This window comes from Simochromis diagramma, unplaced genomic scaffold, assembly GCF_900408965.1.
Source record: "Simochromis diagramma unplaced genomic scaffold, fSimDia1.1 OVJJ01000816.1, whole genome shotgun sequence".
NCBI classification, from domain to species: Eukaryota; Metazoa; Chordata; class Actinopteri; order Cichliformes; family Cichlidae; genus Simochromis; species Simochromis diagramma.
This window is the reverse complement of record NW_024386908.1, coordinates 6,597,772-6,669,860: the sequence shown is the minus strand read 5'-3', so window position 1 is coordinate 6,669,860 and position 72,089 is coordinate 6,597,772. Positions and strand designations below refer to the sequence as shown.

Here is a 72,089-nt window from a genome sequence, read left to right as displayed (position 1 = left end):
ATCTATTAATAAAAAAGGAACTACTGCCTAGTCGATTAACCTGTTTTTGAATGGTTTTTGAGTGTTCCTCTTGAGACTTTAATGTCTCTTTTACCGAGCTCTGAACAAGCAGCAATGAGGCAGGCAAAAACCCAGCCTGTGGATCCTCCTGCTGAGACGAATATACATTAAAGGCTTTTCAGCTTCTCAGACAGGCCTTACTTTGGTCTGGGAATACACAGAGCTCTAGCCACTGACAGCTTATGTAAGCAGCAGAACCCTGGCTGTCGCTCAGATCGCGGCCACTTTGAGGAGAGAAACAGCTCCCGCTGTTGAGAGCACAGATGGGGAGACACACTCGGAGAGAGGCAAGGGTAACAAAGCAAAATAAACACTGACACATGTGGGTTTTGAGAGAGGAACGTCTCAATTGAAGAGGAATGGTGGAGAGTTCTCAGGCATCTTAAACACAAGGCAACAGTCACACTGCAGTCAAGGTCACGCACAGTGTGATAACTTCCGAATCTTTATGTGCTGCTCCTTTGATGGTGAAACTGAAGTGAAATCAATGCCCTCATTGATGCTTTCGCTGTCCGAGGGAAGGATTCCACATTGTACCGACCCATTCATTAAGAGGTTAATGACTCGAAATGTGAAATTAATTTTACATCCAACGGAAGACTCCCCGCAAGTGTCACAGGGATAGACTGAGCTCAGCTATCAGCCTAATGTTCTTCAAGATGAATGGACCCCTCCCTTTTTCAGAGGGCTCCATTTCTCCCATACCCATCACAGATATGGGCTGCTGCTTTTTCCACAGCCAGACTGAATTTATAGTTTAATTAACACTTTGGTAGCAAAAAGATTCTCTCGCAGTACAGCTTGCCCGAGATGTGTTTAGATATGGTGAACTAGAAATGAAAAAGCAGAGGTTTTATCTCAGAGATTATTATATTAAATAAAAGAGAAGCACACAGTAGCTCATGGAAGACTTACTGTCACGAAACTTTAAAAAAAAAAAAAAAGACCCTCTAGTTCTTTGTTCACACGGGAGCAATAAAAGCAGATGGCAACTAAAATGATCCATGAATGCACTATGAGGACAGTTTCTCATCATAATTTACCTCCAGCTCGTCGCATAAAAGTTGTGTTTGCAAAATGGTTAATTCCACTTTGATTCAGTGCCACTGTAAAAAGACACACTTTGTGGAAGTGAACACTATTTCAGCTGTCAGGCTGTTATATTGGCCGGCGGTGATTAAAGCTTTAAATTTTGATTGTGGGTTATTTGTGCTCAATATTGTGATTAATCTGTCATTGCAGGGCAAGGTTATTTCCTTGAAATGACACAGGCTGCTTTTCATTAGTTGACGTGTTTTCATGGCCTAATGATATTACGCTGGCAAATGAGATAAAACAAACTTGAGATGAGTCATTACTTATAAAGTAAATAATTATTAGTTAGTACTTAATATGCACCATACATTAGAATTATAAAAAAAACTTTAAAAGTAGGGTTTAAAAAAAGAATGTTGATGCAATGTGTTACTGTAATCATGCTACATTTTTCTATAGTGATGTAGCGCATTAAATTAACCTTATAGTTGCATTTATATCACTTGTGTTACAAAGCCTTTGCAATTATCTGCACAGTGGTTCATTTAAAATTATCTGCACAATGCTTCAGTTCCAAGCAGGTAGGAGGAAAATGGTGAAGCACTCTACAACGTTTGAAGAGTGAAGGTTTGAATATTACTTTTATTTTTATTGCACAAAAACTACAAGAACATGACTGCAAAGTGAAAACTGCACCCAGGATAGACACAGCTGTGAAAACACGAACATCTACTCTTGTCTTTGCAAGCATCCACTAAGGAAACATGCTAATACAAAGCTAGTAGCTTTCAGAACCGGAGTGATGTTGGCACAGAGTGAATGTTGACTTCAGCTAAGCAGCAGGAGTTTGGTCTTCAGCAGATAACAAATGCAGTGGGGAGCAGCCAGAGTTGTAGCATTGTAACCTTCATTTCTGCCCTGTTTCTGTAGTAAACTTTGTATGGTGATCACTGTAAAATGCCCTTTAGCCTGGTATTCAAGTCTGCTGGCAGCTTTGTGTTAATAGTTAAACACTAAAAGAAAAACTGTGTATATATGTGTGTTAAGTGGGTTAGGATTTCTGCCAATGTAGTAGACTGTAGCGTGCCCACTACATTGTCTCATGTCTCAAGGCAAAGGACAAAAGGCTGAAAAGTAGGTTGTAGTAAGTGGAAAAAGCTGGAGGAGCATTTTGCAGCTGATTAGGTTAATTGGCAATTGCGCAGTAAGATGATTGGATATAAAAAATTTCACTGAAGAGAAGTTGGGCATTGGTTCACCAATCTGCAAAACACTATCTGCAAATTTCTGAATAATGTTCGTCAGTGTAAAATTGTGAAGGCTATGATGTCATCGTCTGCAGTACATAATATCATCAAAAGATTCAGAGAATCGGGAGAAATCTCTGTTTGCAAGGGATAAAACCATAAATCAATACTGGAAGTACATAGGGGCTTCTCAGTCATCTTGGCATTAAAAACAGATTTGATTCTTTCATGGAAATCACTGCATGTGAACTCAGATCACCGTGCCGTCCACAAATGCAGGTTAATCACTCCGTTCCATAGCCTGATTGTCTAGGGGAGTGTCAGTGTCTGTGGAATAGATAGCTTACACAAACCACACACTGCATCTGTTACAACAGCAAGTTTTTGTAGTAGAAGATTCCAGATGCTGAACTGGTCATTTAAGAGCCCTTTTGATCATCTTCATTAGCAGATGGATGTTACTCATTTGTATATGCACATAGAAGAAAGGGTATACACAGTGTGTGAAGTGCACCTACTATGCTTTTCTATATTTTATGTAATAATCTTGGTGACTAACGAGAACTATTACATCGAGCTGGAAATTACAGTAACGTGTCCATTTTAAATATGTCAGGTTCAAATTTTCAGCAGCTAAACTTTTGTGTTTACTTTCCACAGCCTTTATTGTGCCTTTATTTCAATTCCACCCTGCATGTTGTCACAACAGTCAAACACCAACCTAAAAAGTGAGCAGTTTGCTTTCTCACAACAGTGTTTAGAAACTGACCCACATGCTTTGAGTCTACTGAAGACAAAGAAGAAATAGAGATTTACAGCTCTGCAGAGGAATGATTACATCTTCTGATTGCGCCAAGTCTGAGCTCTCAAGGGAGAGACTCTCCAAAACAAAGAAAGATTAATAATGAAATGATGAGACATGGCCTATCAGATGATGATGATGCTCAGGGAGGGGAAGTTATGATTTAAAGATATGGACAAGCTAAGACTTAATCACTTTATCTGATTGGTATTTCAAGCCATGAATCTCAATTAGCAAGCATTAGGATCTTTTTGGCAGATATACATAGTCCATTTCCATGATTGGATGCTGCTTGTCTATTATCCAGAATTACTGAGCCGCAAAGATGGAAATATTGTGAAAAACAACAAGAGGAAATATGAGATATGAGCCAGAAGATGTCAAATAGCTATTTTGCATTGCATTTCAGTCTTATTTGAGTCGAATCAAACAGTGCTAAGAGTGAAAAGTTAGCCTTCTTAGGCAAACAGACTGAATTTACACTACAAAGCATTTTTTGTACCTTTTTTTTCTTAGATGCTGCTGTTTGTGCTGCCTTTTCTTGTCTTATAATTAATGATTTCCTATGTTTGATGCTTTGTCTATGTTCCTTTGTCCCTCCATGCATGCCACTGTGCAGTGTATCATCTTGTCATTGTCTGCCTTAATTACGGCTGAATGGGAGAAAATGGGCCTTTAATTGGTGGGTCTTTCTCTCAGCCAGCAGATCATTCCTTGCCACAGATCCCCAAAAATGGCTGTCTTTGTACCTCCTTCCACTATACCTCAGTTATTAGCAAACCGAACGGTCGTCCTGGTTACCAGCTGATAAGCAGCGAGGCCGATTCAGTTAGTTTGTTATCTCATCAGTTGGAAGGTAAAATGAAAGATGGAGGCGAAGTCGCATAATTAAGCACTTTGATGTATTGTCCCTTTGAAGGTATAAAAATCAGCAAAACCATTAACTGGCATACTTCAGTGCTGAGAGCCAGAATTAAAATATCCTTTTTTTTTTGTTTAATTCCTGTATTTTTGTAACCTTTTCTTTTAAATTATTCAGATTTTGATCTCCCATTTTTGCTCTGTAGGTGCGCAGAAATCCAGGCGCCCTTTCCAGCATCACCTGGGGTAATTCTGTGGGAATGCTAATCTGCGATTCAGTTTGATAATATGTGTATGAAATATTCACACATTTCTCTCTCTGAACATTGATTGTAGCGTCCTATAGCTGTTTGTGGCTACATGTGTCTGATATTGGCAGAGGCTCGCAGGGAGGTGTGTGTGTGTGTGTGTGTGTGTGTGGATGACATGGGGGGAATGACTCAGATGAGTATCCTACTTGACAGTTGCTCGCTGCCATCCGATGCCTCTCACCTGAGGCACAAGCACTGACATCCTTCAAAACCATCTGCCTGTCTTTCGCTGCTAATTGATTTGTCCTTGGATGGAGGCATCTGGGAATGCTTTGGGGAGAATATGTATTTTGACAGATTCTGTGCACAAAAGTGTGTGCCATACGCAAAAAAGGGGCGGGGCCTCAACTAGAAGACGCTTTCATTGCCTCGGGGTGAATTAGTCGCCTTTGTGATGCGTTGAGTTGTTTAAACAAAGCTGCGGGGAGCTTAATGGGGAGGCATCGAAGCAATTTTACACCAGCAATCTGGTTTGTTTTTGTTCGCCTTCAAAATGCATTGAAATCTGCTGTTCTTGACAGCACTTCCCGCTTTCTCTCTGTTTGGTCCTTCACTAAACCAGCACTCTTCACACTTTTTGAGGATTCATGCCAAAATCTTAGAAAAAATAAAGAAAACTACAGCAAGAGGAAATGGCCTTGACTTTTTAGCACAGCTTTGGAAACAGCTACCATCATCAGAAGTCAAATGCCTGAAGCACTGGAATGAATATGTTGTGTTTTCTGACACCACAGTATGATTTCTTTCCCGCCAGCAAGAAAATGAAGGCAATAATGAATGCAGGAAGTGTGGAATTATTCAAAAATAAAAAAAAGGCTGCAAGACACAAGCCGAATAGCCTTTTAGTTTGACTTCAGTCCTCACAAGGGATTGCGCCGGAATCGAATCTCTTATTTTTGCATAATTGCAGTGAAAATCTTGTCTCATCCAGAAGAATTCTGCGCTTGTTTTCATCTGGCCAAAAAAATGTCTAAGCAATGGAAGTTATCCTCAGCGGGATGTGCACTCGAAAGTTACTACGTAGTGTAACGCACAGCCAGAAGATGAAGTAGATGGTTTTGATAGTCACGGATCACCTGTGTGGGAAATATTTAGTTATCCATCATTGTCAAAACACACCAAACACACTGAGGATATGAAATATTTATCAGGTTTAGAGTCCCGGTTCAGCGTACTGTTATATAAGGTATCAAGTAGAAGCTGTCTGGGTATATCAGATATTTCTCCACATGTAACCCAGAAAAAGCAGCTTCTGTTGCAGCTTTCCATCTAATTAGCATGTAGCTTCCAGTATGTGAGACTTGCACTCCTCTTCCTCTCCATTCCTACAATGTGCAAGTGAGCACAGACTCGAACTGCCCACCAGTAATTGGCTTGGCTCTGAGGATCTATTCCCTCGTGTTTACATCGAGCAAGAAGAGCAACTAATGTATTGGTGTCAGAAAAGGTTAAACATCTACGCCGGTGTTAAAGTATAATTAAGCTCTTCCCCTGACATGAAAAATGAACAGAAACACTGAATATCATATATATATTGCAAAAAAATTATATTATAAAACACATTTTAACATTCCACATCCCCATTCCTTTTATATAATGGTCGTGCAGTAATAGATACAAATGTATAGATATACAACAACAAATATCCCTAGATGGTAGCACATCAGCACCCTTTATTGGAGCCAAGGTCTACAATGTAGCATAAATGTCCCCTGGCTATTTGGAGGCAAGGCACAGCAATATAAAAATGCAGGTTCAGTTATTCGATTTTACCTAACTGCTCTAATCAAATAACATGAATGTCTATTGGGGTGTGTTTTAATTCCTGCGAGGCCATGGGTTACAGAAGTGACGATTAACCATTAGCATTTAGATTGTTTACAACACACTATATAGACAAATGGGCCTTCAATTAACACACAGAGGACCCGGAGTTAGAAGGGGGAGGGCTAACTATGTGTTTGTGTGTATTTATGTACAATTGGGTGTTTGTGTCTGTTAAGCTGAGCTACTTTTAATAGCCATATACATGCATACATCTGTCCCCCATAGTTTTCCTCAGGTCCTTTCCCTATCTGTGGTGAAGAATTGTAGAATTTGTTGTATTAGTTCAGCTGTATTTTATTGCTTATTAGCAGGCTTGAACACCCTGAGGGGGCCATGGAGGTAAATATAAGTGAGATTTAAGAAGGGTTCATCTGGTGAATGGCTGGATTACATGATTACAAAGAGCCCTGCAGGGAAAGCGTTGGCGTTAGTAGAGACAAGAAGCCAGTGAAAGGAAAAACGTAAGTAATCAGCAGAGGACAGAAATTAGGGTGCATTCAATATGTGATGCAAATGGATTTCTTTTCTGTGGGTAAAAGCAAATATTGACAACTTAAATAAGTTCATATGTCAAATTTGCTAGCTATCTGTTTTCCGTTTACACATCCAGAAGCGACAGAACAGAATTAGCATTTCTTATATCCCTTGAGTGGGTTTCCAATTTCTGGGGCTGCAAGAGAGCATCTAAAGTTTATAAAAACTTCAGCACTAGTAAAACCAAAACAATGCAAGACGACAAAATGCTCTACAGAAGTAATGGCAGCTGAAGAGGCCAGAGTGAAATGTCCCTATACTCTATAGCAGCGGTCCCCAACCCCCGGGCCTCGGGCCGGTACGGTCCGTGAGTCGTTTGGTACCGGGCCGCGAGAGTTGAGGCTCAGGTGTGAAATGTATGGTTTTCAGGGGTTTTATCGGTTTTCAGCGTTATGTTGTTATCGTTTTTATTGTTAACTCTGTTTTCCTGGGTCTTTTCACGTGTGTTGTGAATAAATCTTCTTTTTTTCGGTACCGGTACTAGTTTTATTTTGTTGTATTTATCCGCGACACATTAAAGGCCGGTCCGTGAAAATATTGTCGGGCATAAACCGGTCCGTGGCGCAAAAAAGGTTGGAGACCGCTGCTCTATAGTGCTACTATATTCTTGCTAGGGTATTTATTACTGCAGTCAGTGTAACCCTTATGAACTTATGAATATAAACCCTGTCTACTGCAATATTGTAATATATTTTTTAAGTTGTCTGAATTAAATTGCCTTTCCACTTGACCAGCTGTGTCATTTAACTTAATAATGTCCACACAAAATGATGTTAATTAAAGAAAGAATTAAGTATTCCCCTACAGTGGATACCTAAGAAAACAGTATACTTTCATGACAATTATTTCTGCTTCCTAAAGTGAGCCGTTTTCTTTTATCTATGGCTCAAAATCTCTGGACAGGGATTATTTCATTTACCTAAATCATCAGTGGACCTTTGGGGTCAGTAAACATGAGGTTCTAACTGTGAATGATGCAATGAATGATGATCAGGGTTCATCTTTCTACACTAGAGTGTGGCTGTTCCTCTCTATGGTTCCATTACAGCTGCTGCTCCATTACTTGCAAAGTTCAAAAATAATGCACATAACATTTCTTCAGTGATGTCCTTCAAGGCTTTCTAACAACAGGACGTTGCAGACAGCAGCTCCAGATCATTATTGCAATTCAAGCTAACTCAGAACTGTGTAGGAAACTCTGATGTAGATGACCAGGCGTTTGAGACTTATTACAATATTTTGATTTTTTTGTGAGGAGTCTGTGAAATCTGAATCCTTTTTATTTCTCTGTTATTTTGCAATAATTTAGTTAGGAGTCAAGTTGATGTTGAAAAAACTGTGGTATAATAAAAGGTAAAGCAGAATGGGGTCTGGATCACCATCCCGCCTCCACAATTTACATGTTACGGGATCACACAAGTCGTTTAACTCAGTATATTTTAGGCAACTATGGCAGTGCACAGCAACTAACCTGGGATTTTCAGAAGATGGGTAGGCTTTGTCTTATGTTTAAAAAAACTGTAAATGCTCCGCCAGCTGTAAAATTCACTATTAACAGTGCAACAATTGTTCGGGAACACATCTAAGAAGTAGAGATGGCACGATACCACTTTTTTTATGTCCGATACCGATATCATAAATTTGGATATCTGCTGATACCGATATGAATCTGATATAGTGTGTTTTTTAATCAATAAAACTGTTTTTTTAATATCTTGCTGCTTTTTTTTTTTTTTTTTTTTTTTTTTTTTTATCAATCTAATAAACTTAAACCTACTCCATCCTCCCTATTCTGGTATTTTAAAGAGTAAGCAACCTAACTAATAGGGTTATAAAACTCCCAGCAAAAAAAAGAAAAAAAAGAAAAAAAAAAGGGAACCACCCTCCACCTCATGATGCTTAATTGATGTAATCAACTTTAATTTGATGCAGTGTGAAAAAAATGCACAGAAATCAATTATTTTTCAAGAATAATTAAATAGATTCAACATCTTTCTTCAACAGAATTGCAGACTGCACAGATGGTATCTTCCCAAAGGAAAAGGTACTATAGCTTACTAGGGTATATTAGACTTAATAGTTACTATATACAGTAATGGACTTCTATACATTTTACATCAGATTAAAACTTTGGGTGTAAGATTCGGAAAATTATTTATTAAAAGCTAGACATTTTAAATGAGAATAAGAAAGAAAAGTATGTCTTTGTGCCCCCTTTTCCCTGTTAATGCCCTATCGGCCCCCCTGGCTAAACTTTGCTTGATCCGCCCCTGCACAGTTACCAGCCGTCAGCTGCGTAGAAAAAGATCCTGGTGTAGAAAGTAATATTAAATAAATTCTAACAACAGCTTATCAAGCTTAAACGTGTTGCTGTTGTTCAGCCGCTGCTTATTACCGATACGTAATATCGGATCAGTCCATCTCTACTAAGAACACAGCAAAAAAGCCCAGTGTTTATCTGGCCTCCCAACTACACAGTGTGCAATCTAATCAACCATACAGAACCCAGCCCAAATCCAGTGAGGTCCCATCCAATAATCCATTTGCCAATGTCAAGGTCCCAGAACCTAAAGAGTGCCCAAAGCGTCAAACTTGCTCTACAGGCTTTGCTTTTTCACATTTAATGATATTGTAGAATATTTGGATCACAAGTTTGGTATGCATTGCCTAGCCTAAGGGGAATTTTGTAGACATCAGAGTCTACTTTTTATTTGCCCCACTCTTTATCAAATGACAATTATTTATGAGGCTGTTACACTGTCTGATAATAAGGTCTGCTGCAGGGTCTGCAGCTGACTGGTGAAAGATCTCCTTATAATGGTGACTCAATCGATCAGTGTGTGAAATAAACATACGTTAATGTCAGAAGGAGAGACAAATGTAACATGTACAGAGTTTGTCTTTATTGACCAGTTGTTCAGTTGATATTTAATGAGCAATGCTGTGGAAAAACATATAATTAGCATGATCCCAAAGCATATACTTGTGTCATGATTTACAACAACCTACTTTTGGTTTCCACCAGTTTTTATTGATATTCTTCAGTGTTTCTCATTTTTTCTTTCTATTTCCCCACTCTCCTTGCTTAGATGTATCTTTTATTGATACCCATCCTTCAGAACTCTATTTCCTTTGCTGCTAAAGTGTGAAGGTGTTCTTTATGTGATGAAAACTTAGATCCTGTTTTCAGCCTTCAGCTAGTTTTGGACTAAATAAGTAATATACAGTCAGAAGATAGAGACAAAGGGCCAGCAAAATACACCAAGCCTGTCAGTATCCAGTGTAACATCTTATTTAGATAATCTACAGTGAATATCCTTTAAGTTATTCATGTAGGATTCAGGATGCTTGAGGGCAGTTTCACAGAGGAGATTGTAATGTAGAGATATTAATTCTTGATTGATTGAACGAAAGGATAATGGAAAGAACCCACATCATTTTTCACCGTTGGTAATCTTGAATCTTATCTTCTTGATTTTTTACATTTTTGCTTTGAATTGAAATTTCCACTACTTTCAGAACTCGCATGATTTTTGGTGGAGACATTTACTTACTTTACACCTTGAACCATCATCAGGTCAAAGTCTTCTTTTGGCTAATGACTAAATACATGCAAAACCTTAATTCCAGCAGCCTTAGCTTATGTTTAAAGCTTCTTTTATTTTGCATGCAAACATTATTATATTTATCAAATCACCACTATGCTAAGTGTGCTACATTGGAAAAGTGGCATTATCTGAAGTGAAAAGAAAGCTGTCACTGGAAACAGTAATGCACACAATGGAAAGTAAGAGCTTAAAGTTAAAACCCTGTTTTTTTTTCTCAACTAAGCAGAGAAATTACAGTCACAGAATGAAGCAGGGGGGCTTTGGTTTGGTTATAGAAAGTTGCAGAAGAAGTAGGACATGGGGGAGCGTGTTTCTAGAAGTCCAGTTATCCAACAAGAAGTTCAGCTTAACTTTACAGTTGGACAGATAGCAATAATTTGAAGTCCAGCATACTTTGTCGTATCAGAGGATTTTGTGGTTAACTCATTGACTGAAATATCATAGGATTTTTTGCAGTGTCTCTGTGAATTGCACTGTCTGACCTTGAGTGAATTTGGTGTCTTTGCTTGTATTTTATTTGGGGTTTTTAATGGTTTAGGCTGTAATTTTTAATTCCAGGCAACATGGTTAACAGCAGCAAGAAGCACCATTAAGTCACTGCGAGGCTAAATTGGACCTTTGTGGATGCTGATTTTATTAAAGCAGACGGGAATGGTGGATAACATTATATTGGAATTAGTGAAGCAATAGTGATAGAAAGAGTTATATGTGAGCCTGAGCCCTACTTGCCCCTCCCTTGCACACCACCTCAGGAGTGAAATGGTAAATAAAGTGAAACCACGCCCATAGTGCCAGCTGACATGGCAATAAATCCACTCAAAACTTTAAACAAAGAAACAAACTAGTACTCAAAAGTATATAGTTTCACCCCCACAGACAGGACGAATGAATGGGAAATCTCTGATACCCAGTGTGATACTGTAATATCACAGGACATATGAAGATAGCATAAAATATTTTTTTTTGTATAAACATACCATTTGATCAAGTAAAAAGCAAACTCATACTAAACAGCTTTTTATTGCCTTTATGCAAATTCACTCTGTTCAATGGAGACTCATATAATGTAGCTTTAAAACAGGCTTTAACCAAAAATCAGCATAGCCCCCGCCCACCCTGTGCTTTAACTAGAACATCACAGGGAAGTTTCTCATAAACCTAGATCAATTACTTTGAGTGGGACTTGTCTCATTTCCTGTGTTCATTTTCCACAGCTTCACAGGGACTGTTGAACAAGAGGGCACCATCTGTGCACCTTTGCCCAAACAAAAAAAAAAAGAAAAAGATGAAGAAGAAAAACATGTTCTCTTCGTGTTTGAGATAATCTCATGGAGGCTCTTGTTCTATTGGAAATCCTCTTGCCACGGAAATCAATTTACTTTCGTCAGGTTTAATGACACTTGGTTAGGACCCCCATTTTCACGAAGGCTGTTCAGGGAGCTATTTGTCCAGAATGAAGTAACTTGGAAAAACACTTCAGTAGCTCATCCAGTGATGCATATGATCAATAGACTTAGCTGAAAGGATCAAAAGAAGTGCACACAACAGTTATTACTGGGCATGACAGAGAAGGACATTAATGGGCATCCTCCCATTAGGCCAAATTTGTAGAACACCTGGGTATCTCATTGTTTAAGCCTGCAAAAGCTTTTTGGTATACACTCCAGTTTCATTCTAACAAATGAGTTGCCAACTTTTTCAGCTCTCTTACTATTTCCATTAACTCTACAACCTAGCAAAACAGCTAGATAAATGTAACCAGCTATTAAAACACAAGAACATAATGCTAACACTGTTCTACAATTTAAATCATCTTATTTATTGCAGGTTGGTAGCCAAGAGGCTTACATTGCTTATTACACAAAATTGTAAAATAACTTGAAACACTGAGTGATGTAACTATAGGTCAATGTTAGACTTTGGTTGTTTATATATACATTGACTGCACAGTTCGTTAGGTGTACCTGCCGCTCGTTAATGCAAATATGTAGTCAGTGAGTCACACGGCAGCAACAGCAGTGTATTTAGGCCCATAGACATAGTCAAGACAAGACAATAAACATCAGAATGGGGAAGAAAGGTGAGTTAAGTGACTCTGAACGTGGTTGTTGGTGCCAGACAGACTGATCTGAATATTTTAGAAACTGCTGATCAACTATCTCTAGGAAAACAGGAAAAATAAAAACAAATATCCAGCGTGTGGCAGTTTTCTGGTCAAAACTGGACTTGATGTCAGAGAAGGCTGGTTAAAATGCTTTGAGCTGATAGAAAGGCAAAAGCAACAAATAGCCACTTGTTGCAGAAGAGCATCTCTGAACACAAAATATCTCAAACCTTGAAGTAAGTGTGCTACATCAGCAGAAAATCACATAAGGTGCTACTTCTGACAGCTATGAAGCAAAAATCTATAATTTACACAGGTTCTCCAAAATTGAACAACCGACGACTGGAAAAAACTTTTCTTGGTTGGTTTTGTGGCTAATAGTGGTTTAATGTTGTGGGAAATATTTTTGGCACACTTCAACAAGGTCCCTTAGTACAAACTGAGCATCATTTAAATGCCACAGCCTACCTGAATTTTGCGGCTGACCATGTCCATCCCTCTGTGACCATAGTGTACCCGTCTTCTGATGGCTGCTTCCAGCCATTCTTGAACATGACAATGGTTTCACTGCACTCAGATGGCATCCTTAGTCAACAGATCTAAATCCAGTAGAGCCCCTTTGGGATGTGGTTAAACAAAACATTCACATCATGGATGTGCAGCTGACAAACCTGCTGCATGCACATAATGCTATCATGGCAATATATCCAAAACCTCTGAGGAATGTTTTCACCACCTTGTTGAATCTATGTTACAAAGAATTTTGAACATAAAAGGGGGTCCAAGCCAGTACTAGCATGGTGTACCTGGAAAAAACTATCAGGTGAGGATAAGCAATGTTGTGTTTGGGAGAGTAAGAATTCAATTTGTATGCCTTCAAACAACAGGTCAGTTTTATTTCAATTTAATATACTTATAATATATGTTTTAATTAATGTGTTACATGTGTATTTTTGTTGTTATTATTATTTTTAGGCTCGAAAATGCCTATTTTACTGCAAAAATAATTTAAATATAAAATTTTTTAAATACTACTAATAAAAAAATATAGGCTGCAAAAACTTGCAGTATAATGAACTTCCTGTGATATAAATGTACAGATAAATCTGCGATGTAGTGAGTAAAGTGAGGAAAGGTGGCCACACAGTTAACGGCTTGTGTTTATGCATACTTCTCGTATGTATATTTAGGATACATTTCAAACAATATAATTATTTAAGTTTAAAAGCATAAAAACTGTTGCTACAGAAGCTCATCCAAGATCTTGGATTGACAGCAATGACTGGTCTGATGTTTGTGGAAGTAATTGTGTCCCTTACCACAGTTGACAATGTAATTGGCTGGCTGGCTCTGTGTAAAGCTCAGCATGTTGCAGTGTTGCTCCACAGGATAAAGCAGCTACACTTTAAGTAGCCAGCTCTGCAGGCACAGAGACCATATATCCATTATAATTAAAGGGAATGTGAAGGATCAAATCAGCTGGCAGTCCAAAACAGAAAGCCCCACTTCACATATGAATAGCTGTGGTCAAGTGACCCAAAGATGCTGAATATTTCTGACCTTCGTGTAAAGATAATGGTTCAGTTTCCAACAATATGAAAGGATGAGATTTGCGAATTAGTATGGTTAATTAGCACAAGAGTAATTCTATGTATAGTTTATTACACCATTTAAAAAGTTTTTGGTAAAAAAGGTGTTTCTTTTTATGCTTGTCCTCTCTCTACTCAAGGGAGTATTAAACCCCCCAAGCGGAGCAGAGCTGGTATTCCCAGCACAGCACTCTGAACCACTAAGCCCATCAAGATGCCTGCAGTAAACCAGTAATAACTGAGCAAGATAAGGAGCAGTCAGGCAGATCAATAGCTGAGCACATCACTGTCTAATCAAAGCCTTCACCCCACAGGAGAGACTGAAACAGAATACCTTAGTCTCTCAGGATAAACCAGGATTTAGAATTGCTGGGTTATGAAACCAGCTGCAACCACCTGCCATTGTCATTGCTGAGACAGAGAAGTCCTTGAAAGAGACTGTTTCAAATAATTATGCTCATATTACAGACTTGTTTACACTATTATGAGGACATTTGAATAAAACTAAAAAGACAAGAAATTAGGTGGTAGGTATTCATAGTTTTGCTTATGTTTTTGAAGCAAATCGCTCTGTAAAATGCAGATTGCAGTTTCGCCCAAGAGTCAGGATTTGATAAAAAGCAGCTTGTCTTGAGCGTACAATATTTTTTAATGTCTCACTCAGAGAGGCTGGTCACAGAAAAACATATGAAATGTTTTCTTAACACAGCATTATGTAGCCGTGGAAGTAATATTGAGCACATAAACATCTCATTTCAGTTTGAAAGCCATTTCTAAATCACAGTGTTTTAATAAACTGAATCAAATGGCAATTTGAAACTACAAATAAATAAACAAACAGTCCAAAATTACAAAGTCTCCTGTGCAAAAGCCAATGAATCCTTTTTCTACCTACTATATCTGGATATGGGTCACAGAGTGCTGCTATCGCTCTCTCCCAAGCCACACGAGAGGCACAATCTCTCAAGTGTGAACTGGCTCTGCTCTGGGTTAGACCAATCCATTAATTGTCACCTTTTTGTTGTTGACAGGTTTGCATGAGTGTGATCCCAGGAGCTATGTTGTCTTGCCTCTGGTAAACTAGTCCTGTGTAATACCAACTGAAATTCAGGTGATCCTCTATTCAGCCAGCAACTTTGTACCAAGCCCCATCTTGGAGCCAGCCTTTGGGGAGTTTTGTAGGGAAGTTTGTGGCTACTCTTATCTTTCACCACAGGACAAAGATAGTAGTGCAAAACCTTATGAGTTGGATGACAGCCGAATGCAGTAATAGTGTTAGATAATGAAAGAAATCATATATATTAAATAAATTACTAATAACATATAAGAGTAATATCTGCCTCTTGCCCAGTGACAATTGGGATAGTCTCCAGCCCCCCACTAAATTCAATAAGCAGACGTGGATGGATGGATTAAAACAGGAGACTCAAGACTCCAGGATAAAAGTCTGCTACACCATCATAGCCTTTTCCTCCTAAAGAGGAACATATCTGTCCTTTATGTCTACTTCATATGAAGCAGGGCTTTTATGTGGGTTTCTCGAAAGAGTTGCTAAGTGATTTTTTCCCCATAGTTCCAGCAGATTACTTGAATATGAAATGTGCAACCACCAAATAGAGAATGGCATGAACCCAGGTGGGGTTCAGAGGAAGAACGTGGGATTCTTTACGAGAAGTGCTTTATGGGAATGATGAACCAGAAGGGAATCGTGTAATGCAGCATTCTCCAAAACACACAAACCTGCTGTGCCACACCTAGCAAACCCAAGAAATCCCTGTGAGGCTTTTATTTATGCATCATCTGCTTCTTTGTCCACCATCCCGCAGAAAAGAAGTTACACACTTTCTGTTTCCTGCCACCCTGCCTTCGGTTCCAATTACCACAAGTGTTAAATCTGCACTGGGGCTGGGCCTTTGAATATTTTATGCCACTCATTAAGCACAAGTTGAGCCATTTTTCCTGTGAGTCTTCCAGCTGGGTGTGAGTTTTCTTTCAAAGGTAACAGCTCTGTGGCTGCAAAGCCTTTGAATGTAGAGGCTTTTAAAAGACTGCGGTGACAAAATAAAGCAAACTGAAACTGTACATTGGGATACTGTTGTACTACTGATACTAATGTAAGGCAACTTAAAAGAACAGGTCTAACACTGTGTGAGAAAAACAAGCCTGTCTGATATTGATCTCAGTGTTTTTTTTTACTACCTAGTGAACTTTATTTCTGCTGCATTCAAGCCTAAAAATGTACAAAAAAGTGAATGCAGCAAAAAGAACTGCTTTCTCCAAACAATCCCACAATGCAGTGAAGTTCATACAAAAACTTTGTAGTGTCAGGATTAAAGAAATTTCAATTTATTCTTCACTACTGAGTGTTTGTTGGCTTAGAGAACTGTATTTAATATAGATGTGAAGGCTTCCATGTCTTGAAATCCACCTCAGTAATAAAACACCGATTCCTGTTTGAGTATCAGGCAGACCTGGAAAGCATCAAGACCTGGGGCTGTAAATATTTGAAAGGATTCTGATGATTGCGATTTGTGTTCGTTACAAAAGTTACAGAAGAATACAGTCAGCTGTCCTTCTTCATGGGGAAAAGACGGCGAAAACGATCCATTTGTTAATTAGACGTCTGAATGAGCCATTAGCGCATAATTGGGGCTATGAATAGAAGTTTAATGAATGGAAAATTATCAGTCATTACCCCACTCTAATCAGTCATTTATTCCATGATAAGACCAATTCTTAATTGTGCCGCGTGTTATAATGTATGGTAGACTTTTTTTGATTTTGTTGGCATGAGAAACAAAGCTGATTGATCAAACCGTCATCTGCAGGTCACGCATACAACACCGCGCAAAGATTTAAACTGAGTTCACGTTGTTAATTGTTTTTCTCTGTTATGTGCTTGGCATATTAATATAGTGAGATATTAATGTGACCGTAAACTACAGTCTTGTACTGTTTGCCCTGTAGCGATTTCACTGGAACAACTGGGTGCTAACTGCTGAAATTACCACACACCAGCACAGTTAATCAACCTTTCAGCTACAAACACCTTAATTACTTGAAACAGCACGTGTAAATGAAACACATGTGTCCAACTGTCCTATTATTGTTGTAGTGATAATTACAACTTTTGTTATGGATGTATTATTATCTCTTCTCCTAACACTCTCTTATCAGGGACCAGCAAAAAGCTACAGCTTATTATCCATGACAATGAATGAAAGTAGAGACAATTCACAGTAAAAAAAAAAAAAACAACCCAGAAATTATTTAAGTTCACATTTCTAATAGATGTTTTTATTAGTGGTAGTATATAGATATTATTAAAGGTACTAGTTGTGCTAGCAATTGCAAAAACAGAGTAGCGTGACTGTTTGCTTCGTTCTTTCTCACCCACATTTTCCCATTGTTCCCCGACTTCTCTCTGACATCCACCTTATGCACCTGTTTCCTGCTCAAGAATAGAGTGGATCACTACTAATAGGAAGGTCATTGGTTCAATCTCCAGCTCTTTCAGTTTACTAGTATTAGTATTAAAGAGACCTTAGGCAATCTCAAAGTGCCCCCAATATGCGTATATGTAAATACGAAAGAAAAACACGTTATGAACACTGTAAATGTGTAAAAAAAAGAAAAGAAAATGACCTAGTAATTTTCTGCCAGTACCTTATCCACTTTTTAAAAGAAAGCTTATGGGCATCTCAGTGAATGGTAAATGATATCATTCAATAAGTGATTCAAAATATGAAAAAATAACATCTGTAAAAATTGCTTGATTTTAAAAACAGTACATTAATTTAGAGAGTATACAACAACAACTCACAAAAATGTTTATTTTTATAAGTTTTTTTGATTATTTTATTTTGTGCATGATATCCGGTTAACGTTCTGTCTTGAAGTATGCTTTCACTCCCAAGATAATCTTTTTCTTTATTATAATAGAGCATCAACTGAGAATTTTCTGTTTTATTCCTGTTATTTGTACACTATAATCACACACAAGGACCCACACACAGTGAGCATCCAAACACATGCATAATGTGCTACCCATCCCCTGTCACAGTGTCTAAACCAGCATCACAGCAAAGAACACCTGACTTTGTTCTAGTTTCTCTCACTCGCTGCTCCTTCAAAGGCATCGTTAGATTAAAGAGAGGCAGGCAGGATGCTGCGCTTTTTCATGAGCTACGCTGCAGCAGCAGGCCCACTCTGCTCACTTCACCCGCTGGAATTTGAATGAGACAGATGAGAAGAATGAAGGAAGACGAACCAGGATGGAATACATGTGGGTGTGTTTGTGTTCAGGGCGTAACTTATTACTGCTACCGCAGTGTCTCGAACAAATAATACTCTAACTTCAGCAATGTTCCAACAATATTCAGTTTTTCCTCCTTTGGACAGTGAAGCCCACATTTAAGCACGCAAAACAATAGATGAGACCTTTTGTTTAAACCCTTTTATGTACATGTTTCTATTTGAATTATTGAAAATTAATGAATATCATATTACATCTGTTAATTAAGAAATTAACAGATTAACAAAAAATAGGTCAAATACATTAAAGTAAAGGCTAGAGAGAGAAAACTATTCTGACACTGTCTTGGTTGGTTTTTATGCCATAACCTGTTCTGACCAGGCACCCACATGGTGATATGACCCCTTGAAAGTTACCCAAAACTTTGTTGTTGAAGCTTTTTACTGTGAACTGGCAGAATACACAAAAGATCCTGGTTATTCTGTTACTCTGTCATAGGCAAATAATCGGTGCAGTTTTGCTGTTTAAACTAAGGTGTATTTAATGATCTTCATGCTCAGAAAGCTGGTGATAGAAAAAAATGTGTTGAAGAAAAACACAGGGTTTTCAGCTATGTCAGTTTAAGGTTATGCCAAAGCATCTCAATCAGACTTCAGTCTGGATTTGGACTAGGCTACTCCAAAATTGTGTTCTTTTTTGAGCCATTCGGTTCAGATGTGTACTTGCTGGTGTGTTTCGGATTGTCCTGCTGCATAAGGGACTTCAAGCTTCGGGGCACGAACTGATGCTCCGATGTTTCTGGTAGAGTGCAGAATTCATCGATCCATGAATTAAGAGAACTTGTCAGGTTCTAAAGCCTTCGAAGCAGGCCCAAACCATCACACTACTTTTTGTGTGATGTTCTTTTTATGAAATGCTGATATAGCAGGACTCAAACCTTCCAAAAAAGTCCAACTTTTATCTTCAGTCAGTGCACAGAATATTTCCCCAAAAGTCTTGGAGATCATCAAAATGTTTCTTTTGCAATTTTCTGTGTCTTTTCCCATGGATGCAATTTTTGCCCAGTCTCTTTCTTATTGTTGAATCATGAACTCTGACCTTAACTGAGGTAAGTGAGGCCTGCAGTTCCTTAGATGTTATTCTGGGTTCTTTTCTTGACCTCCTGGATGAGTTGTCGATGCACTCTTGGAGTAATTTTGGCTACTACTAGGAAGGTTCACCACTGTTCCACGTTTTCTCCATTTGTGGATAATGGCTCTCAGCGTGGCTCACTGGAGTCCTAAAATCCTAGAAATGGCTTTGTAACCCTTTCCATACTGGTATATGTCAGTGACTGTGTTTCTCATTGTGCTTGAGTTTCTGCATAGGGCCAGTTAAGATTGGACAAATGGATAATTGGATAATTTGGATAATAATAAATGAAATACTTGGGTTATGTTTGTCTGTATATTTGGACTGGTATTAAAGCAGTGCTGACATTCAAATCTAATTGTAGCAAGAAAGTTGTTTAAGGCATAAGTTGAAATTCTTGGAGATATGCTCAAGTGTTATGGGCTGAATGTGGGATTTACCCTCATTATCCGAATCTGTATATGATCTGACTTTGTGCCGATTGTGTTGGACAGCCAGATATTGATCAGCAGTGACCTGAATCTGATTCATCCAGCTTTCCTCAGTGTCTGCATGCCTGTGCATTTAAAATAAAATCTTCAAACTTTAGACGTGTTTACTTCTGAAGAGGGGATTTTCTGTGATAACAGCTTCTTTACGAAACACTGAAGAAAAGGCAAAGCTTGTCATTCTCTTATCTCTAGAGCCTGAAGCTTGTGTGCAACTTTAGTTTCAAGGCTTAGTATTAAGCTATGTATTTTTGGTCATGCTATTGTGCTTCATACACGTATGGAAATCCAAGCCTGTTCATGCCTAGCCCACCAAACACCACTGGTGTGTAATAGATCAACATTCAAATACATTCAATTATCTTTGCTTTGCACACTGGGATTAATCATTTATAATACTAGGCTGACTGCAGGGAATTATTCCTCAGTTCCTGTGCCACTTCTGTCACACAGATAAAACTGGCTGGATATTATATGAGGAGATGGGGAGCTGTGAGAAAAGTAGGTGCAATGCTTACCTGATTTAATGTTATGCATAAAGGCCCTGGTGATGGGGATGTCACTCGGATGTCTCTCATTAATTCCTCAGTTCAGTGGGCTGTGGACACACACAGTAGACTGACAGGGAATGAGGAGACTTCACCGGTGTCTCTTTAATGCTTTGAAATGGGAGTATAGTTTAGCTTTGATGCCTCCTATCACTAAATGGACATGCACCCCCATCACACACACACCCATCCCTTGCACCAATATCCCACCCCCCACAATGTGAGTCAGTCATCCTGGTATGAATACATGAATACTGTAAACTGTAGCGACAGGCTAAATTACTATGCATGCAATGAAGACACCAAAGGAAAAAAAAAATAATCAAAATGCTTTATGAATTCCTGTGAATATGGAGATCATGAGTCTTGGTAAAGCCTTGAGGCAGGTGTGGTGTTTTTCCATGTGCTGCATTTATTCACCTTGTATGAATTCACTGAGCAATCATTTCTTTATGATCTTTCACAAAGATTTGAGCATGTAGCCGATTGCACAGTATCGATCAGTCGCTTCACTTTCCACCAGCTACAGCGCATTCCTTTATTATGAGTCTCAGATAAACAGCACGCCCGCCTCCTCTCATGCTTCCTGATGCACATCCGCGCACATCAAATGTGTTGTCTCTCTGCAGGAGACAATGCAGTCTGCAAAGAGTACACTTTTATAAGAATCTCTCTCAAATCCAAACATGTAAACTTCTGTCCTCGGCATGCATAATGCATGGTTTGTTTGAAGAAGACATTCAAAGCGAATCACTAAAAATTGTGTTCGGGGTTCTTTGACACGTAGGAGAGATATGCATAGTAGAAACACCCTATGATTGATATGAATTGTGTCAAGTATTCTGATTTTAGGAACTAATATTTATGTTTCATAGGGCCATTCTTGAGCATGCCACTGAATAGGTTTAGTGTAAGGATATGTAAGGATATATTCTGACTGAAAAAGTGCTTATTACCTGTCAGATAGTGTTTACTATCTGAATGTAGAACAACTGGGATCCTCAGAGCTATAGTCATGTTTCATTATCAACAATTATGTTAGAAAAACACAGCTTTAAAGGCTGTGTGAAATAATTTACTGAATGCAAATTTGCTCCAGTATACACTCACCAGAAAACGTTTACCTTCAGAACTCCTTAATTCACAGCAGCATAACACACTTGCGAGACATTTGCTGGCTGCAGATCCATGATATGAATCAACGTATTCCACCACATCCTAAAGGAACTCAATGACATGGACAAGACACCAGTTTGAGACTATTTGAGCTGACGTGATGTGTTATCCTGCTGGAAACAACCATCAGAATATGGTCATAAAGGGATCGATATGGTCAGCAAAAACACTCAGGTTGGGTGTGACAGTTAAACAATATTCAGTAAGTACGAAAGGGATTTAAAAGTGCCGAGATCATATTTCCATTACACCACCACTGTGAGCTGTAAATACAAGGCAAGATGCATCCATGCTTTCATGTTTATTTCACGTTCTCATCCTACTATCTGAATTAATCTGTATAAATTGTAGCCTCAGTTTACTTTTCTTAGCTGACAGGAGTAGCACGTGGTATTAGGAAGAATCTCAACGATCAGAAAACCCGCTGTAAGCAAGCAACAGTGGGAAAGCACAACTTTATACAAGAAGAAACCTCTGGCAGAAGCAGGCTCAGGGAGTGGCAGTCATCCACCACCAGGTGGATGTGAGGGGAAAGAGAAGAGAGCAGGACAAGAGAATAGGACAAATAGCAATATATAGTAGTGAGAGCGAGTTTTTAATGAGTGCTAATGATGAGTGAAGAAGAAATGCTCAATTCATCATGGGAAGTCTCCAGCAGATTAACCCTATTGCAGGATAACTAAGAATGTGACTGGCTTACTAGATATTTGGGTAGATATGCAGTTGAACAGGAGGTGATTACTCACTGAAAAAATATCTTTCTACAGATTTTTTTTCTTATTGTTCTTTTATTACAAATATCACCATCAACAAATACTGAACTCAAGGCCTCGTCAATTAACTTTACAGTGAAAACAGCAGACTGAGTTGAAAGGCTGCAAATATTATACATTTTCATTGACAGCGTCTTGAAAAGTGTTGCCTTTTCAAGGCTAGCTGCACCGAAACATTTTAGACAGACTATAAAAAGGAATTTACAATAAATACAAACGACAGTAAACAATATAAATAAGAGTCTGTTTAACATGTTTAACACAATTCACGCGATTATGTTTCAAAGGGAGGGTTGAAGGTCAGCCATTCCTTTTGCCCCAAAATTCAAATACTTGACAGGTCAGTTTGTTCTGTAAGTTGAGGTAAAGCTGTATCAAAAAAGCCCTCCCAGCTCATGAACAAAATGAGCTTTTGAGATGGCAAAATTGAGTCTTTCAGTGCCTTAAATTCAGTGCTGCTTATCAGACAAGTCTGACTCAAGTGACTTTATCAACACAATAAAAGCAGTGGTTTTAGATGTGGAGTCGTAGTCCTTTAGCAATGTAATGAGGTCTCTCTCACTGCGGGCTACAATACAATCAATTAGTGTCACTTCTGACATCGACGATTTGGTGGTAATAAACATAAATAAGAAATTAGAATAAAATGCTTACAGTACTTTGACATTCAGTGTAAAAATTTCTTTACAAAAAGCTGTGTGAAAAATATCGTATTTCCCCCATTATAAAAAAAACAGCCAAACACCTCGATCGAGGCAAGTGAAGTCGCTTCATGTGCAATGAAACAAAAGAAACGAGAGTAATGGAGACACAGTACATGGTATACACAAGGTTAATGTGTTGGTCTCTCAGTCTGTTACGTGAATCTGTTTGAACCAACGCGCTACCAGAAGCAGGGAGCATTACCAAAATGCCAGCGTAAAAAACAGTTTGTATGGCCGAGGTCTTGCAATTGATTGTTGAACTATTCAAACATTCTTAAAGTGTTAGTTCCAGAGTTGCTTTGGGAATGCTACAGACGTCTTCGGCGTTAACGTACTTGATTTAATCTCAGAAATGTACACTTAAAAAAAAGAAGAAAAAACAAGCAGTAGTTCCTCGATTGCTGTCTACCTGACTTAATATCTTTTATTACACAGTTGTGACAGAAAGAAAGGCATTATGGACTTTGGAGCCCTCTGGGACTCTGGCCCCATGGCTCATCAGCTCCTGAATAGTCATCCAGTTATCCAGGATCTTTTTATTTCGTTTCTTCATCATCTTTTTGTGACTGAGCTCCAAGATATTGATCTCCTTCCTGCCTTCAGCTCCACTCAGTGGTCCCTCCTTTAAACACTCCAGGCGGCTCTTTTGCATAAACTCCCTCCTCTTTCTTTGCTCCCTGGCACGTGCCAGGTGCTGCTTCCTCTCCTCTTTGCTCCAGTAGCGGCCCATCTTCATCTCACTCATGGCGTCATCATCTGTGGTCATGCCTCCACTCCTCTCCTCTCTGATCCTTAGCGCCCTCTCCCTCAGTATGCGATCACGAGCAGGCCTCCGGGCAACGTATCGCGTCCCGTCAGCTCGAACTTTGACCTTCCACTCTAGTCGTGGTTCCCCAGGGCGTCCGTTACGGTGCACGGGATCTCGGCAGACACTGAGGAGACTCAGCTGGCTCTGAGAATACTCCACGGATGAATGCTGCTGTAGCAGTTGCATGTAGCTCTGCAACAAAGAAAACAGGGTTAACAACGAGGTGTTCTTCATATGCGCTTTACTCAAAGCCACAGCAGCATCAGGTTCACATGTATTATACCTGAAGTTGCTTAGATCCTCCCTGGCCATGATAAGGGGTCGTGTGATATGAAGAAGCGTAAGGAAGCCCTCTCCTTGACTCTCTGGTCCTCCCTTTCTTCTCACACCTCTCATCATCTGCAGGCAGAGCAGGGTCCGACTCAGACCTGGAAGGGTTGCTCTGATCAGGGCTGCTTGAGATTACAGGACCTGGATCTGCTTGTCTGCTACGACTAGATGTGCCCTGGGGCTTGGGGATAGGAATAGGGCTTGAGGGTGTTGAAGAAGCCAGTCTGAGGTTTTTCTGGTTGGTAATGCTGATGTGTCTCTGCAGAGAGTGGTCAGGAGATCTCTCCATACCCAGTGGTGTTGAGCGTGCACTTTCTGCTGTGTTGTAGGCACTGGAGCTATCCTTCTCGCGCATCTTATCGGCTTCCAACCTCTCTGGGTGTTCGTGAATGTCAGCCAGCCTGCTGTGCCGCTTGTGTCCATCTTTGGTGCTCCTTCCTGGTGAACAGGGCGACGGCTGTGAGTGCTCCTGCTGATGGGACTGGCGAAGCTGATGGGCCTGCATAATGCTCTGGCATTCGAGCTCAATGCTGCGCAGTTCCTCGTTTAGCATCCTCAACTCCTGCTCCACCCCTCCCCCTATGTCATCTACGCAATCGGCATCCTCTCCCCCTTGTTCAGTAAGGCTACACTCTATACTGTGTCGAATTGAGTACACCCCACACTCACCCCCGTTTCGGATCTGACACTTGAGCTCCAAGAGTTGCTGGAAGCGATTCTCCAAACCTAAGATCCCACCTCCACTATTGCGAACACTCCCTACCCCTTCGTGGCCTTGGCCTGTGGACAGTGTTCTCGTGCTCTGGTTTTCCCGTGGGACAACAGCTCCTCGCTTGGTGTGGGGATGCTCTGCCCGCCACCGCTCCCTTAGGCAATGAGCTGGGCTCCTTCTTTGGAGTTTAGCCAGCAGTGGTTGGTGCTCCGGACTGTCCGTACTGCGTCCAAACCCACTGTCTTGATTGTTGGAAGAACATGTAGCTGTGTCTGTTGTCATCCCTTCTTCAGCTTGATTCTGGAGTATTAAAAGAGAAACAGTTGTATTAGTTTATGAATGTTTCAATCATTTGTAAGACCATAAATTCTTTGTTGTCAATGATTTACGGTGGTCCGTCGCTATAACGCGGTTGACTTTTCGCGGCCTTGCTGTTTCACAGATTTTTTTGGTGCAATTTTGCATGCTTTTATTTTTTTTGTTTGTTTCCTTACAGCGCATTGTGTTCTGCGTCCTGATTGGCAATAGACCATTGTCAATCAATCTCGTGCCGTGTCTCCTGTACAGTACAGAATGTGTTTAGCTTGTCAAATTAAATAAATCTTCAATCGCTAGCAGTGTGACTCTGAAGTGTTGTACTGTATGTTTGTAAGTTTTCTCCCCAACAAACACAACACTGTCGATGAAACGTTTTGCACCGTCAAAGGCAACCGCGGGTGCTTTTGGTTTCTACAATACTGGACTTATTTTTCTACAAAGGTTTGAACTTTGAGAGTGTTTAAACGAGAGAAAAGTGTGAAAATGTTCATGCCTGTCTGAGAAAAGTGTATAAACTGTGTAGTGAGGGGTTTTACAGCCTTAAAACATCTGTAATAATTGTAAAAAATAAAGTTGGCTACTTCGCTGATTTCACCTATCATGGGTTATTTTCAGAACGTAACTACCGCGATAAACGAGGGACCACTGTAGTTTCACAAAGGTTCTACTAAGTACAGGAGAAAATTATTAAAAGGTAAGGTATTTCTAAAAAAAATAAAACATGTACTTGGCTGCTTTATCTTTGGACATAAACAAAGATTAAAAAAACTAACACCATCAAGGTTTCAATGAACTACATGAAGTTAAGCTAGGTGGTGCATAAGGATTTAAAAGCCTGCAGATACCTAAACTGCTGTTTTAGGATAATATCGGCACAGCAGCAAAGGCAATGTCTGAATTGTTTTCAAAAGTACATGTTGAGGGTCAGTCAAGTACAGCAGGTGGTGAAAATAACTAGTCAAGAACGTCCAGACCTCACTTTCTCGGTCAAACAGGTTCTCATGCTTTAGTTCATGCTGTGATGCTATAAAACCTTAGCTTAACCCTCATCTACCTAAATATGTAACATACATTAATTTACAGTGAGAAGCAAAATAATAATAATATTAATAATGATGATGATAGCAAAACATATTTCATCTCAAAGCATAATTAGTTATTTAATAATATAGAGAAAAAAACATTATTATTATTTGTTCAAAATTACAATTAATTTGCATATTTTCTAAAAAATATTTTATTAATACTTTATACAACTTGCTGCTTTTTCAAGTACAATCTGTATAATTACTTAATAGCTTATTTACCAACCATTTGCCCCGGTATTTCTTAGTTTTTGATATTTCTCAGTGAACATTTTTTGTGGGGGTTTTTTTTGTGTTTGTTTGTCTGGTTCGTTTTGACCCCAATATAAAATCACCGAAATAGACACACAACACAGCCCAGACATCTAATCACTCCAGCATTTCCTGGGTCTGTCTTGGGGCCTTCGCGCCTCCTCCCCTCCTTAGCCTAGAACAACGCCGAAACAGTCTCTCTTCACCACTGTACTTTTAATGGACACTTTGTCTGTTGGTTGCTTCACTTAGCGTACCCTCTTACCTCATCTCCCCTGTCAAAGCCATGTTCCTTCTGCTTCCTCCTCTCCTCGAGGATCTCCTCCATGAGCTCCTGTTGCTCATCGTCCAGCCATCCAGCCTCCTCATCCAACTGAAATCACAACATCTTGTCAGAAACCTCCCTCTTTCTCTCTGGCTTTGAATGAAAGTGTTTGTGTGTCAGCAGGAACTCCAATCACACTGACAGGAATGGAACGGGAGGCGGGTGCTTTTATTTGACATGACACAGGCTGTCAAGATAGGGCAGGAAGGCTGCGTAGGTGTGTATGTGTGTTTACCTGGATTTCTGGCCTTGTCACCAGTAGTGTGATGCTCCTTGCTTCTTCACTTGACAACAGGGCAACAGCCTTCTCTCTGTCTTGTACTTCACAGCCATTTATCTGTACATCAAGATGAGAATAGATGGTTCTGTCAGTGAGAAAGAACTGATACACAACAGTCTGCATATCTTACAAAAGAAATTAAATGCTTTTTCTCCATATACCTACCACAAATAAAATGAATTCAAATGTTTTAGCAAGCCACCTTGACCACAATGTCTTTTGATCTTTATCCCCCTTTATCCCCTTTTCTTCCTCCATTCCTCCTCTCTTTTTTTAATACATTTCTTTCTTGGCACTCTCCACGTCTTCGCTGTTGCACTCATAGCAAAGAGACTCGCTCGAGAGTGCATAGTCCGACCTCACAAGAGTCTACTCTCACCAAACCATCCAGACATACAATTAACTGTTCTTTGACAGGTGGCGTTCATCTTTTCCTCACTAGAGTAATGGGCCTGTCAGAAGAAGATAATAGGGCCAGGAGTACAGCAGGCCTTGCTCCCCACAATCATTCATAGTACCGGGAAACAGAAACAGTGTAGAGAGAATGGAGTGCTGAATGCAATAAATATGGAGGAGGAGTAATGTTGGTATATTGTTGTTCAGACTAGAAGCAAGTTGAGATGTTGCTTACCGAGGTCATCAATAATAAGACGACTTATCTGATTTATGCAATATGAATAAATAACTCCTTTGTGTGAATGTCATAGGCTACACATTCAGGGTGTCCACCAGAACAATGAGATCCAGGCTGCTGTGGTGGGATCTAACACTGCACTTGCTGGCTGTAACACGATCCACCTGTCATTTTCCACTTGTTATAAAAAAAAAAGGAACAGTGTGGGTCACTTTGTTTTGTGGTGCAAACCACAACCACTCTTTAGGACTGTTTAAGCCACTGCCAAAGAAAAGGCAAAACCTGCCATCAGAGAGTTTGGTAAAGTGATAGAGGCAAGGTATGTCGTAAGGTTGCGGTGAGATACTGTCCCAATAAAAGTCCAGAAGTACGGGGGCCCAGAGAGGTCAAATGCAACTGCAACTTGTGAAAACAGTAGCAAATAGAAAATACTGTAAAAGCTCACAAAACACAAAGAACGAAATAAAGAAACAAGAAATAGAAGAAACAACAATAATAGAAGGTAAATTCAACACATGGAATTAAAAACAAAAATCAAAGGAAATTCATACAAAAAACGTGTTGGTGTTTTGGGGGAGACAACAACAGAAACCGAAATGTGAAGGATTACACTGAGACACGCTTAAAAAAAAGCAGAGGATGGGATGTTGGGAGGGAGAAAAAGGTGCAGGTAAAGACATATTAAAAAACAACAAAATTGTGATTGTTAGATTGAAATGATCTGATTTTGCGTCAGAAAGAGATCAGTTCTGTAACATGCTAAAAAAATAATATTGAGTCTGCGTTAAGTGTTTAAGATAGATGCTTTGAGAACTCTTGAGTTTTTATCCCTCTGAATCACTGTGTGTTCCTGAGACACAGTAAAATCTAAAGATAAGTGATTGCTTTGAAGCCTCATTTTTTAATTGTCTTCTAAAGAACTTAAAGGCCAGAGGCAAACAGTTCTATAAGCCAGCAGCACACCTCACAGACTGTGCGTCTCTAGAGGCTTAAATAGCCCAGCAACATATTGGTGCAAGCCAATGAAGCAGAAAGCATTTACATTTACAGTGAATTAGTTGCATGAGTACTATGAGGGTATTTAAATAAATGTAGAAATACATGCACTTACTGATATGCACTGACATATTAATTCATATTTTATCTGAACATGTGTATAAATATAAGAAAATGCAAAATAACAGGCTGTAGATCAAAAAATAAAAACATAAAATCCATCAGGCAGCTCAGCGTAAGACCCAACGAGGGACCTTGGTCACACACACCTGCAAGCCCTTTCACTGTTTATCCTGCATACCAGTAGGAAAATTATTTAAGACATTTAAATGTAATATCAAATAGTAATTAGTTATTATTCATATCTGGCTCTTTTCCATAGCATGTCCTGTCTTGTCCTGTTTTCATCTGATCATTCCCAATTGGTCGTGGCAGATGGCCACACCTCCCTGAGCCTGGTTCTGCTGGAGTTTTCTTCTTGTTAAAAAAGTTTTTCTTTCCCACTGCCGCCAAAGCACTTGGTCACAGAAGGTCACATGATTGTAGGGTTTTCTCAGCTTTTTATTTTTATTTTGTGCAGTCAATATAAAGTCCCTTAACTCAGTCTGATGTTGTGATGTGGCGCTATATATATAACATTGAATTGAAGGTAAAGAACTGCACATGTTTTGTTGTTTAAAACCCCTAAGGCCTCACAACAATTTACTGAAAATACTGACATTTCTCACCGTTAATAAATAAAGTGCTGACAGCCCGTCTCGTCTATACACAGCTAATTGTGCCATCTTTACACTGTACGCACTGTGACCCCATGGCTGTTTCTGCATAACGAGGAACAGTGAGAAATTGCCAGAGAAAGACAGCGATCCTAGAATTGATGTAATGCCTGGTGTAACTGCAGCTAAGGACTTTAATTTCCCTGGTAAAACGAGGTGATTAAAAATACATAAGCTTTCCAAGACTGGAGACACCAGCCGCTTGGATATTCTCTAAAAAGGACCGCCTCGAAAACAAGCTGGCGGACGTCCAGATTAAACATAGAAAAACAGAGCAATGCTGTTTTCTTTTTTGTTTGTTTGTCTTGTTCGGTTGTACAAGATCACATGCTGCCAGTGATGTGACTGTGAAGAATACTTGCGCACAGACACAGAGTCAGTTCATAACATAACCTGCTGTTCATGTACTTCGGGCACTGACATGAAAATACCCACCTGCAGAATACGATCTCCTTCCTTTATGCGCCCGTCTTTTGCCGCTATGCTGTTCGGCTCAACCTGCACAAAAGAAGTTGAAAATCAATGCTGACAGCCAATCACCACGCAGCTCTGTATCTCGAAAAGACAGCAGCGATGCACCACACTTGCACCGCCGCTCTTTTATGTCATGTTAGGAGAAAAGTCTGTTTTTTGATATAGAAATGACACTCATTTTTCTTGCCTCCTATTTTTGATATGATGCGGGTTGATTTTCTCAGGTACTTGTGTCATGTAAAGGAAATGGAGATACATACGAAGCAGTGAATAAAAGCAATGAGAGAAAGAAGGGGAAGAAGAAACTAAAAACATGTGTTTGTGGCATAAACATCGTTGTGTTTAGCAGAATGAAGCAGCAGTGCATATTTTTCAAAATGCATCTCAGTGGATATGCATATAAGCTACGGCACCACCCAAAGCCCTCAACAACTACTTCATAAACTTTGTTGTTCTTGCATTGAAGATCAAGAGATTTAGCGATATGCAGAAAAAGCGAAACTTGGTGGAGTGGGGTTGAAGAAAAAAAAAAGCATGCCTTTCTGGAAGTTACACCAATACCGCATGCATTATAATACTGGGAATTAGCATTTCTATCCTTCTATCAAACGTATAAAAATAGATCTGTTATGCCGGTTGGAGCCGTCACAATCTGCCGAGGTTCAGCAGGTGCCTGCGCTTTTTTTCTTTCCCTTTTTTTTCTCCTTTTCATGCTTTTCGAAAACTAACAGGTGAAAAACCGGAGGAATAAGTGACATCTCGCAGAGTTACAGTGTGTATGAAATTATTTCTGAAAAGACTGAAAATGAGCTAACCACACTGCATGTCTTTGTGTTTCTGCCATTTATCTCCTTATGTTGCTGAGCTAATCCTCACTGTAGCTCTTACTTTTCCCAGCCTTGCCTTTTGTGTTCATAATGGGATTGAAATTGCACCTGCAGTCAAACTAAACATTGAACATTATTGAATTCGTTTCGCAGCCCCTATAATTCTATCATTCATTCAGCTCTGTCATGGAAAAATGTAATAATTTGTTTTCATTTTGTGTTATTTAAGTTTTTTTTTTCAACAGGTAGCAGCGCAAATCATTTGAATTAAAAAAAAAGAACATCCGTAATGCATTTCTTCTTTCATTTGTGTGTTTGGCATTCAGATGGTGGATTCCACTAAATGTGCCATTTAATATATTGTGTGTTGGGGGTTGTGGCTCAGAGCTTATTAAAACCTTCAATTCAAACTTGTTTAAGAGGAGGGAATGAGAAAGTCAGGAAGGGAATCACATTTCAAAGCTGACTTCCTTTTTTGTTCATGCATGTCTTATTCTGAGTTTATATTTGACTAGCAAACATGTGCTCTGCTTTCGTATGTAAAAACAAGAATTCTTCTGTGATTTCATCCTTTCTTTGACTTTTTATCACTCCAAACAAAGCTGATCATGGGGCCCCGGTTTATTACGTGATCAGGCAGCTTTGTCTCTTATTGAATTTAATCATTTTTTATTTTTAAGGGCTTCACTGCAGGACAGTTTTCTATCAAAAGTGTTGTTTCTGTCCCCACCTGGCTCACATAGATCCCAGTGTCCTCCTCATCATCAGTCCTGTAGCACAGTGTCAGGCCCAGCTTTTCTTGGCTGTTCTGCCTGCATAGCTCCACTTCCTGTTGCGGAAACACGCACACACATAAAAAGAAAAACAGTAAGGACTCTTTGATCGGGACCATTTTACTCAAAAGAAAGGTATTGTTTTGCAGCCGCGGGATCTGGACACAGACTGCAGTCATTGAGTCAGCTACAAACTCCTCTGTATACCAGAGTATTCTAGAGTGAGGTCCTCTGTCTGACAGCTAATGCTTGGCCCAAACTGGGTCATGCAACAGGACAATGATTACCACTACAACACCTGCAAATCTTCAACAGAATGGCTTAAAAACAGAAGAGAATCAAGACCTTCAAGTTATTGCAGGTAAAGGTGATTCTACGAGGCAGTTTTTCACGAGACTGCACATTCTTCAGAGTCCGTTGAAAACTTTCTTTCTTACTTGACTTTATATACTTTCTGAGTAAAGACTTATAGTGCAGTCAGTCATTGTGTTATCGTGTACAAAAACCTATCAGTCTTTGCAGCTTGTTGCCAGATTAGCAGGGTGCTAGTCAGTCGTACTGATAACAGAATTTTTAATCAGCAGAACATTTGTAAGGAAGCCTTTTGAATTTGGGTATTTTCAGCATCGAGAATGTACAGGCCGAGCAGGTTTTTCAGTTCCACGTTGTTTTACCGGGTATTGCTTCAAAGAGACATATAACTGCAGTGATCACCAAACACGATAAGCAAGCAGAAACACATATAGCACAATAATTTATATAGTCCAAGTATCGCATGACATCATATATATAGATATAGGCTCAAATGGAGCCCTGTCAAGCGATCTGTCAATCAATAACATGAAAGTCTGTCAAACGTAAACCGAACATGTGGCAGCATACTGTGCAGATCTTTGATGGCTGTTTTGATGCCATTTCATTCACTGATACCCTCCCACAGGAATTTTCTCTCAATTTAGCCTGACTCACAACTGGTTCCTTTTGATCTCAGCTGTGTCTAAATGTAATGCATAAAGATAACTCCAATGGTAATCTTTATTAACCCCTCAGTGCCAAATTCATTTCACTGCTGTGATATGAAAGGCGGGGTGGGGGATGGATTGTGTGGGATAGATTGTGGGGTATAAAGATGCTGAGGGTGGGTGTGGTGTTCATAGGGGGCAAGAATTAAAAATCCCCAGCCCCCTTTTTTTCTGTCATGGGAAGCCACGATGGCAAAGATTGACAGAGGGAAGAAATTAATTTCTTTGGCATGTTATCCCCCCTGTGGAAGCAGCCCTGACCTTCAGAGGTTGGGTGGGGCGTGCAAAGGAGTTTACAATATTGCAACACCATGTGCTGGTTTTGACAAGCCACACTCCTCAGCAGTTTAGTACACTGGTTGATTTGTACAGCCCCTGGCAGTGAAATAACAACTGCATGCAGTGAGATCAGGCAGCACTAATGCCTAACGTCAGTGCACATTGGGCGGTTCGCCAGGTTTCAGTGGATTACTGGATGCCTGGATCCACGGGTGCTAAAGCTATGAAGTGATTTGATTAGTGATGATTGGATCATAATCTGTGCCGCTGAGTTTGGAGCATGGCACGGCAATGACTTAAAAAGTCATTTCATCCGGCTTGCAATGCATATGACAACTGATGTGGTTTCCCAGCCTAAATAGGGAGGATCACATTTACCACATGTTACAAATATATGGGAGAAATAACGACACATTGACAATGGGTGGCATTTTATTACCACATTAAACATCTGGTAGTAACATTTCACTTTTATATGCACTTAACTGTTACTTCATGTTTCATTTTAAAAGAAATAGCTGCCAAGTGTAATGTTCACTGCCTCATTGTGTCCTCATTGTGGCTGATGACGATGCTGATGATATCCTTTCAGCTTTAGCTGTTTCGAAGTAGCGGTCTTTGAATTTATAGTGATCATAATTCAGTCAATCCGAAAAAGATTGTGGATGATTTTAAATGACAGGCTTCCCACTGATTGCCATTTATTGCGGTAAATAGGTAATAGTACCTTTGTTCATTCTGTATTTTACTTGTTTTTCAGGCTTACTGTTCACATTTTGCTTCAGCTTCACTGAGCTTTTCAGCTTTTAACTGTTAGTTATGTTAGAGATATTTCAGCTTAGTTGAATTCAACTGATTAAGCATTAGGGAATTAAGCAGATGTGACTGTAGTAGTAGTAGTCTTTACCAGCTTTATAAGGAAATACTGTTTGTTAGGGGCAGAGTGTCCAAAAACCAAGCTATAAATTGGGGCTGTGGGTTTTGAAACACAGAAATGTACCTGCTGCAGAGAGTTTAGTTACAGCTCGAAATAACTGCAGAAATATTGCAGTTTCATCGTACGTTTGTTTTTTCTTAATTCTTTCAAATGTGTTTCATTTTGATCCAGAGAAAGTGGTACTAGGCCTTTTTGCATTTTTTTCATTTTGCTTTATACTTCCACAACCCAGCGCTCAATAGGACCCTTTGTTCTTGCACATCTGTTTGCATACCAGTATTTGCTTCAATCTTGGTTTGGAAGATTAAAAATTCAGCATTTGAAGTTTGGCACCTGTTGACAGTCCATAATTACGACATTAGAACAGGATTAATTTGGCAAACAGATAACTGAATGCTGTCTGGCAGGCAGCTGCCACTTTATTAACCACACTATGCAACCTAGTGATCACACTGAGTCTTCATTAAAATCCGTTGTTCCTCAATATTACTTTGCCTGGTAGGTGGATATAAAAGATGTGTCTGAAGAAAATACCCATTTCCATACCCGCATGGTACTGGGTACCCTAACTGCAATGGCTTGCTATTCAACTGTGAACTTTATCTTTTAGAATAGTAATCAAAGCATCCACATAAAAACTACTTTGAAAGTCTGTTGCTACTTGACGATATTGTGGTATGGTACATTTGGCAGGGTATTATGACTGCAGGGGTACCCATGTGTACGATCAAACTGAAGTGAAGCTAAACCTGTCAGTCAGAAGTAATGTTCCTGGGAATTGCAGCCCTATTCTGTTTCATCCAACAGGAAAGCAATTCATGTTTCAGTTAGATACACATGAATGGACAGAGGAAAGTGTAGACAGCTGATTTGATGTGTGTGCTTGTGCATAGATGTGTGTGCTGACCTTGTTCTGATACTACTGCTATTACCACACACAAGCCCTCCGCCCCTCAACCTTCCCCCGACCCACACAGGAGAATCTTTTATCCAGACGACTGTAAAGGTAAGACCACAGCTGGCAGCAGACAATACCCTAATGACCCACAATGCAGTTCACTGAACCAGGAAGTGCCTATTAAACCAGCGAAGGCACCTCGGGAGTAGCAAATATCACCCATCACTGTCACCTGGCATGATATTGAGGTCTACTGGCTGATTGGTATGGTTCATCTGTCACAATGGAGACACTTGCAAGTGCACGTGGTAAATGTGCTCTTTTAATCACAAGATTTTAGTAAGAAGGAAAAAGAAACTTAGAGATTAGCAAATTTAAGAACAATAAGCATAAATCATCCACTCAACCAAACGATATACACTCAATGGGCACTTTATTAGGCACACCAAGTGCCCCATTTTGCCATGAGAACTTTTTTAATTCTTCTTCAGATACTTGGTCCATACTGGCACGATGGTATATATATGCAAACAACTGCTGCAGATTAGTCAGCTGAACATCCATAATGTGAATCTCCTGTTCCACCACATCCCAGAGGTGCTCTATTGGATTTAAATGTGGTGAATGTGGAGGCCAATTGAGTACATTTTTATGTTCAAGAAACCAGTTTGAGATCATTTAATCTTTGTGACATGGCACACTACCTTGCTGCAAGCAGCCAACAGAGGATACTGCCGGTAAACTGTGAATGGACAGAGTCAGTAGCAATACTTAGATAGGCTGTGGCTTTAAACAGTGTATAGTTAGCGCCAAAACAAGGCAGTATGGATTCATGACAAATCTGATGCCAAATTCTGATCCTGTTTCATTTTCATAGAAGAAATTGAATTTTGGTGAACCCGTGTGAATTATAGCTTCAGTTTCCTGTTGTCAGCTGACAGGAATGGCACCCAGTGTTGGTTTTTGCTGCTGTAGCCCATCTACTTCAAGGGTGAATGTGTTGCGCATTCAGAGATACTGAATGTGTGGTTGTAATTATGGTTATTTGAGTTCCTACTGCTTTCCTATCAGCTATAAGCAGTCTGATTAAGATAAGATAAGATAAGCCGCTGAATTGATTTTTTCTTTTTCAGAACATTCTTTATAAACCCAGAGATGATTGTGCAGAAAAATCTCAGTAGATCAGCAGTTTCATACTCAGTCCAGCCTGTCTGGTATCACCAACCATGCCATGTTCAAAGTCACTTAAATCATCTTTCTTCCCCCTTTCTTGCTCGGTTTGAACTTTAGCTACAGTAGTCATGTTGGCTTTGTCTTCATGCCTAAATGCATCAAGTTGCTGTCATTTGATGAGCTATTTAGATATTAGCATTAACAAGCAGTTAAACAGGTGTACATACCGAAGTGGGTTGTGATAAATTCTTTTAGCAGTTTGCTAACAAAACCTTGCTCAATACACATGGTCCTGATCTGGGATGCATTGCCTTGGAATATGCACAGCTGTGGTTTGTCATTATTGGTGCCCAGAGAACACATCTTAATGATGATCCCGTCACGTTTACAATAGCACCTATAAGGCAGCACCACATTTGTGCTTGTTTGTTAAATGCCTTGTCAGCTAAACGTGATGAATGATTAGTGTATTTTAAGTGGTCCCCTGACACCTAACTTTAACAAGTTAATTACTGGTCTAAAACAATGACCTCACGATTGAAATTCCCTTCAGCTTCAGCTGTACATTGCTAATAGCTAGTTAGGCAGTCATGAGACGCTAGAATTATAATTGACATGCTAAATATTGCATAGCTGTGTATATACTGTGAACATGTTAACATTCTGGCATTAGCAAAGAACTTGCCTTGAATTCCACGGCTAAAGACTCTTGTTATGATATACAACAGATGCTGTTTGAAATGATTAGCCACTTTAATTAAAATGCCACAGATTTCATCTACAAGTTTTTTTCCCTCTCACTGAAACAATGAGTGCTTGCTCTATTCACAATTTCTATTCAGCTTGAAGTGACTGACTGAAAAGGCGCACAAATATTTCTGACAGACAGTTCGTGATAAAAGGGAAACTAACTGCCTGTGAATAAAACATACAGGTAATTCAACTGGGAGGCTTTTCAGAGAGGGATTTTCTTTTTGTACAATTATACGAAGAATGGCCTTCCGCACTAAATCCAGGGACTTTGCTATGCTATACAAAACAATCTAAAGAGCAGATGCTGCTTTGACAAGGGGTGGCCAATTTTCTTCTATTACTGCAGTCTGCAATTTTTCTTGTATTGTTAGATTTGTGAGCATCGTACATCTTGACCAACCTTGTATTATCCTCTTAGTGTATAACTGACACATGGTGTCCTCTGTTCTCCTACATCAATGGAAAATAAGTTTTATCTGTTCTTATTAAAATAACATCATTAGCTAAATGAGGTTTTTATTCCACAGGTATTGTGCAATGTCTGTCTTTAGGTCCAGATAGAGTTTTGATGCGTACTGAAGGACTTTTATTGGAAAGTCAGTTGCAGAAACAAGAGAGAAATAGCAGAAAGCAAAGGATGTAAACTGGAAATGCCGTTGGTTGTGATCAAATATCAGATTTTGGTATTTTAATTTATGAATTTTAAACTGCTGGTGCCAGGAGAAAACTTTAAGAATGCAGAAATATGTGCCGTTATGTGAAAAGGTTTCACGGGACTCTCTGCATTACTGTAAAAAACTAAGGACAACCCAATAATCCAAGAGCTTGTAGAACCAGAAATATCTTGAAGTAATCATTTTCTGTCTGATTTTATCAGTCTTTCACTTTGTTGTGGAGGAACTCTGGTCCACTATTCTTTATAGCACTGCTTCGGTTCATTAAGGTTTGCAGACGTGTTTATGCACTGTTCTGTAAGGTCCACACACAGTATTTCAGTCAGGTTGATCTCTGGACGGATCCATTGCAACATCTTGATTCATTTCTTTTTCAGCTATTCTCTTGTAGGTCTGCTGTTGGGATTATTGCCCTGTTGCAGTACCAAGTTTTAGACAGACAGCCTCACATTTGATTCCAGAATAAGAATATTTTGGCATACAGTGTAGTTCATGGTCAACTCAATGACAGCAAAGTGCCCATGTCCTGTGGCTGCAAAACAAACCCAAATCATTACCACTTTGATATCATATGTTTAAAGTGCATTGTTTCAGAGGTCTGTAGTAGTAAGGAACCTAGCTTACTTACCCACCTAATTCCTATGGAAGAAGTACATGTGTACTTGTATAACAGGATTGGCCACTTGTGTAAATAAATCTACATATCTGAGTTCACAGCAGTTTTTTTTAAGCTAATTTTGTCAACTTTGCTACAGTTTTTGCTATTAAGTTAAACAATTACTTTATTGCACTGCAAGGTGGCAACTGCTTTCATTTTGTTATAACTGAATTCAGTGTTGTACACAAACACTCATAATGGAAATTTGATCTTGTAAAAGCAAATGTTAGGGCTGTGTTATTGCTAGTGCTATGGACTCCTAGAATTGTAGCGTAAAATTAAAACCTAACCTTAACAGTCTAGCCTAGCTAGCTGCCAGATTATCTCATTATAGGTTGTCCATCCAGATCATTTCATAGCATATATTATCCCCATGTTTGTTTGTCTAAAGGATGCAAGGTTTTCTTTATCTTATTGTTCCACTAAGTTCTTTTCATTTGTAAATTTGGTGTAGGTTCAAACAAAAAGGTGATTTTGTTTTCTTTTAGCAAAGACGTTTGTGTATGCGAGGTGCGAGGAAGAAGTCCCTAACAGTGGCTGGTTAGAAAAAATGTAACACATACTCTTAAGAGTGATCACTGAAAAGATGATGCAAGACTGTACCTCATACTCATACTCTACGATCCTCTCCACATCTGCTGTGGTGTTAGACAGGTACTCTGGACATTCATAAAACTCATGTTCCATAGTGTGGATTGAGTGACAGCTAGAAAGAAGAAAAAGTAGAATGTTAAAGATCATTAAAATATGTGCTGGTTATCTCTTTGCTTCATGGCAGTTTATTTCAGTTTAGTCAGATCATTAAATAGACAGACGTTGTTCAAATCCATGTAGCGATATTGCAGACACCACACAAAGGCTGTATAATTTCATATAAAGGACAGCTATGTTGCCAGCTATTGTAAGTTATTATTTTATATCACATTTCTTAATAATGATTCTCATTTCACCACAAAACTCCAAACAAGCAATTTGGTAATCAACTATTGCCCTCATAAAGCCATGACCTCTGCAAAATTGTCACAATGTAACAGCCTCTCTGTAATCACTGACCACGACTAGCATATTCGTAGTTTTATGGGACAAAGTGATTTCATTTGTTGCCAAGCCAAGCCCTGTAAACAGCCACAGAATGGATGTAGCATCAAAATGCCTGCTCTATCAGCCCATTGGCTTTTAATCGCCCAGCAAAAGGTCCCATTACAGAAAATGGATGTAGCACACCGAAGCAATTATTACATGCGGGTTTGGCTCTGCATAATGATATCAGAGTACTTAGCGTTCCAGGGGGTTTCCAAACCATGATACGGCTGCTTAATAGCTACTAGGAAATGAAAGAAAACGGCGTTGAAACCTCCGGTAAGCTTCAGATTCATTTGGGCCAGGAAGAGTATAATTCCCTAGTTGTGGTTAAAAACATTTAGAGGAAGGATCTCCATCCTGTGTAACATTAACACTCATTTACCTTTACGTAAATGCTTGCCCTCACCTGTCAGACAGCAGGAAGGGACAAATGTCAGGGACTGGTGGGGTAGCAGGCCGAAGCTTGGCCAGTGCCATAATATGTTCAAAGGTGATGTCTGTTTGCGTGCACACATCGACCACACACACGTCCTGCGGCGAGCTGGTGCCGTTTTGTACGACAGCCGCCGCGGCTCTGGTGGGGGTACGTCGGAGAACCTGGACAACGATAGGGTCTCGCCTGATGGCCTCCACCACTGCTTCATCATGTTCGACCTTGGCCAAACCATTTACCTGGGGGAAAACAGAAAGCAAATAGTTTCAGGAAGTGAGTCTTGCAATGTGTCACTGTGAGAAAGCAAAGGAAACAAGCCTTGTATTTAAGATCCCAGTGTTTTTTTGTTAATCCAGGATGCATCTGACAGCCATCCACGCTCTTTTCAGGAGCAACTGGTTCCACATTCACACCTGGAAATCTCAGTACAGCTATAACTCTCCACAGTTAAGCACTAATAGCTTCCAATGAAGCAACTACCACATCAGTTAAGTGCTTTTATAAAGGGCACTTTGCCTGTAATTCTTGATGCAGAGAGCACCTTACATATAGCACTCTCCTGTTTTGTTTTGTTTTTTAACAATGCAGCACACTTTTCCCAGCAGGTTCAAACATTTTAACTGTTGACCAGTTATTCAAAAATGTGCTAACCTTTCAGCTGGTAGTAAATCCACAGAGACTGTACTAGAAAATACAGAGAATGCTGTTGAGAATACTCCCTAAGCATGCTTTAATGAGCAGTTTTGCCTCATGTTCTTCTGCAAATCAGTCTAACTCAGATGCATTATTTACTCTGAATCCCAACCATTAGGCCCATCAGATGCAGATGCAGAATAATAATAATGATTTAGGGAAATGAGCAAAGTGGAGTGAGTAGACTTCACCCCACTGGGAGCACCAGTTTTAGCAAGTAGCACTTACTTAAATCGCAAGATCAGAAAATGTTGAGCCACAGGAGAGGCAACTGAGAACAGATATGCTGGTAAAAATTCATTACCAAAGTGTCGTGATTCCTACCCTATGGGTGGACATGTTTGTGCTTTAACTTGGAGTGTAAACAGTGTAAAGATCTCCTTTAAAGATAAACCAAAGCATGAACCAGTTTGTGGGTCTGGAGAATTGTTATAACCCCGAATAAATGAAACACAGAAACAACGTATGGTCCTCCAGTTGATCCAGTCAAGTTGCTACAGTTTCTGTATATTCTTATGTACCTATTTCTTTAATGAGCTCAATGTCACCTTAACACTTTTACTGAATTGACCTACAGAATTTTGACCTGTGCTGACATTTAGCATTGGTCAAGCAACCGACCCTTTGGGAAGTGCTCATTAGCAGCAAAGTCTGTGTTTTGTACAACTGGTTTTTGCTATTATGTTGCACTCATATGTGACATTTGTTGCCGTTTTTAGGACTAATACAAGTTCATCATTACACACCAAATCCTGGCAACTACACCTTTGAAATCAAAACCTGTAACTGAAATGTCCCGGTTTACTCTGTTTATGCTCATCCTAAAGAATGTGTCGAGAAAGTTTCATCACATATTTAAGTTGTAATGAGGTCCAGATGGGCACATTAATCTCCAATCAGTAGGAATGCTCTGTAAGGCCGAAACTGTTTGTTCGGGTACACCTGCCGGCGTGTTTACCTGCTGTTGTTCCTCTATTCAACCTGACTATTGAGGAGGTAAATGGGCGAGATTAATAGCCAGCAGATGTGACAAAGACCGGGGATAATGACTCAGAACGTGTAGGTTTTACGTGCATGTGTGTTTGTCTGCAAGTGTTTGTGAATCGCGCATTTTGAAGATCATATGCATTAAATCTATGGCTTTTGGGATAATTAAGCCACAAATGAGGAGATAAAGAGATGCAGACAAGTTCGAAAAATGTTTTAAAGCTTTGAGACAATTAAGATGTGGACTGTGGAGACATTTTCTGAGTCACAAAGTAAATGTATGTATTTCTTTTTCTTGCGTATTTGCAGCTCCCTGCTGTTGATGCGTTTTTAACTTGTGAATTTCATTAAGTCACAGCATCTACCTTTCTATCTGTATGTGTGTGGGGGTGTGAATAAGCATATATGGGAGCAGTGCATCCATAAGCACTAGGTGTATTAAGACATATATAGGCGTGCAGATTCCATCAATATGAAGCAGTAATTCCATTTTGATGACAAGATCCCTTTCTCATTACTGAAGCATGCTCCTGTGACCAAGGTGACAAAGAGACAATATTACAGCATTGCATCATCTATATGACCCGCAGAAGCTCCAAGAGGGTGTTAAAAATAGCATCAGTTCAAGGGGGCCCATGGGGACAGCTGTAATGAACCAACAATCTAAGCAGAGCCTTCATATACTTCTGAAGTTAAAGGTTATCATTGCCAATAAAAAGCGTTCCCAGTAGACTTAAACTAAAGCTTCTTTTCTGTCCAAACATTCTTCCCGAAAGGTCGAGGTCCAAAGCGGTCTGCTACACCTGGAGTGGAATGAATTTTGTATACTGTAGTTCATGTGTGTGTTTCTTTAGGTGTTCAGCGAGCGCAGTCTGGGCAATAAGTCGATCAGTAAGTCGAATAAGTATCAAAAGCCTACTGTTTGACCGTTTTATAGTTGTACTTAAGGTTTACCATTTTCCAAACTTCATTTTATGAATAGAAAAAATAAAGTTTCAAAACTTAAAATTGAATTAAAATAAAATATCAAGATATCTGTATATCTAATTTCTAATATAATATCTAAATTATTTATCTCAAGGGAGCTTAACAGTGCCAAACAAATTCTATAGAGTAGCAGATGCTGCTACTGCTGCTAATTCTGCAATAGTTAGGTAATTAGTAAGATATCTTTAATATGTACTTTTTATATAAAGTATGCTTGAAATTATCTGTTGTCTGTAGCTATAACAAACTGATGTCTTAACACATTACAGCATCAATACAGATTTTTGAGTAATTGTAATTAGTAAAGAAAATGTAGCTTAGCTTATCTTTAGCTAGTGCTGTTTTCCCAGATAAGTTGGACCAGCAGATACGTCTCGCTATCAATGGGTCCCCTTTTGTCTCCAGAACTGTCTTAATTCTTGATGACATAGATTCAGCAAAGTGCAAGAAACCAATTGAGCTTTGTGACATGGCATATGGTCCTGCTAAAAGCAGTCATCAGGAGAGCTACACTTTGACCTCAAAGGAATGGACCTGGTTAGCAACAATACTAAGGTATGGTGTGGTGCCTAAAAATACGTCTAGTTGGTACTAAGGGGTCTAAAGTGTACCAAGAAAATATCCGCCACATCATTACACCACCAGTAGCAGCCTGAAATGCCCATAAAAGGCAAGATGAATCCATGCTTTAATGTTGTTTACACTAAATTCTGATGCTAACATCCAAATCAAGAATCATCAGAACAGGCAACATTTTTCTATTTTCTGTTTTTGTCCAAGTTTCCTGTTTTTAGCTGATAAGGGTGGCACCCAATGTGGAGTTCTGCTGGTTTAGGCGTAGGCATGATGATCTTCTGTGTGGTTATTTAAATAACTGTTGCCTCCCCATCAGCTGAAAGTAGTCTGGCCATTCTTCTCTAACACCAACAAGGCATTTTCTCCCTTCCTGTCTTCCTTCAATCACCCACAATCAGTCACGGCACATGGCCCGAGCCTGGTTTTGCTGTAAGTTTCTTCTTTTTAAAAGGAAGTTTTTCCTTCCCGCTGTCACCAAGTGCTTGCTCATTTGGGGTTTTTCTCTCATGTTATTGTAGTTTTTACCTTACATTATAAAGTGCCTTTTCAGTTGTTATGATTTGATGCTAATTAACAAAAACTGAATTGAATTGAATATCAATGTTATCCTAGACTTACGTTAGTCCAAGTAAGCTGTCCCTTTCTTTGTCAAGTCTGAAATGTTAAAATTTGCTTTGATATTTTACTTTAATGACTAGAAAGAATTTGGTACTATCAAGCCTCACTTCCAAGCTCTCTGTAATATTTTGCTGCCTTTGATGCAGGCATTTCACACACCATTGCCTATAAAGGGTTACTAGTGGACCATGATGAAGAAATGATTGTTATATATCTTGAGAGCGGGCTGAAAGTAGCACAGCATCTGGCCTAAAGCATTTAATATTCTCTATATGTCTGGTCACCCTTTAAATGTGTCAAAAGGTTTTATCAGTTAGCCACTAAGATGGTTAAATGTTGTTTCCTCTTTTGAAATCCAATAGGAGAGATAAGAAAAGCCAAGCGATAACAGCAAGTGTTTCTATGGGTGAGCTTGGGTCTAGCTGTACTTTTGAATGGTTGTGTTTGCTGCACAGAGATAAGATGGAAAGCACTCAGCCTCACAGCTAAATCTGACAGATATGGTGTCATTGTGAGCAAATGGAAGCCAACACACAGAGAAGACATGCACACACACAATTCCAGCATTACATTAGCTCCAGACAGACTTTAAACAGCACTACGATATGGCTGCTGCAACCTCGTTTGACTGAATAATACCAGCATCTTCTACTGAATAAGTTCACAATGGGCCACGAAACAATAAGCTCCTGAACAGAACCCCCCTCCATTTATTCAACCCTGACCTCATCTGCCCCTGAAGAGATGCAAGCTCAACACCAGCAGTATTTTCTTTTTCTTTCTTTTCTTTTCTTTTCTTTTGTTTTTTTGATCAGATCATGATCGCAATTTTTGTGAACCTAAGCTGAATACATGCAAGACTGCTTTTACATTCATGGAAATTGTCATATTGTGATGAATAAGGAAACGCAGGTGGTGTGCCCTGGTAATCTGCCAAATCTCATTTCTCTTTCTTCTTTTGTTGTATTGAGATGATTCGAGAGGGCCCACTGTCAAATGTCTCATTTCAATAATAAAAGTCAATAATAAAACACATGCAATATCTCCTAGTGCTGCAGAAGCAAAGAAGCTCATGGTTTCATACATTTGAGTGACAGGCTGTTCAACTGGTGAGCTATATGCTCGGCCAACTGAATAAGATGTGATGCATGTATGACAAGCAACCAGGGAAAACTAGGAGAACAAATCTGAGTGGGATTAAATAAAGCTTTATTTGAATCAGCCTTTCTAAAGCCTTGATTTATATTATCATCTAAAGGTTTACATTATATAGACTTGTTTCGCAAAGCCTCAGATACATAGATTGGCTACATCCATTTTTTATAAACAACCTTAGACCACTTACTGGTTTTGCTATTTTAATCTGTTGAAATCAGATGTTACAAGCGCATTTTACTGAGAAACTCGGCATCCCTGCACGCTCGTACAGCTTTTCAGTCAAGTCCACTGCTTATGCACCCTAACCCTTTTAATCCAATTTTATTTATGTAGGGCCAAATCAAAACGACAGTAACCTCAAAGCACTTTATATTTTGAAGACCAACAATCTGGGGATGAACTGTCACTTGTGGGAAAGTAGGATGGAAAAAACCCATTTAAACAGGAAGAAACGTCTGTCAGAACCAGGCTCGGAAGGGGCAGCCATTTGCTGCAACTGGTTGGGATTGAATGGTTAATGAATTGAAAAAGAAATTCCTTGCTGTATTAAATAAGATCTCGTTCAAGAAGAGTTTACTAAGCACATGGAGCTTTTTCCAGTCAAGCCACATCCATCTTTTATATACAGTCTATGGTTAGTTATCCCTGTAAAGCCTGAACCATGAAATAATTGCCTGTAAATTCAAATTTTGGGAAGCTGGTATCTTTACTTTAATTTCCATTAAAATTGCAATCATAATTAATCATGGTAGCAATGCATGTGTCTGTATGCATACATCGGATTTTTCAGGAATAGAAAAATTCACATAAATAATGTAGAGGACTCAAAAATGTATGTATGAGATATGATACACTTGGAGGTTTAGCCTGGAAGTGAACCTGTTAACAGTTAACTGCATTTAGCTGTAGAATTTGTAAACTGCTTCAGGTTTTAATTTGGTTAAACTAGAACACAATTCTTACAATGATTAATATCAGTTTAAAAATGGAGATTATGATTTGCTGTTCACGATTCTCCTTGACAGACATGGTTAATACAACACTGCTTTCTTGCCTGACTATAAGACATACTATCTTCTCTCAAATTCAAAACCAATCGCAAGCGATCTTTTGTTGATCAAGTGATCTTCAGTATTTTCAAAGCGTGAGTGCCTTTTTATGTGATATGAAAAACCAAGCAGTTGAGCTTTAAATGGTCAAGTTTAGTTTCCTTGAAACTTTTAAAGTGCCCTGAAGTAAGAAAAGAAAAAACACAGCATGCAAAAGCTGCCACTTTAAAGCCATTAGAGAATCTGTATAGCTTTTAGACGTGACAGAGCGGCTTAAGTTCAAATGCACCCCGGTCACAGCCAACTTCAAGCCGAGTGCGATGACTCTCTGAAGTAGATGAGTTTTACTGCGATTATTTTTAACCTATTTTTAATTAGAGAATATTGTCTGAGCACGTAGCTCTTTTGTTAGCAAAATAAATGTAAGAGAGGAAGTCCCTGTGCGTTTGTGTGTCTGTCCTTCACCATGCACTGTTCATGCAATCTACTTCACACTTGGTAAGTGTGCTGGCGAGGGTGAAGGCGTTTGGATGAGTGGTCCTCATATTTTGGCTCCAAGGTATTTTCTGTTTCTCTGTCACAGCAGGAATTTTTTCAGTGATCTTAGCCTTTGTCGTCAGGTAATGAAAGCAGGCTCACACTTTCTCACTGAGTGACTGCAGAGTGCGTTAAAGTCAAACTTATCACCCAACTATCACCTGTTCCACCATCTTTATTATCATTAATTCAGTCTAAGCAACTAACAAAAGGAAACTTTATGTTTGATTGTTTAGAAATGGCAAGCACGCTTTTAATGGCTTACTCCTACCAACTCAAGCCAATTGTTTTGGCTTGTGACCAACTGTAGCAGCTGGGGATGCGCTCAAGGGCACCTTAACATGCTTATAGTCACCTTAATAGCTGTCCATGGAGAGATGAATGTGTATTGTTGCACTGATCCAAACCAGAAACAATTCAGGTTTGAAACATTTAGAGCATGGCCTTTTTTCAGAAGGAGAAGCTCAGGATAAATCAGATTCTTTAAAAAAAACTTTATTTACTTTGTTTATTGTCCCGGTGCTTTTTTTTTTTTTTTTTTTTTTTTAGATGGGCTTGTTCATCTTTTCCAATCAGAAACTGTTCACTATGCATTGTACCGCTCTGCTGTTTTACATTTCTGTATCACACCAATTAATCAAAGTGACAAGGTATTTAATGAGAGGCAATTAGAGTGTTAACCAAAATGCAAATCAGACGGGGAGGCAGACCGGGAAGGGGGCGGGCGGCATTTTGTGTGTGTGTGTGTGTGATAAGCTAAGAGTTCACTAAATGCTTTTATTAGGACCCTTACTTGTCGAACTGAGTCAAGCAATTCCCACTTGGACTTGTCTGCACCTGCGATCGCATCCGTGTCCTGTGAGTGTGCGTTCAAGTTGTTACAAGTGTCCTTCAGTGATTTTTTTTTCTATGTTGGCTCCTGCATAACAGGCGAAAACAACCAATTAGTTCTGCTCGAGGAAGATGGCATGACAACATGAAAAACAGATTAAAAAGCTGCTGTGGGGACGGATGTTAAGTAGCTCGCTCAGGTCACTCCCTTCCACATCACAGTGCCTGTGCGCTGAAGATTAGACTGTGTTTCCTCAAGGAAACACTCTTCACAATGCTGGCTTGTTGCTGCTGGAGCTTAGCCTCACGGGGAGCAAATGGTGGAAATGTTGCTACAGCGGAGTGTCCTTTAAATGGTCTCGCAGAAACTACAGAAGTTGGCGTTTTCCGTGTGTCTCTGTTTAATGATAATCGCTGAAAGTAACAGGCTGTTTTTTTGTCCTTCAACTACTTATCCTGCACTGAAAACCCTTCAACGTGGGTCATGGTCACCTCTCAAGTGTGCTTAAACAAGATGTCGTTTTCTGCTCTGAAGATATGCTGTCATGTTTGTTTGGACAGTTAAAAGACAGTTTCTTATTTTTCCTTTTCCGTTCCAAGTTTTTTTTCTTTTTTAAATGCATTGATTAGCATTTTTAAACATTAAGAAGCCAGTAAGGATCAAAACTCAGCACGTATCTGAGTTTGTAGACTTCACAAACTGTGGTAATATTTATTTTGTGAAACACTATACAATCTAGGAATCCTTCAACCATATCTTGATGACTTAACCCTTGGTTACAATCTGTTGTGGACACTGGCAAGGACAACTGGAGACATGAAGGATGTTGTAGTTAATCCTGGTGTATATCTGCTACCTGGGGCACTTGCACAGTTGTAAGGGTATAATGTAAAGTCTCTGCAGACAAGTCTGCACACTCAGAAAAACTGATGGGCACAGGGATGTCTGCACAGACCTTCCCTCTCACAAATTTACATCACTTGGAGCCATGTGGATCTTAGTGCGCTTGGAAAGTGTTGGTAATGGCTTGCAGGTGTAGCCTGGCTAGCTCAGTCGACAGAGCGTAAGACTCTTAATCTCCGGGTTGTGGGTTCGATCCCCACGTTGGGCGAAGCTGTTTTAAGTACAGAAGATAGAGTTTGGTCCATCTTTCCCTTGTAATCTCAAAAAAACCATTTAGTTCACTGCTGCGAATTCTTTACGTAACTTTGTCAGAGATTCTCCAAAGTATTATTTTTCTGATGGTTTTGTTTTTGCATTTCCACCTTCTCTTGACAGGATCTTTTTCTGCTCTAAAGTCTGCTCCAATAAGATTGGTTAATTCAGCTCAGTTGACAAACAGAAACCAAGAATCTTAAGCTACATCCAAACTGGAAGCATTTCACAGTGATGTGGTGACCATAGGAAGTGAATGACATTCTGCGAAGCGTAATTTAAGGTTCCTTAAATGTGTCCGCTCGCGTATACATTTTCATTTGGCCATTGAGCAGAGTGGGGTTTTCACCAAGTACACCTCCCATATGCATCTGCTGAATGCTGATTGGTTGATAAATGGCCAAGTATAGGACAAGGAGCATGAGTGGAGTTCACTGGGAACGGGGAGAAGCATCAAAACAAACAGTAAATAAATATGGCACAAAAAGCAGAGACATGAGCTGCAGTCTACACTTTTCTTAGTTTTTTCTGTAGCAAAAATTCTGTCTCCCTCCCTTCAACGCCAGCTGATCATGGCTGCCCCTCCCTGAGCCTGGTTCTGCTGGAGGTTTCTTCCTGTTAAAAGGGAGTTTTTCCTTCCCACTGTCGCTAAGTGCTTGCTCATAGGGGGTCATATGATTGGAGTTTTCTCTGTAGGTAGAGTGCTCTTCCTGCTGAGCAGACAAATTAGGCTTTAAGGCAACTACAGGCAAAAAAGCGCAGGCAACAGGAAGTGGGCGGGGCTTAAGATAAACTTTTCTCTACTTCCAGGTGATCGACTGACGTGACTACCAATGATTGTGAAGAATAGCATATGACCTTGTAGTAAACACATTAGAAGGTTACCTTGGCAACTGAAACATAGACTGTCCGCAAGCGACAAGCCGTCAACTTCAAAGAGAAGAGGAAATCGCTTCCAGTGTGTTAGTAGCTTTATCCTCGCATACAGATTTTACATATACAGATACATTTTGAAGGATAGGGTGTTACCTTTTTCAAATATGCATCTCATCAGTGCACGCTAAATTAGTTTTTTAAGGGTGTTGAATACCTTTGTGATTTACTGTCATTTAGAGAGGATTTCAAGTTTAATGCTGCTCACAAAAAAACAAAAAAAAAAAAACAAAAAAAAATAACAGGGTCACAAATCTGTCAACATGAGCATCAGCGCACATCTTTTTACAGCCCCACTGTCACGAATAGCACTTGAACACTGATGAGCAGCTATGGAGGATGAATATAAAGAAATAGTTCAGAAAATCCACTTACAAAAGGATTGTGTTTATATCATATTCAGCTTTAAGAAAAAATCCTACAAACTTTTGTCATCAGTCGTCTCGTACACAATTTGTATGGTACTCTATATTCTTTTGATTGTACTTGTCGATGGTTTCACACAATTTCTCCCTACTGTTAATACAATACTGACAGCAGTTGTTTGCTTCTGTTTTATTTATAATAAATGATAAATGATATAATCAGTACTTTTATTTGTTAGATTCTTTTTAGTGGACTGATTTTCTTTATCTTGTTGTCTAGGTGTTTTTCTCGTCTTTTTTTCTACATATAACCCATTTCAATTTGATTTAAAAGGTTAAAAATAGATTCTATATAGCTGAAGTTGCTATAAACAGATGCCGCATATCTCTGTGTTTCTGTTTTTGTTCTTTTTTCGAGTATTTCAAGGGTTTTCTCCTCTCTCGCTCCTCACGTCTATCTTTTCCTACCCCGGTGTACCAACACCAGCAGTAAAACATGCACGCAGACATCAGAGAGTGTTGACTTGTGACTGTCATCCCAAGCAGCAGTTTTCTGATGTAAGTGGGGGGAAATCAGAGGTTATCATCTGTCAGGGAATGCATTAAGAACCATCTCATTTCCTGCTCTTTGTACCACTTCTATATGCAAGATGGGCTTCCTTTCAATTAGGCTTCATGAATACAGATCCTTCTTACTGGTTCAGCCTTAGAATGAAACATGATTTGCCTTATTTTGTGCATTTTGGGGGAAAAAATATTTTATTCATAAGACAGAGTGTGAGCTACAGTTTCAAAAAAACAGCCTCCTGCTGTATCATCCCTGAGACAATCCAAGCTATTTCAGCTTCAATTAAAAGATACTTTCATTCAGTTTCTACCTGATGATTAAAAAAAGCTAGTGGCAAGAGTCAAGAGGTTTGCTTCTTATTCAGCACCTACTCTAACCTGGCAGTTTGCTTTATTTTCTCTCATAAAATGACTAATGCCTTCTAGATGGTGGGCTCATACATCATGGCAGGGCCAATGTGTCTGTGTTTAACTAATAGGCTCTGTGTCCTCAAGCAGCCAGGGATGGCACGGGTTATTACAAACTGCATCAACAAGACATTCATTACCCTCAACATCCTAGCAACCAAATCACAATTACCACGATCCAAGAGTGAGCATCCAACCCCACTGCCACGCTCCTATTCCCCGCACACCATGTTGCCAATGCATAAATTAGCCTCCTTTTGTCACACTGGGGGGTTGCTGGGTTGAGAATTAGCTCTGTTTGTTTTGCTCGTGATGAGATGGGATGCACTGATGATGGATGACTGCAAAACTTCTTTACTGACAAATCAATAAATGCGGTGTGAATCATTTTCACTCATGTATCTGTACATATGAATGTGTCTGGGTGCCTGGAGAATAAGTGAATATTTTCATGTGTGCATTTCACGCGTGTGTGTTTATAGCAGATAGCTGTTCTGACTGGCTAATGTACTCGGGGCTGCACTGTAGCAGGACTCTATTGTTGCTCTGAGTCCTCCCCACAGCCATTAGATCGCCATTAATCTCTCATCTGCCATTAAAACAACAGCCAGCGAGCCGAGCTTAACAATAGAGCGCCCCTTCCTCCAGCCCCTCGATACGTACTAGCAATGAGTTTGAATTAGGCTCTCGGGGTCACCGATTAGACCCTAATAATTCATCCAGACGGTTGAGTTCACAAAAAGGTTACATGTAACACTTCTGTACGAAAAAATGTAACAACACTCCTGTATGTGCATAATTTTGAAATTTAGAAAAGGTTGAGTCTGGATTTCACTTAGTTATTAAATACCATGCAAACCCAGCCACATTTTGAAGATTTTGAAGGAAACGAGGAAGATCACAGAAAAGGTTTGTGGATGTAGTGAAGGAGGACAAGCAGAGGGGTTGGTGAGACAAAACAAGATGCAGGGGCTAGGGTGAGATGCTGGCAGATGATCTGCTGGAGCAACCCATGAAAGAAGCAGCTGGAAAGAAGAAGACGGCCTCATTTTCTTGCACAATTTTATCCTTGAAAGCCCTTTTCAAATAGCAAAACAAGTCATCAGATTACAGCATTTCTACTTTAATATTTATGGCATTAATCATAAACCAGGCCAATCATTTCTCCTAAACCAATGTCGACTCATTTCTTCTATAAACTGAACAATAACCACTGTTTTTGTTATGATTCTCACTTTTACTAGGGAAACTAGTAAATATTAAGTCTTCTAAGTATTATGAGTGTTATTTTTTTTTTTTTTAAGGATTAAAGGATGTAATGTATAGTATTCAAAAAATGATGTGGGATAAGAAATAAATAGAACTTGTCCAGCCTCATACCTTTAAGTGTGGCCACGTTCCATTCGAGGACCCTTTTGTTTTTATTGTCTTGTGTGTACTCAACCCCATAGCTATGGGTTAGCCATACAGAAACATTGTTAGGGTTTTAACAGGTTCGAGGAACTGACACCATTTTCATTATCAGCTAAGAGACACAGAGAAATCCAGGGCTGACTGTGACATCTGTTTGAAATTAGCCTCTTGTTGCTTGAAGCACTGAAGCAAGTAGCGACAAACATCTACCCTACTAACGTAGATTTTTATGCAGGATTTTGCAGAAGAAAATATCAACATCATTTGTTAATTGATTGGCGATTAACAACAAGATATTTAATATTTGTTTTGCCATGACGTTTGTGATGTATGTATGTTTAAATAAAATATGAGATGTTCAGGAAGTAGGCATCATTACTGAAGCAGACTTGCTGTGAGTCTTAGTTATTCACATGGGCAAAAATGTGGTTGAAGGCAAAAAAAAAAAAACCCAAAAGAAGGAAGCTGGATGCAGAGGGCATAATTAGCAAAAGTCTTAAAGCTTGGGAAGTAAAAACATTTTACTGGGGAGCAGTAAAAATCAAAGATTTATGTGCTGCTTTTTGCATAAAATTAAGTCTTTTTCTTTCCTCTAAAGAAGCCTAGAGTGTGAACTTAACATTTTCCCTCCTCCTACTGAATTTTAGCCTATTTCATTTTAAAGTGATGCATGTTTATGCACACTGGAAGCACCTAACACATTAGCATTATTCATCACATGAAGCTCGCTCGGTCCGCCCTTTGGTGGGGAAGAAAAACGACTTCACACTTCACTAGCTGTGAGCGGGCGAGAAGAGCTCCTTCCAGCAATGAAAAATACTTCCATCCAAAAGCATGGCTGGTTAGTTAAGTGAGAGACGCACTGTGGTGCAATTTACCCCTCATTCGACCCAGCTTAATCAAGGCTTAAACTGTATTCACCATTTCAGGCAGTAGAGTGTACGTCTGCAATATGACTGAGTGAATATCTAATCACGTTTGCCACCAACATAATATAAGGCGGATGATGATTAGTGGCTGGGGCTGTGCCGAATTTCAAACTGACTCGCTAAATCAGATCATTGTTTCTCAAAATGTGTTGCATATCTGATTCATATGAGTTTCTAAATAACAAGGCAGTGAAGCATGTTGTAACAATGATGGCTCACTGAGTAAGAACACATTCGCTCATCTTTTTGCTCCATGTTGTTTATCTCTCCTCACAAGAACGGCTACAGCACAGGTCATGCCTTTTATGACCTATGACCTGGCCTGAAAAGGGCTTGCTGTAGCTGTGTGAAATATTATATTTGTTTCAAAGGTACAAAAGCAGTTGTTTGAACAATGCAGCTCTTGGCACAAACTGGGTTGCTTTGTGTTATTTTTCCTACAGAGAGTGAAAAATGTTTTTTAAGGCCGCTCTCCCCAACAAGGGGTCTGTTGTGAAAGCTGTTATTACTTGTAGGGTTGCTTTCTAGTATCCTGCATGAAGAAGTGCATCCACAACATGAGCCTTGATCATCAGCTTTAGAGGAGCTGAACTAAACACACTGGAAACACAGTTCCTTTAACCTAATGCTAAAATTCATGCATATGTTGTCTCTAAGTGGTTAAACGGTGGCTAATGCTCGGATGAAATTAAGCACTAGGACAGCCTCTATCATGATGAGCGTCCTGGTGTAAAAATCCAAAATTGATGCCTTCCTTCTCCAGCACGCTGGATTTGAACCTTTGGTGGCCTAATTCTGGCCTGTGGCCCATACGTTTGACACCCCTGGTTTAGTTTGTGGACCTATACAGCACTGTGAAAAAAGCTTGACTCACCCTTCACTTTCTTGTACTTTTTCCTTTCAAAAAGAACAATTTTATTGGAATTTTTAAACTGGTCTTTCATTGACTTCAGCTTTTTCACTGATTTTCAGTCCAGTCCTTGTACTTGACCATTTTCAAAAGGCTTTTTGTTTGTTAAGCCACTTAATGCTGATCTATGAATAAGAGATGAATTAGTGTTGTGTCTATAATGAACAACTTAACAAAAAAAAACAACCCAGTTTTCTGTGTATCTTTAGATCTTTAGACACCTTGTCATTAGAAGCCTGCTGCAAAAACACCAGTTGTTCACATTTCTTTCGTTAAATCTATAAAAAATGCTAACGCTAACACAGTTTGACAGCGTAAAATAGTATTTCTGTACCAGCAAGGTGCCAAAGAGCTATTAGCTATTAGCATGCATATTTCGACATGCTGTGTACTTAAAAAAATTAGAAAACACTGTGATGCTACATTTCTCCAAGGGGTAGTGGGGAACTTGTCAATATTGATGGAATTAGGAAGATAAGTACCATCAGACTACAATTCACCATCTCATACCACCTGGAAAGCATCTGATTCATGAAGGCTTCAGTTTCCAGCATGACAGTGATCTCAATGCAATAAAAGCATCATGGATAGAAAAGCACACAATGCAACTCACTTTCAGGGTGGTTGTAGTAAGGAGGTAGAACAGATCATCTGCAATTTGCAAGGCTGGTGGTTCAATTCCTGCCTGCTCCAGTTTGCATGCCAAATATACTCGGGCGGTGAACACTAACCCCAAGTTTCTCCTCAACGCATCCATTGGAGTGTAAAACTTATGAAGCACTGAATAAAATGCTTGTGTAAATTAGGAATTTTGTATAAAGCATTTTGAGGGCTCAGGAAGAGTAGAAAGGTGCTATATATAAAAACCAGCGTTTATCATTTACCATTTATCAATCATGGATTCATTTGAAGAAGACAGCTGCCTAAGAGAACTCGGGCTGTGTTGAAGAAACGAGGTGGTCATACCAAATACTGACTTTCAAATTTATTAGAACTGTTTAAATTTTGTTTTGGCCTTATATAATGTATCTTCTTTTTTGCTGGTGTATTTCCTACGTACAACTATATCGCACTTTTCAAGTACAATATGAAGAAATGAGGGGTGGCTCAAGATTTTTCCACAGTGCTGTATTTTTCCAAAAATAATCAACATCTTTTCAAAGATCTTGGTAACATCCTTTTACAAGACAGTCTCTACTTAAGTTTATTTACTCTCAATGACAATAAAAACAAGCTTTCAACTGATTAAGACCAAGTGATACGACTGAAAGATCTGGAGTTAACAGTCAAGTGGGCTTTGGGTGCCTGGTCATGCCTAGCTATCATAGTTTCTACAGGTACCAGTTTCTGTTTCATATCACTGGACGTCTTGGGAAAAAGGTCATGTTTCCACACTGATTTGGTGTTAGGGTTAAGCTTGGAATAAGGTTGGGGTTAGACACAGCTGGGGTTGTTGAGGTTAAGCTAAGACGCTAGGGAATACATTACATTGATCAGTGCCCTCACAAAGATAGACACACACCAGTGTGGCAGTTTTATCAAATAGGGATTCCTGTCTCTTCACAAATTTTCCAAAAGAAGGATTTCTAGTCTTACGCTTATCAAAGTCCAGACCATAAGCGCGGGCGGGTGTGTAAACATACGTATAAGTCTTTTTTTTACTTTGGCCATTTGTTAATTTTTCATGAAGACACTTGCAAGCACAGAGAAACGTCAGATCGTAACATCCTCAGGTTTTTATCTGTCATTGCAATAACAGCAGATGTAGTGAACTCTGTTTTTCACTTTTTTCACAAGCCTTTAACTGTACAGAGAGTTGGTTTGTATTACAGCACAAAAGCTGGTGAGACTGGTTGACACACATTCCCTAATCACAACAAGCACCTCTTAATATATATTCACACAAACAACAATAACAACAACAACAACAACAACAGCAGAGCTTCAGCCACTCTGCCATCCAGAGGGCATTTCCCATCTCAGCATAAGGCTTATGGTTACACCCCCCCACTATGCAGATGGTTTAGTGTTATTCTATCTGTAACTGGACTCGATGCCAGGCTCTGAGTGGGCCTAATGACTCCTAAACCCGAGTTGGTTAAGTGGGAATTCAACACCATCTCCCAGCTGTAACCTAATCTCCCTCTAGACCACCTGGACCTTGGATACACCCCGTGGGTTCAAAACGCACTTGACTGTGAAACAATAACAGTCCATTTGCATTTTTAAGCACACCGCTAACAGCGTCTTCGAGACACATGCAGACACCATGCTGCCAAGCAGACGACACGGAGGCCGTGAAAGAAAAACATTGCAGTGGATATTATGATCCCGCAAGCTTGAGAAATTCCCGGCAATGAAATTAAAGGGAAAAAAGAGGATGTTTGACTATTAAAAGTATGACTTAAATTTGGTCTCAGATGAGAATCACACCTTCTCTGCCAATGAACTTCTCCAAAGACCGAGAGAAATTTTACACTAACACGAAGATTGTGAGGTTTTTATGTCTCAGAAGTTGTGTTTCAGTGCCCCCCCCCCCCGCTGTGACAGCCGAGTGTCTGGAGGAGTATTTTCTGCATATTTCACGCTTATGTGTGCATTTTTCGCAGCAGTGTGTAGGAGCAAACGCCTGCAACATATCCATAACAGCTCCAGATGGTTCGTCATAACATCTGTCTAACCTGACAAAACATAGCCTGCAGCGTGTGGCCATAAGGTGTATTATTGGGTTATTCTGGCACAAGGTTGACTTCAGACTGTATAACAGTCATTGGCTGACAGCACACACACACACACACACACTGAGACTAGACAAAATTACTGGCTCTCTGTGCCACACGTGAATGACAGGCTGCCTCTGTGTCTTCCACTGCTATCTTCTTCCTTCCAGGGTCTACAGAAATTCCATGCCACCTCCGACGGTGGGGTTATGCCAGAGTGTATTAATGAGTCGGATAGAAAGACAGCGACAAACAGGCAAAAAGACAGACAGGAGCAGCCAAACGGAACGGACTTGAAACAGTGTCTGGTGACTGATAAGTGATGGGGGGAGGAGGAGGGTGACACTTTGTGTTTTGGAGAGGGCGAGGTTAACAAGGGAAAAAATCAGGAGAATTTGGAGACTTATTGATGGACAACTCACATTTCCTTGCTTTCAATTGCCTCATTCTCTCTCATGCTGGCTTTCCCCTTCCAATTTTACCTCCACCTCACCCTTTTTTCCCCTCTATCTTGTCCAGGCCACTTGGCTGATCAGTGAGTATGGTAATCAGGGAACGGCTGATAACAACTGATAAGTCCTCTTGTCAGATGCTGAGGGCTTGAATGACATTTTTACACAGTCGTGAAAACGGAGGGGAACAAACACAGTAAAGCTGGTGAATGGATGGCCTCTGCGATTCTGCTTGTGTGATACGCAAATAGGCATATCTACCTCCGTGCTGTGTAGTTGGGTGTACGCGCGTCATGTGTGCGTTCTTTGCCTCGTCTGGAGGGGCTGCAGGGGGAGGGAGGCGAGGAGTGTCACTCTGCCCACAGAAAGGGCTTTCATCCTGGGCTTATCAGAGCCAACACAGGGGGAGATTGTTGGCCGGTGGTGCGAAACGACAACTCTTACTGCCCCCGCAACCTCCCCCACCACACACACTGGACCTGTCTTCCCCTGACTTTGTGACTCCCCCTCAGACACAAACACAGGGACAAAAGCGTGTTTGCTCACAGATGCACAAAGAAAGAAAAAGGAACATTAAATGCGCTTATGCCTCAGTCCACCACAATCTGCTAAGCTTCACACACAGACACACATACTTGTATTTATTATCAAAGATATCCCACCTATTTCATTTGTTTCTCGTGCGACACAAGGACGCTGTTTACTCTATTAAACTGGCACTGAATGATCGCCCGTTTCCTGTTTCCACTTTTGGCCGGCGACCAGAAGACGTGCTACCCACAGCGCCAGCGACGAGGCCATATGCACCTCTAAATCATGTGGTATTATCACCATGCTGTGCACCAATGAGCAACTATAACCATGATGGAAGACACCAGATGATCTGTCTTTAGCAGCAGAGTTCATTTCCATAATGCTAGATTAGCATGTTTTTTTGTTTGGTTTTTTTTTTTGGAAATACAAGTCTTGCTAATTAATTTGACAGATCATAAAAGCTGTCAATCCTGCAGGTACACACTGATTCAGCACATAGACCTCTCTTTTTCTGATTGCACACAGCAAGTGCACGTAACTGTGCATGTGTGTGTGTGTTTGAGAGAGAGAAAGACTTGTCAAGTGGAATTACAGTCACAGGTGGAAAGGTCAAACTCAGTGACCCACACAGTCAGACAGACAACTTGTTGGGCCCAAAAAATGCAAGAAAAAAAATGGAAAGGTCAGTTCAGCCAATACTTTCCTGCGAAAGCTCGAAATCCCATCAAGGAGACAGATATAGACAAAAGAAGCATGTGTGTTGTGCTCCTCTGATAAGGAAACTGTTTTCTTCCTCTGGGACTCATTTATTGGCCCAAACGCATCAATAAAAGTTGAGGCCTGGCAGCAGAAGATTACATTCATCACCGATGCCACCTTTTAGTAAATCCCAGATCTCTATGTTATGTGTATTCCACCTAGTACATCTTCATTGATCATGTTCACCTATGAACATCGCTACACTGGTTGAGAAGAAGCTCCGACCTCGCAGGCAACACCGGCGGGATGAAGTCACGGTTGAGGTCGGATTTGGCCATATGGAGGTGACGGCTGTGTGGGTCTGACCACACCCTTGCTTGCTCTGTGGCACTCGCTGGATACCATAGGTGGTGGCAGGAGGAAAGGGGTGAATATGTAGCCCCCTTCATGCTGTCTAACAGGCTGGACATGAGGCACAGCATCTGTCTCTGGAGGGTGTGCCTGCAAAAAAGGCTGCCCTAGTTAAAAAGGAGGGGGAAATGCACAAATGTAACTTCAAGGTGCTATAACCGAGATGATGAAGTGCGATAACAAGGGTGTGAACGGTATGGAAGTCTCACGTACTGTACTGCTTCTCTCTGTTGTTAAAAGGCTTTTCTGAATGACTATTTACTGCTCAGTGGCATCATCTGTTTTTCTAGCTTATTTATTATACCAGTGCTCAGCAAACATTTAGGTTCCCAAAAGAAAAAAAGTGCCAATATCTGTGATTCTACATCACTGCCTGACTGGACTTTCTAGTATTATTTTTTAGTAGTAGTTCTTTTTATCAGTTCAGACAAAAGAAAACAAAGAAAACATCTTGCTCACTGTGTACTGGACTTGTGCTTGTGACCTTTAATATTCAGAATTTTACCTAAGGCTCCTTTTACATAAGCCCACTGGACCAACTGGTACCAGTTACCAACTAGTAATTACTGGTTACTGGAAAAAATGAGTATTCCCCGACTGGGTGGTTGTCTGATTACAACCATCTCATGACCTCATGAGTTGTCAGTCAGAGATGTGTTGTATGAGAAAATACATTTTGCTTTGTTTAATACAATAATATGAACAATATTTCTTGCTTTGTAAAAGTGGGTTTGTCTGGATCACTCTTTGAAGCAAAGTGACCTTCTGACTACGTTTGTTGCAGGCTTGCTTTTGCACCACAGAACCTTCAGTTCAGGGGTGTTTGCTGGGTGTGATTATTTTAAATGAAGGCACTCATGCAGAGTAACTGCCCCATGTTATTTTACAGGTTCAAGAGTGCAGTATCAATAAAGGAAAAACAATGGCATGCACAGTTCACAAAATAGCATCTAATCTACAAGACTGTTTTTTCTTTGTTTTTAACTAATCCAAACCACACTTTAACTATACTTAGCTGTTTTAACTGTAATTTTAATTAACCTTTACTATTTTCTTGCCAGCATGCACTCTTATAGATTTTCTTGTTTAATGGCAAATAGAAATACACGTGTATCAGCCATTAGAATGGTAAATGGTAAATGGCCTGCATTTGTATAGCGCTTTACCCAGTCTCTAAGGACCCCATAGCGCTTTACACTACATTCAGTCATTCACCCATTCACACACACATTCACACACTGGCAATGGCAAGCCACATTGTAGCCACAGCTGCCCTGGGGCGCACTGACAGAAGTTAAGTGTCTCATTACACTGGACTGAAATAAAATAATGGGCTGAATGTTCTTCATTGAATGAAATCACAGGTGACTTTTTGAGTTTTGTATCCTGCTCATGTATGTACGTCATCTCTGTGTGCAAATACAATTGAAAACAATACAAACTACTTGGTTTGTGCTTTACAGTTCAAAAAAGGCTCAAAATGTAAACACGCAGACAGGCATGTTGAGAAAATAAAAGGAGTCTTTAGTAGGGCCTGATCAAGAATCCAGGAAAACACAAAAGCTGGGATAAGGTACGGCAAAATCCAAAATGAAAACAAAAAGTAAGCACAAAGAACAGTGACAAACAGTGAGATCAACAAAGCCAGGCAAGGAAAAAGGCAGGAACGCCAGGCAAGCTGACAAAGGCCGGAGGAAGACGTGAGGCTATAAATACACACAAGGAAGACTGAGTGATAAAAATACAGGTGGAAATTAGGGTGGAATACACAATCACAGGGTGGGACAAAGAAAGCAAAACAAAAAAAGGCAGGTTAGTTAAATTTGCAGGACTATGTACAATATGTACATCTATTTAGAGGGTTTACACAGCAGGAGTGTATCTGCAAACACGCTTGGATTATGTAGATGAGGGAATAATGCACTAGGTTGCAAATGGCTGTTGCATCATACATGTGTGTATATATATATATATATATATATATATATATATAATATACACATATACACACACACACACAGTCAGTATTGTCTGGTAAAATAGTGCTGACTTTGCTACAACTAAAAGCACAAAGCGCACAGGCCCTATGAGAGTCTGAAGGCCAGAGGCTTTAGAACGATTTAACACAGCCACAAGCAAAATTCGCAGAATGGCATTTGCAACATAGTGAATGGAGTCCTGTGGCGGGAGAGTGCAGACACACTCATGCACAAAATTACAAATGAAACACTGAATTGTAAATTGTCTGACGAAAGTCATAAATCTCCCAACGGCCGCTGGGCAGCTGGGGTCGAGCAGCCAGCAGTCCTGTCAGAAAAGTGCAGCTGTCTGAACACAGATAGCCACTGGTGTAGCACACAGCAGCAAAGCCTGCAGGCTGAAATCTGGAATTGGCCTTTAAAATGCTCTATTATGTATTTTTTTTAAAATGAAATGTTCTGAAGTCCTCTGTTCCCATGTACTATACAATATGACCATTTTCAGGGGCAAGCCATTACCATAACTTCAAAATAGCTACAATCTATTTTGTAAGTGTTTCGTCCGCATAGTCCCTAAAGGCTCTGTCACACCAGGAGATTGTGGTTGTATGGGCTTGGTGTTGTAGTGACAGACATAATTGGTGACCTAGCTGGCAATCTAACTCCTAACTTCTTATAAGAAAGGAAGTTATTATTAGACCTTTAACTCTTTCCCCCATAAAGATGACATTTCACAGTCTCCCCTGTACTCTTAATGGAGAATTTTTACACATCAGTGTATATCAGTAAAGATGTGGTTTGACAACCTTAGAATAGTTTCTGGGGCTTTTTTGTAGTGTAGTTGTGTAGCCAGAGGCCACCCTCACTAACTTCTAATGCACAGGCTTGAAATACAACTTAAATACTACTAGTAGACTTTCAAGGAGTAGAGAGAGTTAAAACTAGCATAACCAGTTCTTTAACTGATCATACTTATCTCCCTAAGGTTGAAGTCATAGCATCAAATACCATTTTTTTTGAGCTGGTCCACTAAGATTTGTAAGCATCTTTCCGGATCTGAATTAAGAGAAAGTTAATGAACAAAACTAATAGTTACTCACACATCCTACGACAAAAGAAATTAGTTGGAGCTGGATCGGGTGACCCTAAAATCCTTTATTAATTACACTGCAGTAGGAGTAATGTTGCCTTTTTTCAATGACTATCTGTTTATACAGCATTATTCCATAATAGAAATTAGCTATAATTGATCTCTGGCTTTCTTCCACAGTGTTTTGTTTGTCCTGTCTTCCTCCCCACACTCCCTGCCCCTCCCCAAGCTTGTTTCTGCCAGAGGTTCCTTCCTCTTAAAAGGGTGCCAAGTGCTAGCTCATAGGGCTTCGCTTGATTTGAGGGAGTTTTGCACCCTTAGTGTTTTTACCTTACAAAGTAAAACACCTAGAGATCACTGTTTTTGTGATTTTGAGCATATATGTAAAAACACCGAGTTGAATTGAATAATAAAATCAAAAGCCACCTAGAGGGCCACTAAATATGAAAAGTGCAACACACATAGCACCGCAACATCTTCAAAAATACTCATGCAAAACACGAGTCCAGTAACACTATGAACCTGTTCCAAGCCCCACTTTAGCTACCTTATAAGCATCCTTCAGTTTTTCACTTGTTTAATGAGCAGGTGGTGTCCTGTTGGGTAGCACTGTTGGAAGTAAAACAGAACAGAAACACATTTAAAGTCTGCAGCGCTGTGCATGTGCCAAAGTAAAATGAGAGAGGGGAGAAACAGATTGCTGAGAGGGAGCCAGTCAGAGGGAGAGCGGGACTAATGAAGGTTACAGAAGAGGAGAAGTATGAAATAGGAAGGAGAAGAAATGAGTCTGGAATGATAAAAGGAGGAGAGACAGTGGGATTGTTGAGGAGTCTCTCTGGATTTGCAGAATCCCCTCAGCCTCAAGTTTTGGTACAAAGTCATACTGACACACTTACTGCCTGGTGAGCCCTCTATCTTTCTCTTCCTCCACTTTCTTTCACACTGGTAATGAGGACTGTAGGTGTCCGCCGACTGTCACATGCACACCACCGAGCGTTTAACAGTAAGGGGGGGGGGGGCTTATATTACTCTTGGACATCTGCCATGGTGCCAGGACCTAGGCAATAGTGTGATGCTGAAATAGGAGGGAAGCATGGGGGTTTCTTTTTGTGTTAGTTCCAGCCAATCCCCATGCAAATTGCGTGATTTATATTACATTTGCTCTAAATTTAAAAAATGCTTTATTTATCTGTTCTGTGGGCTTATTCTCTTTTATTTTCCTTTTGGTGCCATTCGAAAGCTAATTCATAGCAATGCCAACCTTTTGAAAAGTGAAAGTGGTGCAGTCCTAGACTGCAAATCGAAAAAAAAAAGGGTTGGGAGACATGCATTTTTGTTCTCTTGCTGACATTTGGATGAATGCATCTGTGTCATATAAAACAGTAATAATCAGTGAATTGCATTTGCTCTTATGCCAAACAGAATGATGTCATGTCTATAATGTAGACGTATAAAGATAGATATAGCTTTTGGGCCTAAAAGTGAAGGAAAGGTGGTCTAAACCAGGCTTGGTTAAATCATCGGCGTATGGTCACCATAGCCCTTCATCATTTATGTTGGTACTTGATGGCACACCAGACTTACTGCAGTCATCTTATGAACAATAGGTGTCGCCACTCAGAAAAAAGCCCTCTATATCAGGATTAATACTGCAGGAGAAGAATCTGAAACAGGAAGAAAAGAAATTGTGGAGTTTTCCTTTTTGAAATTTCTTTTGAAAAGAAATTTAAAGATCGTGAGGTGTACAACAAGCCTACATCGGGCTTTAAACCTGATAGTTTTTTAATGGCCAGACATGGTTACCTTCTGACTGCAAAGAGGAGTAACATTCTGTACCTCATACTAAACTTCAACTTCAGGGCTTTTTGTGGCTTCAAGGATTTTTGGTTTTTAAAACTTCTATATCATCATCAGTGTGATTTTTTTTCCCCCCTTCAACCCCCAGAAATCTTTTGGCAATTATTTCATCATTCGGGCATTAAAGGGTTAAATGGTTCTCCATAAACCATGATGTCACGATGTTGATGTCCATCTTTTATTGGCAATTTACTGTTCTTACAGGTTTTTAAGACCGCAGCTATTTTGCTAGCAGCAAAGAGCAGTGGAAGCACATGGAAACAAATAATATTGCTCTTATTTGTTGTGTACATAAATTTAGAGTTTTAGAGATGATGGTGTTATCTGTGCATGGAATCAGACTCCAGCTAGATTTTTTATGAAAGCATTATGCTACGTCCACGCTCATCCTGCGTTGCCTTGAAAGGAGTTGCTTGTGGACATTTCAGTATCTGGTTGCCTAAGTATCCATCTATCCATCCAGGTCTGTCGCAGGGCTAACCTGGGTAACTCTGTAACATATGTACTATCAGGTCACATGTCAATCAGCGGTATCCTGCACTCTCATTGGTAGTTTCTTTAGTCCCACCCATTGCAATTTAATCCCTAGTCATTTACTTTATATCAGGGGTCCCCAACCTTTTTGCGCCATGGACCGGTTTATGTCCGACAATATTTTCACAGACCAGCCTTTAAGGTGATAAATATAACAAAATAAAACCAGTACATGTATCAAAAAAAAGAAGATTTATTCATAACACACGGGAAAAGACCCAGGGAAACCAAGTTAACGCTAAAAATTATTTAAAAAAATAATGCTAAAAACCAATAAAAACCCTGAAAACCATGAATTTCACACCTGAGCCTCAACTCTCACGGACCGGTACCAAACGACTCGGGGGTTTGGGACCGCTGCTTTATATGGGCTCCGCTCACCACATTGCTTGGCAACTTTAGAGTGACATCAATCCTCTAATCTAAAAATATAAACACATTTAAGACAGCAACTGGGTATGATTTAAATGCTTGTATACTCATAATCTTATAATTTTGCTGACTACATCCTAACTGCACTGACTGCATTCAGTGTTCCAACATATCACAGCTACGCCTTTTGTTTTGGCAAGTATGTGCAAGTCCATTAACAGTTTCCTACAAAAGCAGCCGCAACCTCCTAGAGTTTCTCTTAAATTGACGTGACCAATTTTCTTGCACTCCACCCAGGCAGACAACGCAAACATCCAACCGCCTCATTAAAAGCATGGGGGCATTTAGTTTGAAAGCATAACGAGCTTGAGATTGCAGCGCTGTGAATAAGGCTCATAAAAGCAGCATCATGCGGTGGTGGAAAGTTACGTTAATGACAGTATATTTGTTCCATTTTAGAGAGGTCATAACAAAGACGCCTACGGCTGCCTTGTCGTCATTAAACATCATTAACATCAACTAAGTGACAACAAGCTGACATTTAAAGTATGAACCCCACATGTACATGTATATTTATATATCTATGTATATCTATGTATATATATATATATATATATATATATATATATATATATATTTTTTTTTTATTTTTTCAGACTGAAACTTTGGATGATAGTATATGATTACAGTATATTTTACATAGCAAAAGGAACTGGCGTGCAACAACACTGCTCAGTCTCATCATGCTGTATCTAGTTTCGCTGCTGTCTGTAACAGTATAAGATACTAAATGATGAATGAATTTTGGCCCGATGTTTGCCAGCACTGTTCCCGACAAAAGAGATGATCCAGAACACGTGTTTCCTCCCAGTGATGTAAAGTGTGCAACTGGAAATTACAAGGTTATCCAACCTTCACTTGCTGTTTAAAGTTGTCTTAAACACCTGAAACCTGCTGAAATGAGTCAAAGAAAATATTTATTTTTGGCTGTATGTTTTTCCTCAGCAGATTCACCCCACCTAACAATCCCTGTCTAACAGCCAAGCACTGTACAATATAACAAGTTACTCATTCACCACATTTTACAGTAATGCAGGGTTTCCGAAGAGTCGCTGACATCATTAGTATCTAAAATTTCTTAATAATGTGTTTTATTTCTCACTCTATATTTTAGGACTTTCACTTGAGCATTAAATTGGAAGAATTCCTTTTTTTTTTTTAACATGACAGCAGACAGGAAAAAAATCCCATCATATGTTAGGTCACAGAAGTCCATTTCTGACAAACAACACAAAGGAAAACAGCAGAACACATTTGCTGGCTGTGCTTTGAACTGTATTGCTTCTAGACAGTCACAGTCAGAGGAGATGTGATGAATTCCCCCGGAGCCAGCTCGGGAAGAAGAGCTGAACTTGTTCTCACATCTCCTGCTACTGAGGAGAAATAACTAGCTTCACTCACTTTGATGGAGTAAAGAAATACACACACAGACACAGACACACACACATACACCCACTGGCTCTTTGCCCGTTTGCTTGGAAGAAACTCATTTTTGTGCATCTCTCTCATGCACCCTGTCTTTTTTCTTCTCCTCCGGGTTTCCCACTCAACCCGGCTTCTTTCCTATACACCCCTTCTTAGATTTGTTCTCAATTTTATGAGTTTATCCTCGTTGTTGAGGTTTTTTTTGTTTCACCCTGACCCCGATCCCTTTAAAACACCGTCATTAACAATGTCACCTTTGCTTGTCATTAACTTTATGGCAATGATTATTCCGCTGCCGCCAGCGCACTCTCCTTCAAGTCTCACTTACCTGTGCGATCTCGTAGAGCAGTTTGTAGTGTTCCTCCCGTTTCTGCAAGGTGCACAAATTGCAGCCCATTCTAGTTGTCAGGGAAACAGTGCCGAGTGCCCGCTGGAGTGTGTGTGCTGTCTGCGGTGTGTATGAACTCCCCCTTGGGCGATACACACTCGGGCTCCTCTTCCTTGGCTCCCTCACACCTCTTTCTCATCCGTGTATCCTCAGAGATCCCCTCTGTCGCTCTGAGCGCACCACACACGTGTTTCAATTCACTGTTTCAACGCAGGCTCTGGAAGTACTACCTTCAGTTTGTGAAGTGAGTGTGTGTTTGTAAGTGTTTTTGTGTTGTGTGAATCAGTAATTAGATGAGTAAAACGCACCTGGCTTTCTTCCCCTCTTTGCCTGTCACTCCTTCCCTGGAGTCTCACTTGCATGCCTACATACACTCTCTCCCTCCACTCTCTATACTCCACCACCTCCTCTCTCAGTGTGAGCACACTCTTGTGCATACACACACTTTTGGCTCATGGAGTCACACCTCCTCCTGTGGCAGGCTGCCTACACATGGCTGCTCCTACTCCACCTCATGAATAGATGGCATCCTCATTGGCTGTTTAAGGAGAAGGGGGCTGGGAGAAAAAGAGAGGAGGGGACTGCTCTTATCTTGGGAAGAGTCAGATTCTGAACATCAGTGCTGTTGCGTGTAAGCAAAGGAAAGGACAGGCTGCATGCATGCGTGCGTGTGTGTGTAGTAAAGGTGGGCAGACAGATCCCAGTATCCATAGTATTGATACTTGCATGATTGGATCGATTATCTATGCTCTAAGTTAGATATGTAGTCCAGTAAATTGGGTTAAATTACTTTAAATAACAGAAGGTGACCCAAACTGCTTTAGAGACATATACATTTACAACTCCCCTCCCTCTTATTTACATGTTAAAAAGTATCAGTATCAGTATTGGTATCAGTAATACTGGCCCTGCATTTATTTGGTATCGGACCAATATCAAAATTTGCAGTATTGCACAGCGCTAGTGTGCAGACTGCAGTAGCATCTGTGTTTGTATGCCGTAAAGTACATTTGTTAGTTTTCTGTGTGTACATACTCAACTAAACATTCAATCTATAATTAAAAAAAAACCCTCAGACATCAGTTAAAATGCCATGAAGGCAGTTAATCAAGTTCCTAAGAGGGCTTTTTGTCAGTCCACACATTTAACAACTGGATTTGGCATCGAAATCAATCTAATTTGGATTCAATCAGATAGTCTTTTGCACTTAGCACAATGGCTGGAGGAGTGGTGTTTAGCGGCTGCCATAGATTTACAGTCAGAGGGCGTTAGTCACAAAACAGATGCTCCCCTCCTCTCTCCCTCTCTCTCTGCCGGCAGTTAGACAAGGGCACTGGACTGGGTTGATACACAGGAAGAAACACAGACTAGTATTGATTGGCTTCAAATTAGCTTCCAGCCCAACTGGTCCATCTCTTCAGGGGTGAGGAAACAAAAAGGAGAGAGAATGGATGAGAGGAAAGAGGAAGAAAAAAGGAGGATGGAAAACTCAGAGATGCTGCTAAGATAAACTGAGAGTTTAGCAATGGTATTACAAGCCTCTACTAGCAATTTTGTTTATACAGTAGCAAGTATGCCCTAAATATCCTTCTATCAGCATAATGATAAAAGGTTATTGCTCAACTCATCCAGCAAATTGTAAACTGTTGATAATGCTCATATCTATCTATCTATATATATCTATATCTATATCTATATATCTATATATATATATATATATATCAGAGCATCTTGCAAATATCAGCCAAATTTCCCCCTCCATGCTACACTTGGCACATTCCCTTGGGACTTTGACCATAAAACAGGTAAAAAGAAAAGGGGGGGCCTGAAATGGTTTGGCAGTTCCTGGGTCCAAACCAGATGGGATCCCAAGTGCAGGTTGGATTGCTATTAGCTATCACACTCATAGTGCCATTACCAACATGCTGGTGTTTAGCAGATAAAATACTCACTGTGGTCACCCTTTTATTTTAGTGTAATTTGATGTGCGATATTTTAAAACGCAGTGAACGCAGAAAAGTATAGTGAACACTGAGTGAACAGCAGGACTTGTCCTCTGAGGACGTTTCATGTCTATATCATATTTAGCAGCTAAGTGACTTAGTTAGTAAGATATTTACAGGACTGTGCAAACGTATTTTTAAAAGACTGAGTTTAAATAATTCTAACAAGTTTGAAAGTCAGTATTTGGAATGACTACCTTTATTCTGCAAAAGCCTGAATTCTCTTAGTCAAGCTTTCATGTAATTTCTTCAAGTAGTCTTCAGAAATACTTCTCCAGCCTTCTTGAAAGACAATGAATGTCTTTGGATGTTGGATTCTTTGGATGTTGGCTGCCTTTTGTCCCCTTCTCTGTCAAGATGATCCCACACTGCTTCAGTAATGTTGAGTACCGAGCTCTGGGGAAGCCAATCCATGACTGACTTGTTTTTCTATCGAGGTTTGGTTTTACTGTGTTGAGAGTGTGTGGGGTGATTGTCATGCTGAAAACTGAAGCCATTCCCAATCATGACATTTTCCAGATAGTCCTGCAGATAGAAATCTGGTGGTACTGTTCTATGTTCTTAATCTCAACACCACTGGTTAAAATGCAGCCCACAACCATGACACAGCCTACAGAGTGTTTTGCAGATGGCTATAGGCTCACTGTTGTAACTCTCTCCTGACCTTCTCCAGACATATTACAATATTTGACCAAAAAGTTTCAATCTGGATTCATCACTGTATAAGAGTTATTGCCACTGCAATTTTTTCTCCTTGCTTCACTTCCTTAAGGAAGACTACCGCACTTCTTCTGAGACCATATCTGATGAGGCTTCAGTGAAGATGGCTCAAATAGAGGGGCAGATAGATTGCTTGGGTCCTGTGTCAGGTCTTTGCCGGATCTATTCCTATTTTTTAAAGATATGGCTTTGGGTCTGCTGCTTCTTTTGTCCTCCGTTTGCTTAGTTCCTTGAATTCTTAAGAACACAATACATGCCCTGCTCAGTGTTTTGGGCTAAAATCTCTTTGAAAACCACCTTGTTTGTGAAAAAACGCCACTTTATGCCTGCCAATCTGTGTTATATTTTAATATAGATTGATCACAACATTTGTTTATCCTTTGCAGAACAACTTTTTTTTATTTTTGAATGATTCATAGGTCAGAGTTAAGTGGCTTAAAAAATCCTCTGAAAATGATTAAACTCAAGGACTGGACTGCAAATAAGGGAAAAAGAAGCTAATGTTTAAAGAAAAGCATTCAAGCTTTCTGAATGCCTTTCAAACTACTGGTCCAGACCAATTTAAAAAAGACAAGAAAGTCTGGCTTCTTACAAGCTGAATATTTTAGTGACTTCCGTGCAGTACTGTAAGTCAGGACCAAAATATGGACAGAACAGTCAACAAGAGGATGCTCAGTGTGAGCCTGAGCCACTAGCATAATAAAAAATATGTAATTTCTTTGTGAATGAATACATGTATAGACACATTTCTTTCACGTCAGCTCAACACAAATAAAAAAAAATAACATTTTTTCAAGTAAACTGGAACACTATAACATATTCTTCGCTGATCATTTGTAAGGATTTGCAAGAAAACCCTTTGTCTCTAAGCAAACATGGTATGCAGTTTATTTCCTCTGCAACAGACAGTTTATACTGCCACATAATCTACTGCAGTGGCTGTGTCATGGAAAAACAAGAACTTCTAGTCAAGAAGCAGATATAGCATGCCTGCATGACGAATAGCTGTCACCGCAAGACTATGAGCAGAGAGCGCAGATGTGTCATAGTCCTTATCACTAGTCATGCAGGTACAGGGACCATACTTGTTCAGTCAAGGGTGTCAGAGCAAATCCAGATACATCCCCCCAGATAACACTTAACCCTTTCCCTCCGACCACTTTTGTCCCATTCTGATGAGGTCATTGTGTTGTTAATCTGTTAATCTCTGAAGGTGACTTTTCAGGATGATATCACCAAATAATGAACTTTCAGATTTTCTTTTAGCTTTTTTACTTTTTTAAAATGCCTCGAAATCTCTTTTAGTGCTGATGTTTGCAGTCTAACCAAAGGATTACCAATATTACCAGACTCTGGTTAAACTGCCACTGTGGTTCATCCATAATCCGAGATTTGCTGACAAACACATAAATGACTAGGGAGCTAAACGTGCCTCCAGCATTGAAGGCCTCTAATGGCACTCTAAAACGTTTCCCAGAAACTACATCAGTTGTATCTAAAGCGCGATCAGGCAGACCGAAAGTGACCACACCATCAGACGATCAATACATCGGGCTTGGGTCACATGAGAAAAGCTACTTCATTACAGATTTTTCTAAATAAAGACTGTAACACGCCATTACTGTCTTAGGCTGTCTAGTAGTGGTCTCAGGGGACAAGTTGTTGGAGTGGACTGGACATATCAGTATTCTGACTGTATATAAGGAGACGAACGAGCAGATGAGATTGTAATGTATCAAGCCAGCAGTAGAGCAAGTCATTGCCACTATGGAGTTGGACACTCGTGGTAAATCAGCATCGGTGTCCAACTCTACAGAAACATGCTGCCTCGGGTTTGTATCTTTCCAGAGAAGGATTCATACTGCAGCATGATAATACAACTTGAAAAGCTGAAAAACAAGCCAACACAGCAGTGCCAAAAACTTAATTTCCTCAAGTTGGTCTGCAAGCAAGTCAGTCCCAACAGACTTTTATGTTAAAATGCCCCAAATGAGCTATGATATCAATGTGATCACAGCATGGAAAAGAAAAGAAAAGAAACTGGGTTTTAAAAAAAAAACAAAAAAACAAAAACACCCTTTTGCATTTTGTTATAACATCACTGCCTTGATTTGCACTGTAAACACCACCAGCTGTAGCTAGCCCCTTGCTAGGCCTTGCCTCTGCTACGCTAAATCAAACCAGTAACCTGGACCTTTTGTCCTCCAGTTTTGGTTAGTGAACTTTTAGTGTTTTACCTGTCAGCATTAGTAAGGACAGGCAGCAGCTAATATGTTAATTTTGTGAATAAAAATCCAGAGTGGGCTGCGACATCATGGTTGCTACATCCATCCCATCTGTTATTTACAATCTATAGAGGAAAAAACCCAAACGCGCCCAAAAGCTTTACAAGAATTATTTAACAATCAAAGAAGATCAGGCAGTGCTAACTTTATCTGACTTGGCAGATAGTCGGCTGAACTCGACCACATTGGACAAAGCTCACAAAAAACTCCTTGGAACAACATGGATTAGAAGACTGTAGACTTCATGTTATCTCCAGCTCATACTTAAACATTTTAAATGCTACGATATCCTAATCCTCATGTATATTTCTCAGCATTAACATTGTCGGCCCAAACAGTTGAGCTGGCATTATCATTTGTAATAAGAAACTTTGCAATAAATTCAAAATAGAAAGTCTAAGATCATAAATGCTTCATTTATGATCTTAGACTTTTCAGTTTTTATCTTTGGACTGATATTAAGGCAAATCTGAGATGCAAGGCGTCATTCGCCTCATTCACCTGTCCTTTTTATAGTTCATATTAACCACTTTAACTCAGCTCAGCAGTTTCATCATTCTGAATTATAGCTTTTTTGTAGATGAGGTGTATGACAAACTTGTAGCTCATGTGCTCATTTAAAGTTGCAAAGACTTGTATAACTTTAAGAACCATGGAATATTTAATCAAATATTAAGAAACTATGTATAGAATAATATAGCTATCCTCAAACAAAAGATTACACTATCTGAGAATTGGACTTCCAATAAACTAGTAGAGTGGTGTCTTACCCTTCCGTTTGTATACCCAGTAAAGTATTTGACCGGCAGCTCACTTTAAGGTTAGAAGGGCTGAGGTGGCTTTGAGCAACTTTATATTCATTAGTAAAGTCGGTCAGTGAGATCTGTCCG

General features: G+C 39.8%; 1 protein-coding gene across 1 annotated transcript; it reads right to left on the bottom strand.

The window, feature by feature from the left end:
* Nucleotides 1-22,367: 22,367 nt before the first annotated feature.
* On the bottom strand, nt 22,368-66,741 carry pdzrn4 (PDZ domain containing ring finger 4). Its single transcript, XM_040035813.1, has 9 exons — nt 66,132-66,741; nt 39,527-39,792; nt 38,641-38,743; nt 31,601-31,699; nt 30,005-30,067; nt 27,119-27,220; nt 26,824-26,931; nt 24,145-25,203; nt 22,368-24,053 (listed from the first exon to the last, which is right to left on the bottom strand). The coding sequence occupies exons 1-9, from the start codon at nt 66,198-66,200 to the stop codon at nt 23,481-23,483; spliced, it is 2,442 nt and encodes an 813-aa protein (XP_039891747.1). The 5' UTR covers nt 66,201-66,741; the 3' UTR covers nt 22,368-23,480.
* Nucleotides 66,742-72,089: the final 5,348 nt, after the last annotated feature.

What these genes read in the sequence shown, in the direction of transcription:
- pdzrn4 (XM_040035813.1), bottom strand. Translation starts at nt 66,200, where the DNA reads ATGGGCTGCAATTTGTGCACCTTGCAGAAACGGGAGGAACACTACAAA. An exon ending in TCGTAGAGTATGAGTATGAG is followed by an intron (nt 31,700 to 38,640) that starts GTACAGTCTTGC and finishes TTTCCGCAACAG; the next exon opens with GAAGTGGAGCTATGCAGGCA. An exon ending in GAGGATCTAAGCAACTTCAG is followed by an intron (nt 24,054 to 24,144) that starts GTATAATACATG and finishes TCTTTGTTGCAG; the next exon opens with AGCTACATGCAACTGCTACA.